This window comes from Ipomoea nil, unplaced genomic scaffold (assembly GCF_001879475.1).
Source record: "Ipomoea nil cultivar Tokyo-kokei standard unplaced genomic scaffold, Asagao_1.1 scaffold3150, whole genome shotgun sequence".
In the NCBI taxonomy this organism is placed as follows: Eukaryota; Viridiplantae; Streptophyta; class Magnoliopsida; order Solanales; family Convolvulaceae; genus Ipomoea; species Ipomoea nil.
The window spans coordinates 1190590-1262678 of NW_017619578.1; the positions used below are offsets into that span (position 1 = coordinate 1190590).

General features: G+C 45.7%; 1 protein-coding gene across 1 annotated transcript; it reads right to left on the reverse strand.

Moving 5' to 3' along the window:
• Positions 1-35309: 35309 nt before the first annotated feature.
• Positions 35310-35943, reverse strand: LOC109167356. The gene is made up of 2 exons (XM_019316375.1): positions 35829-35943; positions 35310-35785 (listed from the first exon to the last, which is right to left on the reverse strand). The coding sequence occupies exons 1-2, from the start codon at positions 35941-35943 to the stop codon at positions 35310-35312; spliced, it is 591 nt and encodes a 196-aa protein (XP_019171920.1).
• Between the last annotated feature and the right edge of the window lie 36146 nt (positions 35944-72089).

Sequence of the window (72089 nt, forward strand, 5' to 3'; positions counted from 1 at the left end):
CCATGTGATCTTCGGGGGGACCGGAGGATAACGTTCACTCCCAACGACATCCCCGGGGTATGGACCACAACACGGAGGCGCTCGTGGTGACGATCGACATTATGGGCATAGACGTTATATTTTTGGTCCTCCGTCAAGAAAATAATTGAAATGCTGTTAAATACACATTTCAATCTTGTTTATCCAAAGTAGGTTGACCCGTTATTTATTTTTTTTTTTGAAAAAATTGAAATTGAAGACAGAAATGTTCTTGTATTTGACGAAATTTTAACTGTTTTGTTGATAGATGATAAAAAATGGTCACGCCATAATAATACTAGGATAAAAAATGCATGTTTTGAAAAAAAAAAAGAGATTAAAAGTGGATTATCACCTATAAATCTAGAACCAAAAATAAAATTAACTCCTACATACTGAACCAGTACGTGCAACGCGTCATGATAGACATAGGCAGCAGTGTGAATGTGCTCTACATGGACGTCTTCCAGAATCTTAAGCTTGACCTGATCCAGCACGTCCCGATCGGCACCCTGCTATCTGGTTTTACCGTGGATACCATTCACCCGGAAGGGAAGATCTGGTTACCGGTGGAGGTTGGCTCACCTCCCCGAGCTTTAAGAGTGATGATGGAGTTTGGGGTGCTCAATTTGAGGTGTGTACACAACGCCATCTTAGGGCATCCGGCCATAATTTTGATCGGAGGAATCATCTCTATGTCCCATCTGTGTATGAAGTTCTAGAACCCAGAAGGGGTCGGGGTCCTCCGAGGCGACGTGCGATCGGCAAGGAGTTTCTACCGTAAGGCAATGTATAGAAGAGGCTGGTAGCTCCCGAGTGAATTTGATCTCTAAAAGGAATGGAGGTGGATGAGGTGTCGTTGCTAGAGAGTCACCCAGATAGGAAAATCAAGATCGGTCGGGATTGGACCCCGAGCTCAGAGAGGCTATTTTATCCGTACTATGAGAGTTCTCAGACATCTTTGCTTGGGGCCCGGAGGATATGCCCGGGGTGGACCGATCAGTCATATGTCACCACCTAGCCGTTAGTCCGGCAGTCAAGCAGGTGAAACAAAAGACCCGGCACCTTTCAACCGATCGGCGGAAGTTTGTTAAAAACGAAGTCAAGACCTTGGAAACGATCTGCCACATCCGACCGGTAGTGTACCCGGATTTGGTCGCAAACGTAGTCCTTGTTCCGAAGCCTCCAGCTTGGCGGATGTGCATTGACTACACGGACCTCAATTGGGATTGCCCGCAAGACTCATACCCTCTGCCGAGTATACATCAGATAGTCGATGAAATAGCCGGTGCCAACCTAATGTGTAACACCCCGTGTTACGACCCCTAAACCAAATTAATTAATTAATTAATTACTCACCCTAAAAAGGGAATTAAAATACATTAATTAAATAAAAAAGGGTCCACCATAGTCCATGGGCCCTTATCCCTAAAGCCAACCATTAGTCCTATAAGAAATAGAATTAGCTAATCCATGCCACTTAGAACCTAATTGGGACTATTAGATATATAAATAGGGACATAGGAGGCACCTAGAACTCACACCACAATAACTTTCACCACACAAGAGTTCCCAAGAATTCCCATAGGAGAAATCAAGAAAGAAGAAATCTTAAAGGAAAAGATCCTTCATAGCCAAGGAATTTAATTAAGGCTAAGAGGTAACCCATGTCTCAACAAAACCTATTTTCTTTGCTATGATCTCCTTCTTTGGCTCCCTCTATATACTTGTGTCTTGATGAATTTCTTTATGATATTTGTGATATAATCTTGATTGATTGATGTGATGATTTTATGAGGGATCTTGATGATCTTGATGTTAAAAAGAGGTTCTTGATATTTATGTGATGATTCTTGATAAATCTTGATGGTTCTTGATAATGAAAATAAAATATGATTTTGATAATTTGGTTGGAATTAGAGTCCTAGGTTGGATTGGGAATTGGTATTGTGATGTTCTTGATTTATATTTGGGTGGGAATTTTCATGTTCGGGTGTTGTTCGTGTCTAAACGTCATGTTAGGATGTGTTCAATGTGATTCTTGCTTTTTATCCATTAATTGCCTATGTGGTGTCGTTAATTGCGTTTAAAAGTGTCTAAGCATGGTTTCGGGTTCCACAAAGGATCTCGGGACGCATATTTTGATAAAAGAGTCAGTGGGGGGTAGGGGTACCCGCCACCTACTCGCTGCCCGAAAATCACCGCCAGGCAGCGGGCAGGCGCCGGGCAGGCGTTCGCCCGCCGGCAATCCGCTGCCCGGGCGATGATCTCCGGCGGGCAGCCGGCGGGTGACCCCCACCCACCGGCTACCCGCTGGTCCGTACCCGCCCCGGGTCTTCGGCTTCCCCGTTTGATGTTCCCCATTCCCTGTGGTGTCCTAACAGACCCCGTTTGTCGTGCTTGAGTCAAGTGTGATGTTTCGGTTTCCGTTTGTAGGATAAAAGAGTCTAGGAATTGCATGCTAGTTGAATCGGTAATCCGTTGGCCTAGGTGGAAGTCATATGAACCCCTTAGGACTATTCTTAGTATGTGAATGATCACACATAAGCTTATTTATGTGTCTCCCCCTTCCCAATGTGCTATTATTTGCTATTATGTGTTATGTGATGCTTGATTCCCCAATTTGGTTGAGATCAAATTGGCTATACGGGCAGTTGGATGGGTTGAGAACCATCCCAACTGTTAACCAGGCCGGTTGCGATCGGTTAGGTATATAAATATTACATAGGGCTGCGTGCAACACACCCCAAACAAGACCTATATAAAAGCCTTAACACATGCAGATTAAACGACAAAACTAACACAGCGGAAGATAAAACGAAACTGGATAAAAGAAATCCAACGGGGTATCACGCCACGTCTACCAAACACGGTAAACGCTACGGCAAACAATCTGCAAGTGTATACATCTATCCCAAAACATCAGTCTAACTACATTGACGCACAGGCCACAAAAGCAAGGATAAAGGTGCTAAGCTACCAGGCTCTAGACATCGCGCTCGTCTAAACATCACTTGAAAGATACAAAGATAAACATTGGGATGACGCCCGGTCAGCGAATAATGCTGGTAACCCACCAATACCGTTAAGTATCATATATAGATAGATATAAGTCATAAAAAACCATTTTCGAAACGGAATACATATATATAAGTCAAAACCAAGATCAACAGTTAACACAAGATTCATCACTCTCAAAGATAACACGGGAACACATCCCAAACCACAAGGGTTAACCACACACAAAGGATAAAGACTCACCCAACGGCAACACATGCAAAGCAACACAAGCCTCCGTGACTGCACACGTCACGAGAGAAGATCACACAACGCCGGCTTTACGAGCCCTCGCAACATCACCCATCACGAGTTGGTATGCCTTCCTTATGCCCTATTCCAACCTTATGGCTACCCCCAACCTTGTACCTTCTTTCCAACCATTACCTCCAGGACCCCTGTACTTCTTAGTCCAACCTTATTCCCCCGGGACCGTCGTCCCCCACCAACGACCACTAACGAAACCACCAATTCACGACAACACATGCCCGGATAACACATGTTATCCCCCAAAAACGTGGACCCATCACTCAGGCCACAACTCCATAATCACGTCACGGCCACCACGAGGACCGCTGCAATACCTTTGTGACTAGTGTCCCATACCACTAATCGTGCAATCCAGGTAGAGCCACACACGCACCACAACTCAACAAGAGTCAAACAACGGATTTCAACGAAGGTATGAAACATACTCAATCAAGGAACGGGTCACAGCCCAACAACAACAACGATGAATAACACAAGATATCATCAACGAAATGGAAGGTACAAACCACACACACACTAGCATTAAGACAATAAACTAGCATGCTTAATAACGGAGAAACTCAAGATAGTTCCGAGGAACTCACAAGACACCTCATGGTCCAATGAAACACAATGTTGAACACTTAGCACGATTCAAGACACCAAAGTCCTACATGGATACCTACCATATGGTTCTAGACGTACGAAACATCAAGAAGACGCGCAAATAGTTCCGCAAAAGAACAACGGGAAGTCAAAAGACCAAATACCGAGTCAAACGGATCACGGGGAACAAATCCCGAACGAACACCACAGTGTTCCTCGCGGGTGGACCCACTGTAACACCCCAGATTTTCAACACTTTTAAAACTTATATAATAAAGGTAGAATCTCATTACATCCCATAATACGATACAAAGAGTACGGGGTGCTATGCCACACCCGAGCTAGAGAACTCAGGTGCACAGGCTAAATTCTAAAACCTCAATCAGTATCAATACAAAGTCATGGCACGCAGGCCGAAAGAGAAAACTATCTAAGCTACGCCGCAAGCTTCTAGCGCGCTCCAGTGATCTACTCGTCTGTGCCTGAAAGCCAAATATATCTGTTCAGCGAGAGATGCTGGTAACCCACTCCAACGCGTTGAAATACAATACATATAGATATATACATAGTTATACGAAAAACCATTTCGAAGCATGAATGTAACACCCCGTGTTACGGATCCTAAAACCAACTGATTAATTAATTAATTAATTAATAACCCAGGAGAAAGAATAAACTATAATGGTTAATTAGGGAAAAAAGGCCACCATAGCCCATGGGCCCAATTGTATAAACCCAACCCCTAAACCCAATAGGAATAAACTCTAAATAAACCCTTGGATCTATAAATAGGGAACTTAGGGAGCACCTAGAACCCCCTCCCACACGCCTAAACGCCCCATCGCCCCAGGAGAGCTCCAAGAATTCCCCTAGGAGAAATCAAGAAATCAAGAAGCTTAAAGAAAGATCCTTCATAGCCAAGGAATTAATTAAGGCTAAGAGGTAACCCATGTCTCAACAAAACCTATTTTCATAGCTATGATTTCCCCTTAGGGTTTCCCCCCATATTGTTGTAAATGGCGATTAATGATGATTATTATTGATGTCGATATAATGATTCCATGAGGAATCTTGATAATCTTGATATTGGGAGTTTCTTGATAATTATGATGTTCTTGATGATTAATTGGGGTTTTGATGATTATGTGTTGTTCTTGATAATTATGATGCTTTTGATGATTAATTGGTATCCTTGATGATTATGTGTTGTTCCTACCGAATCTTGCAATTAGAAGACGAATTGTATTCTTGTTGATATAAAAGTGATTAGAACCCTAGGTTGTATCGTATGATATTATTCTTGGATTATCGGGTGGGGAAATCGCATGTTTGGGTGTTGATTATGCATGACAGGTTAGGTGCCGTTCGTTTCTCGTATTTGATCCGTTAATTGTCTACGTGTTGTCGTTAATTGCGTTGTAAAGTGTCTAAGCATGGTTTCGGGTTCCACAACGGTTCCCGGGGCGAAAAGTGATGAAAAGAGTCAGTGGGGGGTAGGGGACCCGCCACCTACCCGTGGCAACTCTGGGCAGTTCCGGCAGCGGGCAGCCGGCGGGCGGGCAGCTGCCCGCCGGGCACCCGCTGCCCGGAACAGTGATGGCCGGCGGGCAGCCGGCGGGTGGACCCCCACCCACCGGCTACCCGCTGGAATCTTCCCCCCCTCGGGACCCCGGCTTCCCCGTTTGATGTTTCCCCGATCCCCGTGGTGTCCCAACGGACCCCGTTTGTCGTGCCTATGTCTAGTTTGGTATTTCGGGTACCGTTCGTAGGTTTATGAGTCGATTATATTGCATGCTAGTTGAATTGGTATCCCGTTGACCTAGGTGGAAGAAGTATGAACCCCTTAGGACTATTCTTAGTTGGTGATGGTTCACGCATAGGTTTATTTATACGTTTATTCCCCTTCCCAACGTGTAATGTGGGTTGTATGTGCTTGCTATGTGTTATGTGTGCGTGTTGCCCCAATTCGGTTGCGATCGGATTGGTTATTCCTGAGCTGCGGTTCAGAAGCCGGCTACAGTCAGATGGGAATTCCTGGCTGCAGTCGGATGACGGTATCCTGGGCTGCGGTCCAGAAGCTGGTTGTAGTCAGATGGGAATTCCTGGCTGCAATCAGATGGCATTTTCCGAGCTGCGGTTCGGAGGCTGGCTGTAGTCAGATGGGAATTCCTGGCTACAGTCAGATTACACATTCTTATGAGCTGCGGTTCATCGGTCGGTTGCGATCGACCCCTCCGTGTTGCGATACGGGGCACGGTGCTGCGGGGCCGTGTCAGAGCTATATGCGCTGACCCTCATGTATGGGCATGCGATTGGTCCTGTGGCGCCAACAAAGTGTGCTATGTGTTGTGATATGGATGAGTGGTGATCATGAGTGTCTTGGGGGATGTGACTATGGGATTTATGTTGGGGATTGTTCATGTTGGGTTATGATCATTGTTTATGCTCTGCCTTATCTGCCTTATCTGTTGTGAACTGCATATGCTCGTTATAGCTGTTGCTTGTGTCTGGCCTTATCTGTCGAGTCATTCCCGGTTTTAAAGCTAGAGTTCGTATGACATATTCTCATGCTCAAAATGGTTTTCGTATATCTATATATATATTGCTATATGTATTGTATTTCAACGCGTTGGAGTGGGTTACCAGCATCTCTCGCTGAACAGATATATTTGGCTTTCAGGCACAGAGGATTAGAAGTAGTATAGTTTCCCTTTCGGCCTGCGTGCCATGTTATGCATTTATATTTCGGAGGATAGTAGTTAGACGGCCTGTGCACCTGGGTTCTCCAGCCCAGGTGTGGCATAGCACCCCGTACACTTATGTTACGCTTTGGGATTTAATGAGATGTTACCTTTATTATTAAGTTTTAAATGTCTTGAAAATCAGGGGTGTTACAGTTGGTATCAGAGCCTAAGTTTGACCCTAAGAAGAGACTCTTAAGACCGGACTTTAGGATATTAAGCTTGAACTCTAGGTATTTAGGAACATAGGACTCAGGAATCTTAGGACGTGCGGTGAGATTGTGAAACCTACACATAACCTCCCCTCACTTTATCCCTCTCTAATATTAGGAACCCCTTCCCCACTTATTATATCAAGATTAAAACACAAAATAACATCGACCTTTAATCGCCAGGAATGACACCTAAGAAGAAACAGTCAGGAGCACCGGGACACCCCTCTCAAGAAATCTTGACTCAGGCCCTACAACGCCTGACCCAAATTGCCCAGGCACTAAGTACTATCGTACCCCAACCGCTGCCGACAGACGAGAACTTGGAAATCCACCACCAAGTCTCGGCACATCGACCACCCACCCTCTCGGGAGACGAAGACCCCACAACCCTCGAGGAATGGATTGAGACATTCGACAAGGTGTTCAGGACGACCCAATGCCCCGAACGCCACCGGGTCAGAATAGCCTCCTTCTATTTCAAGCACGAGGCCGACGACTGGTGGGCCTGCGAGGGGCCTAAGTACGAGCAAGACCCCGAATTCAACTGGGAGGACTTAAAGACGCGGTTACGAGAACAGTTCTACCCCAACCACCTGAAGGCCGCCATGTGCGAGGAATTCCTCAATCTGAGACAGGGGACGGCCCCGGTCTCAGAATACTACCGACGATTCTGCCGACTGGCTCGCCTCGCCCCCGAGATAGTACCCACCGAAGGGATCAAAGTCAGGAAGTTCCTAACGGGCCTTAAGCCCGAACATCAGAGGTCCTTGGCCGCCCAAGAACCGAAGACCCTCGGAGAGGCCTATGCCAAGGCATGTCAGCTACAACAGGTAGCGAACCCGCCTCCAGGGATGCAACTGGGGTATAAAAGGAAACCCGAAGGAAGTCGTCCTATTCTCGCCAAGGAAGCTAAGAACCCCAAAACCGCCCCACTTGACCAAACCATCACGCCGACTACCCGGGGAAAAATCCTCACCCTAAGCAAGGCCAGGATCGGAGATAGCAACGTAGTCTCCGGAACCTTCCTAGTGCACGCCACCCCAGCTGTCATATTATTCGACTCAGGGGCTACCAACTCATTCATAGCAACCGAGTTCGCCGCCCAGCTCGGTCTTAACGCCACCACCAAGGTACGACTCCAAGTCAAGGTGGCCTCAGGCGAGGTCATAAAATGTGATCGCATGTACGAGCATGTAATGATCACCATTCAGGGAGTGGAATTTCCCAGCGACCTGATCCAGTTTCAATTGGATGGGATGCAAGTAATCTTGGGCATGGATTGGCTAGGGAAGTTCCAAGCGCAAATCCTGTGCGGAGAGCAGAAAGTGGTCCTACGAGGGCCAAACGGTAAGAGGGTGTCGTACCGCAGTGCCCGCCAGGATCCAGGGATCAAGCTGATAAACATGATGAAAATTAAGAAGTATCTGGGCCAAGGAAACGAGGCCTTCTTATGCTCAGTCGAAGACCTCAACGCCAAAACGCCCGAACCACAAGCCATCCCAGTGGTGAACGAGTTCACCGACGTCTTCCCAGACGAGATTCCCGGGGCACCCCCGACCAGAGAGGTCGAGTTCACCATAGACCTCATGCCGGGCGCCGCCCCGATCTCTAAACCACCCTACCGGCTAGCACCAAAGGAAATGAAGGAACTGAAAACACAACTCCAAGAACTGCTAGACAAGGGTTACATCCGGCCCAGCACCTCCCCATGGGGAGCACCGGTACTATTCGTTAAGAAAAAGGATGGGAGCATGCGCCTGTGCATCGACTACCGGGAACTCAACCAAGTTACTATAAAGAACAGGTACCCCCTTCCCCGAATAGATGACTTATTTGACCAACTCAAAGGGGCAGGGGTATTCTCGAAGATCGACCTAAGATCCGGGTATCATCAGATCCAAGTGGCCAAACCGGACATCCAGAAAACGGCCTTCCGGACACGCTACGGCCACTACGAGTTTACCGTAATGCCTTTCGGCCTCACTAACGCGCCTGCCATATTCATGGACCTCATGAATCGAGTATTCCGACCTCACCTGGATGACTTCGTCATCGTGTTCATTGACGACATCCTAGTCTACTCCCGAAATAAAGAAGAACATGAGAAGCACCTACGCATATCTCTGCAAACCCTTAGGGAGAACCAACTCTACGCTAAATTCTCCAAGTGCGAATTCTGGCAAGACAGCGTAGCCTTCTTGGGCCACGTGATAACCAAGGAAGGGATTAGGGTGGACCCCGCTAAGGTTCGCGCCGTTAAAGAATGGACCACGCCGAACTCACTCTCGGAAGTCCGAAGCTTCTTAGGTCTAGCGGGCTACTACAGGAGATTCGTACCCGACTTCACCAAGATAGCCCAACCCCTCATTAAGCTCATGAAAAAGGAAACCCCCTTCCGTTGGGACAACGGCTGCAACTCGGCCTTCCAAGCATTAAAGGATAAACTAACCACTGCACCCGTGCTAGCCATACCCTCCGGATCGGAAGGGTTTGAAGTCTACAACGACGCATCCAAGAAGGGGTTAGGATGCGTACTAATGCAAAATGGCAAGGTAATAGCTTACGCGTCCAGGCAACTCAAAACCCACGAAGAAAATTACCCCACCCATGACCTCGAGCTAGCCGCTATCGTATTCGCACTGAAAATTTGGAGGCACTACCTGTATGGAGTACAATGCAAGATCTACACCGACCATAAGAGCCTGAAGTACATTTTTACTCAAAAGGACTTAAACATGAGACAACGAAGATGGCTGGAACTCATAAAGGACTACGACCTAGACATTCAATACCACGAGGGAAAAGCCAACGTGGTGGCGGATGCCCTAAGCCGAAAGACAAATCATTCCCTTAACACCACGTGGGTCCTACCGGACCATCTGTACAGGGACTTCCAAAGGCTACACTTGGAAATAATAGAGCAGGGACAAACTCGCCCCAATGCCTATCTACTCAACACACAGGCCGTGCCCACCCTCTTCGAGGAAATCAAATCAGGACAACAACAGGACCCGGAACTAGATAAAATCCGCCGCGACCTGACTCGAGGGAAAGAGGGCCCCTTCGAAGCACACCCAGACGGCAGCCTCCGCTACAAGGGGAGGTGGTGTGTACCCTCAACGCACCCCCACTTGAAACAGCAGATCTTGGGGGAAGGACACAACTCCCCTTACTCCGTCCACCCAGGCGGTGACAAATTATACCAAGACATAAAGAAATCATTTTGGTGGCCGAATATGAAAAAGGAAGTCGCAGACTTTGTGGCCAAGTGCCTGAATTGCCAAAAGGTAAAAGCCGAACGATGCAAACCCAAGGGACTCGTACAACCCCTTGAAATACCACAAGGAAAATGGGATTCCATATCCATGGACTTCGTCGGAGGACTACCCCCAACGAAAACCGGTAAGGATAAAATCTGGGTCATAGTGGATAGACTCACCAAGACAGCGCGGTTCATTGCCATGAAAGAAACATGGACGATGACGCAACTAGCCCAAGCTTACGTAAACCGGGTAGTGAAATACCACGGAGTTCCCCGGAACATTGTGTCCGACCGAGATTCCAGATTCCTCTCGCAATTCTGGAAATCACTACAAGCGGCGTTGGGGACGCAACTAAAGCTAAGCACAGCCTTTCACCCCACCACAGACGGCCAAACCGAAAGAACCATCCAAACCCTCGAAGACATGCTAAGAGCCTGCGCGCTCGACTTCCGAGGGACGTGGGAAGAACACCTAGACCTCATCGAGTTCTCGTACAACAACAGCTACCACGCGAGCATTCGCATGGCACCATATGAAGCACTGTATGGTCAGAGATGTAGAACCCCATTATGCTGGGAAGATATGGTCAACCCGGTAACACTGGGCCCCCAATACCTACAAGACACCATAGCTAAGGTCAAACACATCCAGGAAAGGATGAAGGCCGCCCAAGACCGCCAGAAGTCGTACGCCGACCTAAAAAGGAAGCAAGCCGAATTCAGCCTCGGGGACAAGATCTGGCTAAGGATCTCGCCCACACGAGGGGTAATGAGATTCGGGAGAAAAGGAAAACTCAGCCCCCGGTTCATCGGCCCGTACAAAATCGTGGAGAGAATTGGAGACTTGGCCTACCGTCTCGCCTTACCCGTCGAGCTAGAACGAGTACACAACGTGTTCCACGTATCTCAGCTAAAGAAATACATACACGATCCAAGCCACGTACTCCAACACGAGACCGTGGACCTCGACGAGTCACTAGTATACAAAGAGAAACCCGTAAGAATCCTGGACACCAAAACAAGAAATACCCGGAACCGAGTCGTGGAAATGGTGAAGGTTCTCTGGACCAACCACGGGACCGAGGAAGCCACATGGGAACTTAAGGACACAATGAAGGAGCGGTACCCCGAGCTGTTTACTCCAGGTAACTAAGGGAAAACTTTCCTTTCTTTTTGTCACCAGGGCCAAGCTTCGGGGACGAAGCTTCCTGTTAAGGGGGGGAGAGTGTAACACCCCGTGTTACGGATCCTAAAACCAACTGATTAATTAATTAATTAATTAATAACCCAGGAGAAAGAATAAACTATAATGGTTAATTAGGGAAAAAAGGCCACCATAGCCCATGGGCCCAATTGTATAAACCCAACCCCTAAACCCAATAGGAATAAACTCTAAATAAACCCTTGGATCTATAAATAGGGAACTTAGGGAGCACCTAGAACCCCCTCCCACACGCCTAAACGCCCCATCGCCCCAGGAGAGCTCCAAGAATTCCCCTAGAAGAAATCAAGAAATCAAGAAGCTTAAAGAAAGATCCTTCATAGCCAAGGAATTAATTAAGGCTAAGAGGTAACCCATGTCTCAAAAAAACCTATTTTCATAGCTATGATTTCCCGTTAGGGTTTCCCCCCATATTGTTGTAAATGGCGATTAATGATGATTATTATTGATGTCGATATAATGATTCCATGAGGAATCTTGATAATCTTGATATTGGGAGTTTCTTGATAATTATGATGTTCTTGATGATTAATTGGGGTTTTGATGATTATGTGTTGTTCTTGATAATTATGATGCTTTTGATGATTAATTGGTATCCTTGATGATTATGTGTTGTTCCTACCGAATCTTGCAATTAGAAGACGAATTGTATTCTTGTTGATATAAAAGTGATTAGAACCCTAGGTTGTATCGTATGATATTATTCTTGGATTATCGGGTGGGGAAATCGCATGTTTGGGTGTTGATTATGCATGACAGGTTAGGTGCCGTTCGTTTCTCGTATTTGATCCGTTAATTGTCTACGTGTTGTCGTTAATTGCGTTGTAAAGTGTCTAAGCATGGTTTCGGGTTCCACAACGGTTCCCGGGGCGAAAAGTGATGAAAAGAGTCAGTGGGGGGTAGGTGGGGGTAGGGGACCCGCCACCTACCCGTGGCAACTCTGGGCAGTTCCGGCAGCGGGCAGCCGGCGGGCGGGCAGCTGCCCGCCGGGCACCCGCTGCCCGGAACAGTGATGGCTGGCGGGCAGCCGGCGGGTGGACCCCCACCCACCGGCTACCCGTTGGAATCTTCCCCCACTCGGGACCCCGGCTTCCCCGTTTGATGTTTCCCCGATCCCCGTGGTGTCCCAACGGACCCCGTTTGTCGTGCCTATGTCTAGTTTGGTATTTCGGGTACCGTTCGTAGGTTTATGAGTCGATTATATTGCATGCTAGTTGAATTGGTATCCCGTTGACCTAGGTGGAAGAAGTATGAACCCCTTAGGACTATTCTTAGTTGGTGATGGTTCACGCATAGGTTTATTTATACGTTTATTCCCCTTCCCAACGTGTAATGTGGGTTGTATGTGCTTGCTATGTGTTATCTGTGCGTGTTGCCCCAATTCGGTTGCGATCGGATTGGTTATTCCTGAGCTGCGGTTCAGAAGCCGGCTACAGTCAGATGGGAATTCCTGGCTGCAGTCGGATGACGGTATCCTGGGCTGCGGTCCAGAAGCTGGTTGTAGTCAGATGGGAATTCCTGGCTGCAATCAGATGACATTTTCCCGAGCTGCGGTTCGGAGGCTGGCTGTAGTCAGATGGGAATTCCTGGCTACAGTCAGATTACACATTCTTATGAGCTGCGGTTCATCGGTCGGTTGCGATCGACCCCTCCGTGTTGCGATACGGGGCAGGGTGCTGCGGGGCCGTGTCAGAGCTATATGCGCTGACCCTCATGTATGGGCATGCGATTGGTCCTGTGGCGCCAACAAAGTGTGCTATGTGTTGTGATATGTATGAGTGGTGATCATGAGTGTCTTGGGGGATGTGACTATGGGATTTATGTTGGGGATTGTTCATGTTGGGTTATGATCATTGCTTATGCTCTGCCTTATCTGCCTTATCTGTTGTGAACTGCATATGCTCGTTATAGCGGTTGCTTGTGTCTGGCCTTATCTGTCGAGTCATTCCCGGTTTTAAAGCTAGAGTTCGTAGGACATATTCTCATGCTCAAAATGGTTTTCGTATATCTATATATATATTGCTATATGTATTGTATTTCAACGCGTTGGAGTGGGTTACCAGCATCTCTCGCTGAACAGATATATTTGGCTTTCAGGCACAGAGGATTAGAAGTAGTATAGTTTCCCTTTCGGCCTGCGTGCCATGTTATGCATTTATATTTCGGAGGATAGTAGTTAGACGGCCTGTGCACCTGGGTTCTCCAGCCCAGGTGTGGCATAGCACCCCGTACACTTATGTTACGCTTTGGGATTTAATGAGATGTTACCTTTATTATTAAGTTTTAAATGTCTTGAAAATCAGGGGTGTTACAATGAAGATATATCCTAAGAGACTCTAGCTTTCAAAACAGGGAATAGACTCAACAGATAGGGCTTAGCACAGATAACGGTCATAATCAAGCATATACACTTCATAAGCATAGGGAAACAGGCAAGGTAGATAAAGATAAACACAGTTAATATCCATGACCCAACATATACGATTCCCGGCATAAATCCCAAAGTCACCTCCCTAGACACTCATAACAACAACTCATCCATATCTCATCACATAGCACACTTTGTTGGCGCCATAGGACCAATCGCATGCCCATACATGAGGGTCAGCGCATATAGCTCTGACACGGCCCCGCAGCACCCTGCCCCGTATCGCAACACGGAGGGGTCGATCGCAACCGACCGATGAACCGCAGCTCATCGTAGTTTGATCGCAACCAAACAGTGGACCGCAGCCCAAGAGTATGTCATCTGACCGCAGCCTGGAAATATGAACCGTAGCTCATGTAGAAACGTTTGATCGCAACCAAATGGTGGACCGCAACCCTATATAATATTTATATACCTGACCGATCGCAATCGGCCTGGTTAACAGTCAGTATGGTTCTCAACCCATCCAACTGCCCGTATAACCAATTTGATCGCAACCAAATTGGGGTATCATGCACACATAACACATAGCAAGCACATGCAACCCACATTAACACATTGGGAAGGGGGAGAAAACGTATAACAAAACCTATGCGTGATCCTTCACATACTAAGAATAATCCTAAGGGGTTCATACTTCTTTCACCTAGGTCAACGGGATACCAATTCAACTAGCATGCAATATATAAGACTCATACAACGTACGAACGGTACCCGAAATATCAAACTAGACATAGGCACGATAGACAGAGTACGTTGGGACACCACGGGAGTCGGGGGAACATCAAACGGGGAAGCCGGAAACCCGAGGTAGGGTATTTTCCAGCGGGTAGCCGGTGGGTGAGGGTTCACCCGCCGGCTGCCCGCCGGTGGCGTGTCTCTGGCAGCGGGTGCCCGGCGGGCAGCTGCCCGTTCGCTGCCGGCGTTGCCCAAATAGGCCGCGGGTCCTCTACCCCCACCTACCCCCCATTGACTCTTTTTCATCAAAAACGCCCCGGGAACCTTTGTGGAACCCGAAACCATGCTTGGACACTTTCAAACGCAATTGATAACACACGTAGACAATTAACGGATCAAAATCAAGAAACATATGACACATAACCTATCATGCTTTTCTAAACGTAATCAACACCCAAACATAAAAATTCCCACCCAATCTACCAAGAATAATACCATACGAATTCCACGATATAACCTAGGGTTCTAATTATTTTTAAATCAACAAGAACACAATTCATCTTCTAATATCAAGATTCGGTAGGAATGTCATATAAACATCAAGTACATCATATAATCATCAAGAACACCAAGAACACCCTATAATCATCAAGAACCTCTTATCATCAAGATTACCCATGGAATCATAACACCAATTATCAAGATCATTATAACGAATCATCAACACACAAGAATATGGGGGGGAAATCCTAAGAGGGGAATCATAGCTATGAAAATAGGTTTTGTTGAGACATGGGTTACCTTTTAGCCTTAATTAATTCCTTGGCTATGAAGGGTCTTTCTTGAAGCTTTCTTCTTTCTTGATTTCTCCTAGGGGAATTCTTGGAACTTCTTGTGTGGTGAGGGATTATTGTGGTGGGGGGTTCTAGGTGCCTCTTAAGTCCCCTATTTATATATTTAGGAGTCCTAATTAGGAACTAATATTATAGGCTTGCTAATTCTATTCCTTTTTGGGCTAGGGGTTGGGTTTTAGGGGTGAGGGCCCACGGATCATGGTGGGCCTTTTCCCTAATTAATTATTGTAATTTAATTCTTTCTTTGGATAATTGGTTAAGTGATTAATTGGTTTTAGGGGTCGTAACACGGGGTGTTACATTCTCCCCCCTTAACGGGAAGCTTCGTCCCCGAAGCTTGGTTCTTGTCAGGCGACTCCCTTTTGGTTACCTGGTGTGAAGAGTTCAGGGTAGCGTTCCTTCATCGTGTCCTTGAGTTCCCATGTTGCTTCTTCGGTCCCATGGTTGTTCCAGAGGACCCTTACTATTTCTATGGCCCGACGACGGGTGGATCTTGTCTTGGTGTCCAGGATTCTTACGGGTCTTTCTTCGTATGCTAGAGACTCGTCGAGGTCCACGACCTCGGGTTGTAGCACGTGGCTTGGGTCGTGCACGTATTTCTTTAGCTGGGATATGTGGAATACGTTGTGTACTCTTTCTAGTTCGATGGGTAGAGCGAGGCGGTAGGCTAGATTCCCGACCCTTTCTATGATTTCATAAGGGCCGATGAATCGGGGGCTGAGTTTTCCTTTTCTTCCGAATCTCATTACCCCTTGTGTGGCTGAGATTCTCAACCAAACCTTGTCCCCGGGGTTGAATTCGGCTTGTTTTCTCTTTAGGTCGGCGTAGGATTTCTGGCGGTCCTGAGTATCTTTCATCCTTTCTTGGATGTGTTTGACCTTGGTTATGGTGTCTTGTAGGTATTGGGGCCCTAGTGTCACCGGGTCGACCATGTCCTCCCAACACAAGGGAGTTCTGCATTTTTGTTCGTATAAGGCTTCGTAGGGTGCCATACGGATGCTTGCGTGGTAGCTGTTGTTGTACGAGAATTCAATGAGGTCTAGGTATTCTTCCCATGTCCCTTGGAAGTCTAACACACAGGCTCTCAGCATGTCTTCGAGAGTCTGAATGGTTCTCTCGGTTTGGCCGTCAGTGGTGGGGTGGAATGCCATGCTTAGTTTTAGTTGTGTCCCCAAGGCCGATTGTAGTGATATCCAGAATTGTGAGAGGAACCTGGAGTCTCTATCGGACACAATGTTTCGGGGAATTCCATGGTATTTCACCACTCGGGCTAGGTAGGCTTGGGCTAGTTGTGTCATCGTCCATGTCTCCTTCATGGCAATGAATCGCGCCGTTTTGGTTAGTCGGTCCACTATGACCCAAATTTTATCCTTGCCGGTTTTTGTTGGGGGTAATCCTCCGACGAAGTCCATGGATATGGAATCCCACTTTCCTTGTGGTATCTCAAGGGTTTGCACGAGTCCCTTGGGTTTGCATCGTTCGGCCTTCACCCTTTGGCAGTTCAGGCATTTGGCCACGAAATCTGCGACTTCCTTTTTCATGTTGGGCCACCAAAATAACCTTTTCACCTCTTGGTATAGTTTGTCACCCCCGGGGTACACCGAGTATGGGGTGTTGTGTCCTTCCTCCAAGATTTGTTGTTTAAGTGGGGATGCGTCGTGGGTACGCACCACCTACCTTGGTAGCGGAGACTGCCATCTTCGTGTATTTTGAAGGGTCCTTCTTTCCCTTGGGTTAGGTCGAGGCGTATTTTATCTAGTTCCGGATCCTGCTGCTGTCCTATTTTGATTTCTTCGTAGAGTGTGGGTATGATTTGTGTGTTGAATAGGTGGATCTCGGGGTGGGTTTGATTTTGCTTTATTATTTCCAAGTTCAGCTTCTGGAAGTCTTTGTACAGCTGGTCGGGTAGGACCCAGGTGGCGTTGAGGGAGTGGTTAGCCTTCCTGCTTAAGGCGTCTGCCACAATGTTAGCTTTTCCCTCGTGGTACTGAATGTCTAGGTCGTAGTCTTTTATGAGTTCTAGCCACCTTCGTTGTTTCATGTTTAGGTCTTTCTGGGTGAAGATGTACTTTAGGCTCTTATGGTCTGTGTAGATCTTGCATTGCACTCCATATAGGTAGTGCCTCCAAATTTTCAGCGCGAATACGATAGCGGCTAGCTCGAGGTCATGGGTGGGGTAATTTTCTTTGTGGGTTTTGAGTTGCCTGGATGCGTATGCTATTACTTTGCCCTTTTGCATTAACACGCAACCCAACCCCTTTTTGGATGCGTCACTGAAGACCTCAAATCCCTCCACTCCGGAGGGGATAGCTAGTACGGGTGCCGTGGTTAGTTTATCTTTCAATTCCTGAAAGGCCGCGATGCAGTTGTCGTCCCATCGGAAGGGGGTCTCCTTTTTCATGAGTTTGATGAGAGGTTGAGCTATTTTAGTAAAGTCGGGTACAAACCTCCTGTAGTAACCAGCCAGGCCTAGGAAGCTGCGGACCTCTGACAGCGAACTTGGTGTGGTCCATTCCTTAACGGCACGGACCTTGGCGGGGTCTACCTTAATTCCTTCTTTGGTTATCACGTGGCCTAGGAAGGCCACGCTGTCTTTCCAGAATTCGCATTTGGAGAACTTAGCATATAGTTGGTGTTCTCTTAGAGTTTGCAAGGTTGTGCGGAGGTGCCTTTCGTGTTCTTCCTTGTTTCGGGAGTAGACTAGGATGTCGTCAATGAATACAATGAAGAAGTCATCCAGGTGGGGTCGGAAAACCTGGTTCATGAGGTCCATGAATATGGCGGGTGCATTGGTGAGTCCGAAAGGCATTACTGTAAATTCATAGTGGCCGTAACGCGTCCGGAAGGCCGTTTTCTGAATGTCTGGTTTGGCCACTTGTATTTGGTGATATCCAGATCTTAGGTCAATTTTCGAGAACACCCCTGCCCCCTTAAGTTGGTCGAACAAGTCATTTATCCGGGGAAGAGGGTACATGTTCTTTATTGTGACTTGGTTAAGTTCCCTGTAGTCGATGCATAGGCGCATGCTCCCGTCTTTCTTTTTAACAAATAGTACCGGTGCTCCCCATGGGGAGGTGCTGGGGCGGATGTAACCTTTATCTAGCAATTCCTGGAGTTGTGTTTTCAGTTCCTTCATTTCTTTTGGTGCTAGCCTGTAGGGTGGTTTAGAGATCGGGGCAGCGCCAGGTACGAGGTCTATGGTGAACTCGACTTCCCTGGCTGGGGGTGCCCCGGGGATTTCGTCTGGAAAGACGTCGGTGAATTCGTTTACCACCGGAATGGATTGTGGTTCGGGTGGTTTGGTGTTGAGGTTCTCGACCGAGCATAGGAAGGCCTCGCTTCCTTGGTTTAGGTACTTCTTCATTTTCATCATGTTCACAAGTTTGATCCCCGGATCCTGGCGGGTCCCGCGGTATGACACCCTTTTTCCGTTCGGTCCCCGTAGGACCACTTTTTGTTCTCCACACAGGATTTGTGCTTGGAATTTCCCTAGCCAGTCCATGCCCAAGATCACTTGTACCCCATCCAGTCCGAACTGTATTAAGTTGCTGGGAAAGTCCACTCCCTGGATGGTGATCATTACGTTCTCGTACATGCAGTCGCATTTCATGATTTCGCCAGAGGCCACCTTGACCTGGAGTTGGACTTTGGTGCTGGCGTTAAGGCTGAGTTGAGTGGCGAACTCGGTTGCTATAAATGAGTTGGTAGCCCCTGAATCAAATAGTATAGTGGCGGGGGTGGCGTGTACTAGGAAGGTTCCGGAGACTATGTTGCTGTCTCCGATCCTGGCTTTGCTTAGGGTGAGGATTCTTCCTTGAGTAATCGGTGTCGTGACCTTGGGGGGGTGAGACGGTCCTGGAGCTTTTAGGTCCTCGGGTGGGATTTGTGCGATTCCCCTCAGGTTTCCTTTTGTACCCCAGGTGTGTCTCCCGGGGTTGGTTTGTTACTTGTTGTAGTTGGAATGCCTTGGCATAGGCTTCCCCGAGGGTCCTTGGTTCTTGTGTGGCCATGTAACACCCCGTGTTACGGCCTTCAATCCCGGATTAATTATTAAATTAATCCCGTTAATAATAATTAAATATGATTTAATTCGGTTAGGTTTCCTTTAATTAATTAATAAAGGTCCACCATGAACCGTGGACCCTTGCCTAAATTAGAGTCCTAAGCCTATTAGGAATAAAGAAAGTAAACCCTTTACTATTCAGATTCTAATTAGGAATCCTAGACCTAGTTATCTATTAGGAATAAAGGAAGTAGGCCTTTTACTATTCAGACTACGATTAGGATTCCCTTTAATTAATTAATATGGTCCACTATGGACCATGGACCCTTATCCCTAAACCCAATCCTTAGTTCCAAAAGGAATAGAATTAGCAAGCCTATAATATTAGTTCCTAACCAGGACTCCTAAATATATAAATAGGGGACTTAAGAGGCACCTAGAACCCCCCACCACAATAAACGTTCCACCACCCCAAAGTGCTCCAAGAATCCCCTTAGAAGAAATCAAGAAAGCAAGAAAGCTTAAAGAAAGACCCTTCATAGCCAAGGAATTAATTAAGGCTAAGAGGTAACCCATGTCTCAACAAAACCTATTTTCATAGTTATGATTCCTCCTTAGGGTTTCCCCATATTATTGTGTATTAATGATTGGTGACGATTATTATTAATGATTTATATAATGATTCCATGAGGAATCTTGATAATCTTGATATTGGGAGATTCTTGATAATTATGGTGTTCTTGGTAATTATATGGAGTTCTTGATGATTATGTGTTGTTCTTGAAAATTATGCGATGCTCTTGATGTTTATGTGTTATTCTTACCGAATCTTGCAATTAGAAGACGAACCGTATTCTTGTTGATATAAAAGTGATTAGAACCCTAGGTTGTATCGTATGATATTATTCTTGGTTTATCGGGTGGGGAAATCGCATGTTTGGGTATTGATTATATTTAGAAAAGCATGATAGGTTATGTGTCGTTCGTTTCTCGTAATTGATCCGTTAATTGTCTACGTGTTGTCGTTAATTGCGTTGTAAAGTGTCTAAGCATGGTTTCGGGTTCCACAACGGTTCCCGGGGCTCAATTGATGAAAAAGAGTCAGTGGGGGGGTAGGTGGGGGGTAGGGGACCCGCCACCTACCCGGTGCCGAGAATCACCGCCTGGCAGCGGGTGGCCGGCGGGTTGCCCGCCGGCGACCCGCTGCCCGGAACAGTAAAACCGGTGGGCAGCCGGCGGGTGGCCCCCCCACCCACCGGCTACCCGCTGGAAATTTCCCCAACTTGGGATCCCGGCTTCCCCGTTTGATGTTCCCCGTTCCCCGTGGTGTCCCAACGGACTCCGTTTATCGTGCCTATGTGTAGTTTGATGTTTCGGGTACCGTTCTGATGTTATCACATCTTTGCTTGTTATTATAGTTATTTTGAATCATCTCAGTATTTAAGTTCTTTAATTTTGCTTATTTAATACATATTTTCCTTGCTATTATCATTTAATTATGGTTCACACTTGTTTTGAATGTTTTACGGTGTTTGTTAGTGTTTTTGAACCATTTTAGGTCAAAGATATGAGCAAGGGAAGTTCAAGGATGAGTTTTGAGCAATTTTGGACGAGTTCGGGGCCCAGTAGACTCGACGCGTCGAAATTTTCCAGTAGCTAACTAATTCGCGCACAGGAAGTCTCGACGCGTGGAGAAAATTCTCGACGCGTCGAGAGAATAGGCGTCTATTTCTGGGATAAAAACAGACGCTTAAAGTGGCGCAGCTGGGCGAAATTCAATACAAGCGCGAGATCTCTTTTCCTAATATCAATTGTGCGGATTTCAAGGCTCATATCTCCATATTAAAAGTTAGCAATTCAAGGAATCTTCCAAATTCTAAATATCATTAAAGACGACAATTTCTTTATTTAAATATAGGAATTAGAATTTGAGTCCAATTTGGTACAAGATTCCTATTTCATCTCAACTTTGTACCCACTATAAAATCCCTCATTCCTCAACCCTAAGGGAGACCGGGGGGACCGAGAGAATTCAGAGATTCTTGGAGACAAGAAGGAGAGAAATCAAGAGCCACAAGTTGTCTTGGAAAGCAAGAAGAAGAGTAGGGAGATTTGGGAAAATCGTCTGGTTAATTCTTGTACTCTTTTGATGATTTGTAATTCTTTATTTATATTTGCTATGTATAATTTAGTCATGCTTGGCTAAATTCTTTAGAGATTCTTGGGTAAAAGTGTTTATGAACCTATGTGCCTGAGCTCTCAGTTTCTTTAATATATTATTATTTGGGTTTAATACTTGTGTTGCAATCGTGATAATATTGTTTGATGCTTGTAATTAATGGCCATAGTTACTAGTTTCATAGCCATGTTTGTGTCACCAATGGGAGTTGGGGCATAAATTAGGGCACACACGATTGCACCTAATGGTTGGTCCTTGGGAAAGGGGAACTTATTAGGGGAAGTTTATTCTAGATTGTTGCCAATCGGGAGATGGTAGTAATTAGGAATAATTGAATGCTGATCTTTGATCTTATTGGGTGTTTAAGCCATGGGAGTGGAAATTCACTAGGAATAGAGATTACGGGAGTAATTCGATTCCACTTTACATTCCCACACAAATCTTAATTCCAAACTAAATATTGCAAACGATAATTGGCACTAGGTGATTAAATACTTGAATCCCATGAATCTCAACTTCTCTCTAATTGTTTTCAAAATCCTGAACCTCTGTTTTATTTTATTTATTTTATGCCAATCAATCATCTAAGTAATTGTTAGGATTAGCTCTAATGAATAAGTTAGTAACTAGTGCTTGATACAACCACTTCCCTGTGGATCGATAACTCGTACTCCGAGAATTATTTGTTTGCAAATATACTACGCATCAAATTGGCGCCGTTGCCGGGGAGGTGGTGCTTCTAGTATTAACATTAGTGAAATCTTTATTCTAGGAGACTAGTTCATTTTTATTTTTTTTATTATTTTATTTTATTTTATTTTATTTTGCTAACCCATAACAAGTTCATTGTTTTGAGTGTGATTAAGTCTATGGATAGATATGCATTCCAAGGAACCATGCCACCGTTTTACCCTCCTTCTCAAGGTTATGAGATGAGTTGGAATATGAATCGAGAATATGGAGGAATGGAACAACAATTCCCTTTCTCAAATTTTGCCAACTCTAGTCAAGGATATTATCAAGAAAGTTCATATCAAACATCACAACTCCAATGGTGCTCATTTTGTGGTGGGAATCACTTTGTGGAAAATTGTTACACGCTCAACCCCACTAACCATATCTCTCAACAATCTACTCAAGGATTTTGTGCCAACATGAGTCAAGCTACTTATCAAAGATGCACACCACCTACTCCACAACCCTCATGGTGCATGATATGTGGTGGACCTCATGAGGCGAAAAATTGCTTTATCATGGATCCCAATTACAAGTATCAAGGGCAAGCTCAAGAGTTGCCGTACCAAGAGTTTCAACAAGATTGTCAATCACTTGACCAAATAATTGAGATGAAGTCCAAAGAGACCAAGATAATGCAATCGTGCTCGAAATATCTGGAGTTACAAGATCACATGAATGCTCAACTTGATCGCATGAATGCTCTACTCGATCACATGATAGCTCGACAACAAGATTTGACAACTCAAGAGCCACTTCAAGATTCATTTAATGGAGAGGTTCTAGAAGAGTTGCTCTTGCCAAATGAAGGTCATGAAGTTGAGAGAAATAAAAAGGATGATGAGGATCTTAGGGAGGGAGATGAAGAAATATTTGATAAATGCATTGAGATGGAGACACCAAGCTGGGAGGAAAATGTAGAGTTGCAAGGTAATGATGGCAATGAACATATAGAGAGTTGCCCATTAGATGAGGAAGTTCTCAATAGAGCACATGATTTGAATGAGGATGTCTCACCAATGGAGAACACTTCCCTTGGAGAGAACTTCAGAGAAATTTTGAATTTGGGAGGCATTGGAGTTCTTAAGGATAATGGCACACATTTGCCTATCTATATATCCAATGATTCCCAATACTTGCTGGTTCATGTGAATGATCCGAGACTCTCATTACTTGTTGAACAAAAGAGTGTTGAAAAAGAAGGAGAAGAGAATGGAGGCATAATTCTTGATTCGGGCAAATGTGGTTCCTTACATGATGACGTGAAGGGTTCGAGCTTAAGAGAGTTTATAAATGGACACCACTTGAAGAAATACTTGGAAGAGAAAGTTGATGGAAAGAAGGGGATTTTTCTTCTCCAATCACTTGATGGCTAGAGAGGTAACGTCGAGCTAACGACGTTAAATTTAGCGCTTCATGGGAGGCACCCCATGTTATCTTTTATTACTTTCCCTATTTATTTATTGCTTTCTAGTTTCGTCTTATTTAGTTTTATTATTTTATAGTTCGTGATTATTTTATTGCTTTTTAGTTTTCTCTTTTCTCTTGTTCTCCTTTTCTTTTATTTTGCATCAGGGACGATGCAAAGTTTTAAGTGTGGGGGGAGGAATCATTAATTTGGGGATATTTCTGAAATTTTAAAATTTTTGCTTTTGCTTGGATGACTCATATGCTATTTTTGGTGAATAAGCTACTTGTCTTAGCATGCAGTTACAATTATTCTCTCTTGTTGGTTTGTGGTTTGTTTTAGTGGTGCTTGCTGCATCTCAATTTGTGATGGATGATTCGAGGTGTAACACATATTTGATCTATTCCCTTGCCAATAGCTTCGTTAACCACTTAATAATTGGATTAATTCTTGATCTTGTGTTTTGCATTGCTAGTGAAGGCTTATGTGAGATTCCGGTCATGGGTGTTTTGCTAGAACTTGCCTCATTATTTCCTAAGTGATGTCTAAGTTTTGCATGTTTTGAAGTGATTTAGGCCATTTTTGTTTAGCCATAGCCTTTAAACCTGTCCCTATATATATTTTTATCCTTCGTTTCCCCATTGTGCCTTTTGTTTGTTCAAATAAGTGCTAAGCACTTATCCCCTCTTTGTGATTGTTTTTCTTTGATTTACCCCATTATTATAACCCTTAGCCCGTGGCCAAATATTTCCCTTCCACCCTTGAGAGAAGGAAACTTTTATCTTTATCTTTTCCGTAATAAGAGTTTTATGGAGTTGTGCTACGAAAAGAAAAGCAGCTAGTGTTACAAATGTTCAAGTGTGGGGGTCATGAAAGTTTGGATTAAAATTATCTTGCTGTATCCAAAAGAAGTCCAAAGACAAAGAAAAGAATGAAAAAAAAAAAAAAAAAAAAAAGAGATTGAAAGTTTTTGAGTTTGGATCCCCACTTTACCAAAGAGTTGCTAAGTTCTTAAAAGAAATTTGCTCCTTGGAATTATGATTATCTCATCTCTTCCAAATTTTGAAAAGTTTAGATAAATTGTGACATTCTCTCTTTTTGATTAATTTTCCATACCACTTCTTTGTTAGCCATCACCCGTAGCCCCATTACAAGCTAAATAAAGTCCTATTTGATCTTAGCATGCATTCTTAGATTTGATCTAGGGGAGTATGAAAGGCAAGCCTAAGGGATCTCATTCATGAACCGTATCTTGCATAATCTCAACTGAGTATTTGTGCACATTTGATCCTCACATGCTTCAAATTCTTGGTGCTTGGTTATTGGCTGGGAAATGGGTCTCTTATGTGCCAAACTAATTTGATTCTTGAAGCTTGTTGTTTTGTAGCAAGTGGGTTGGTGGTTTGAAAGGTTGTGCAAGAGAGAGCATGAGTAATTTGTATGTTTTGACTTGTGATTTTATTCCTTAGTTTTGCTTGGGGACAAGCAAAAGCTTAAGTGTGAGGGGGTGATGTTATCACATCTTTGCTTGTTATTATAGTTATTTTGAATCATCTCAGTATTTAAGTTCTTTAATTTTGCTTATTTAATACATATTTTCCTTGCTATTATCATTTAATTATGGTTCACACTTGTTTTGAATGTTTTACGGTGTTTGTTAGTGTTTTTGAACCATTTTAGGTCAAAGATATGAGCAAGGGAAGTTCAAGGATGAGTTTTGAGCAATTTTGGACGAGTTCGGGGCCCAGTAGACTCGACGCGTCGAAATTTTCCAGTAGCTAACTAATTCGCGCACAGGAAGTCTCGACGCGTGGAGAAAATTCTCGACGCGTCGAGAGAATAGGCGTCTATTTCTGGGATAAAAACAGACGCTTAAAGTGGCGCAGCTGGGCGAAATTCAATACAAGCGCGAGATCTCTTTTCCTAATATCAATTGTGCGGATTTCAAGGCTCATATCTCCATATTAAAAGTTAGCAATTCAAGGAATCTTCCAAATTCTAAATATCATTAAAGACGACAATTTCTTTATTTAAATATAGGAATTAGAATTTGAGTCCAATTTGGTACAAGATTCCTATTTCATCTCAACTTTGTACCCACTATAAAATCCCTCATTCCTCAACCCTAAGGGAGACCGGGGGGACCGAGAGAATTCAGAGATTCTTGGAGACAAGAAGGAGAGAAATCAAGAGCCACAAGTTGTCTTGGAAAGCAAGAAGAAGAGTAGGGAGATTTGGGAAAATCGTCTGGTTAATTCTTGTACTCTTTTGATGATTTGTAATTCTTTATTTATATTTGCTATGTATAATTTAGTCATGCTTGGCTAAATTCTTTAGAGATTCTTGGGTAAAAGTGTTTATGAACCTATGTGCCTGAGCTCTCAGTTTCTTTAATATATTATTATTTGGGTTTAATACTTGTGTTGCAATCGTGATAATATTGTTTGATGCTTGTAATTAATGGCCATAGTTACTAGTTTCATAGCCATGTTTGTGTCACCAATGGGAGTTGGGGCATAAATTAGGGCACACACGATTGCACCTAATGGTTGGTCCTTGGGAAAGGGGAACTTATTAGGGGAAGTTTATTCTAGATTGTTGCCAATCGGGAGATGGTAGTAATTAGGAATAATTGAATGCTGATCTTTGATCTTATTGGGTGTTTAAGCCATGGGAGTGGAAATTCACTAGGAATAGAGATTACGGGAGTAATTCGATTCCACTTTACATTCCCACACAAATCTTAATTCCAAACTAAATATTGCAAACGATAATTGGCACTAGGTGATTAAATACTTGAATCCCATGAATCTCAACTTCTCTCTAATTGTTTTCAAAATCCTGAACCTCTGTTTTATTTTATTTATTTTATGCCAATCAATCATCTAAGTAATTGTTAGGATTAGCTCTAATGAATAAGTTAGTAACTAGTGCTTGATACAACCACTTCCCTGTGGATCGATAACTCGTACTCCGAGAATTATTTGTTTGCAAATATACTACGCATCACGTTCGTAGGTTTATGAGTCTATTATATTGCATGCTAGTTGAATTGGTATCCCGTTGACCTAGGTGGAAGAAGTATGAACCCTTTAGGACTATTCTTTGTAAGTGATGGATCACGCATAGGTTTTGTTATACGTTTTCTCCCCCTTCCTAATGTGTAATGTGGGTTGCATGTGCTTGCTATGTGTTATGTGTGTGTTACCCCAATTCGGTTGCGATCGGATTGGTTATCCTGAGCTGCGGTTCAGAAGCAGGCTGCGGTCAGATTGATACTCTTGGGCTGCGGTCCACCGTTTGGTTGCGATCAAACGTTTCTATACGAGCTGCGGTTCGTCCTTTTTCCTGGCTGCGGTCAGATGACATTCTCTTGGGCTGCGGTCCACTGTTTGGTTGCGATCAAACACTATGATGAGCTGCGGTTCATCGGTCGGTTGCGATTGACCCCTCCGTGTTGCGATACGGGGCAGGGTGCTGCGAGGCTGTGTCAGAGCTATATGCGCTGACCCTCATGTATGGGCATGCGATTGGTCCTGTGGCGCCAACAAAGTGTGTTATGTGTTGTGACATGGACGAGTTGTGATTACGAGTGTCTTGGGGGATGTGACCATGGGATTTATATTGGGGATTGTTCATGTTGGGTTATGATCATTGATTATGCTTTGCCTTATCTGCCTTATCTGTTGTGAACTGCATATGCTCGTTATAACTGTTGCTTGCGTCTGGCCTTATCTGTCGAGTCATTCCCGGTTTTTAAAGCTAGAGTTCGTAGGATATATCTTCATGCTCAAAATGGTTTTCGTATATCTATATATATCTCTATATGTATTGTATTTCAACGCGTTGGAGTGGGTTACCAGCGTCTCTCGCTGAACAGATATATTTGGCTTTCAGGCACAGAAGATTAAGTCACTGGAGTGCGCTAGAACTTAGAAGTAGATAGTTTCCCTTTTGGCCTGCGTGCCACGTTTACGTATTTACGCTTTGAGGATATTAGTTAGTTAGCCTGTGCACTTGGGTTCTCTAGCCCAGGTGTGGCATAGCACCCCGAACGCTTGTATTTATATCTTGGGATTTAATAAGATTCTACCTTTATTATAAGTTTTAAATGTCTTGAAAATCTGGGGTGTTACAGGCCAGGGCTTTCTGGTGTTCGGAATTAAGGCCTGTTATGAACTTCTTGACCTTGATCATCTCGGTGGGTAATAGCTCGGGGGTGAGGCGAGCCAGTCTGCGGAATTGCTGGTAGTATTCCGTGATCGGGGCTGCCCCTTGTTTTAGGTGGAGGAACTCTTCGTATATGGTGGCTTTTAGATGGTCGGGATAGAATTGTTCTCGCAGCCGTGTTTTTAGGGTTTCCCAGGTTGAATTCGGGGCTTTGTTCGTATGTGGGTTTCTCGTGGACCCACCAGGTGTCGGCCTCGTGTCTGAGGTAGAAGGAGGCTATTCTGACTTGGTGGTTTTCTGGGCATTCGGTTGCCCGAAATATTTTGTCAAAAGTTCCGATCCATTCCTCGAGGATCGTGGGGTCTTCGTTCCCCGAGAAGGTGGGTGGTTGATGCGCCGAGACTTGGTGGTGGATTTCCAAGTTCTCGTTTGTTGGTAAAGGTTGGGGAATGGTAGTACTCAGTGCCTGGGAAATTTGGGCAAGGCGTTGTAGATTCTGAGTCAAGAATTCCTGAGTGGGGAGTTTCGGTGTTCCTGTTTGTCTCCTTTTTTGTGCCATCCTGGTGTTCATAAGTCGATGTTACTTTGTATCCTTACCTTGATGTAATAAGGGAAGGGGGAGTTTCTTTAGGTCAGAGAGGGATTAAGTGAGGGGGCTATATGTGGGTTTCACAATCTCACCGCGCGTCCTACGATTCCTGAATCCTATGTTCCAAAGTACCTAGAGTTTAACCTTAATGCCCTAAAGTCTGGTCTTAAGAGTTTAACCTTAATGCCCTAGGGTCAAACTTTAGGCTCTGATACCAACTGTAACACCCCAGATTTTCAAGAATTTTAAAACTTATATAATAAAGGTAGAATCTCATTAAATCCCAAAATACGATACAAAGAGTACGGGGTGCTATGCCACACCCGAGCTAGAGAACTCAGGTGCACAGGCTAAATTCTAAAACCTCAATCAGTATCAATACAAAGTCATGGCACGCAGGCCGAAAGGGAAAACTATCTAAGATACGCCCCAAGCTTCTAGCGCGCTCCAGTGATCTACTCGTCTGTGCCTGAAAGCCAAATATATCTGTTCAGCGAGAGATGCTGGTAACCCACTCCAACGCGTTGAAATGAAATACATATAGATATATACATAGTTATACGAAAAACCATTTCGAAGCATGAAGATATATCCTAAGAGACTCTACCTTTCAAAACAGGGAATAAACTCAACAGATAGGGCTTAGCACAGATAACGGTCATAATCAAGCATATACACTTCATAAGCATAGGGAAACACGCAAGGTAGATAAAGATAAGCACAGTTAATATCCATGACCCAACATATACGATTCCCGGCATAAATCCCAAAGTCACCTCCCGAGACACTCACAACAACAACTCATCCATATCTCATCACATAGCACACTTTGTTGGCGCCACAGGACCAATCGCATGCCCATACATGAGGGTCAGCGCATATAGCTCTGACACGGACCCGCAGAACCCTGCCCCGTATCGCAACACGGAGGGGTCGATCGCAACCGACCGATGAACCGCAGCTCATCGTAGTTTGATCGCAACCAAACAGTGGACCGCAGCCCAAGAGTATGTCATCTGACCGCAGCCTGGAAATATGAACCGTAGCTCATGTAGAAACGTTTGATCGCAACCAAATGGTGGACCGCAACCCTATATAATATTTATATACCTGACCGATCGCAATCGGCCTGGTTAACAGTCAGTATGGTTCTCAACCCATCCAACTGCCCGTATAACCAATTTGATCGCAACCAAATTGGGGTATCATGCACACATAACACATAGCAAGCACATGCAACCCACATTAACACATTGGGAAGGGGGAGAAAACGTATAACAAAACCTATGCGTGATCCTTCACATACTAAGAATAATCCTAAGGGGTTCATACTTCTTTCACCTAGGTCAACGGGATACCAATTCAACTAGCATGCAATATATAAGACTCATACAACGTACGAACGGTACCCGAAATATCAAACTAGACATAGGCACGATAGACGGAGTACGTTGGGACACCACGGGAGTCGGGGGAACATCAAACGGGGAAGCCGGAAACCCGAGGTAGGGTATTTTCCAGCGGGTAGCCGGTGGGTGAGGGTTCACCCGCCGGCTGCCCGCCGGTGGCGTGTCTCTGGGCAGCGGGTGCCCGGTGGGCAGCTGCCTGCCCGCTGCCGGCGTTGCCCAAATAGGCCGCGGGTAGGTGGCGGGTCCCCTACCCCCACCTACCCCCCACTGACTCTTTTTCATCAAAAAACGCCCCGGGAACCTTTGTGGAACCCGAAACCATGCTTGGACACTTTCAAACGCAATTGATAACACACGTAGACAATTAACGGATCAAAATCAAGAAACATACGGCACATAACCTATCATGCTTTTCTAAACGTAATCAACACCCAAACATACAAATTCCCACCCAATCTACCAAGAATAATACCATACGGATTCCACGATATAACCTAGGGTTCTAATTATTTTTAAATCAACAAGAACACAATTCATCTTCTAATATCAAGATTCGGTAGGAATATCATATAAACATCAAGAACATCATATAATCATCAAGAACACCAAGAACACCAAGAACACCCTATAATCATCAAGAACCTCTAATCATCAAGATTACCCATGGAATCATAACACCAATTATCAAGATCATTATAACGAATCATCAACACACAAGAATATGGGGGGGGGGGCTGAAATCCTAAGAGGGGAATCATAGCTATGAAAATAGGTTTTGTTGAGACATGGGTTACCTTTTGGCCTTAATTAATTCCTTGGCTATGAAGGGTCTTTCTTGAAGCTTTCTTCTTTCTTGAGTTCTCCTAGGGGAATTCTTGGAAATTCTTGTGTGGTGAGGGATTATTGTGGTGGGGGGTTCTAGGTGCCTCTTAAGTCCCCTATTTATATATTTAGGAGTCCTAATTAGGAACTAATATTATAGGCTTGCTAATTCTATTCCTTTTAGGGCTAGGGGTTGGGTTTTAGGAGTGAGGGCCCACGGACCATGGTGGACCTTTTCCCTAATTAATTATTGTAATTTAATTCTTTCTTTGGATAATTGGTTAAATGATTAATTGGTTTTAGGGGTCGTAACGCGGGGTGTTATACCCACGGGTAGGCCCCTACCCGTGGTTCCGCCCGCGGGTACACTACCCACAAGCCTTTGCACCTGCGGGTGGGCGGCGGGTAGGGCTCTCCCCGCCGTTCCGCCCGCGGGTACATACTCTTGGGCAAAATAATTCCTTCGGGGATTTTTTTTTATCCAACACAAATTCAAGTCCAATACATGCCAAAAGTCACAAAACACAACAAAATGACTTGAACCATGGAAAATGCCAAGCAATGGCACAAAGGAACCCTAAACACAAGCTCTAGATATGCAATATCACAAGACAAATGCATAAACTCTCACATTTCATAGCAAAACACATGTAGAATCCAAGAAATCACATATAGGTAAGCAAAATAGGTTTTGTAGAGCATGTGTTACCTCTTGTAGACCAAAAGACTTCACTTTACACCACAACAAGCTCCCCACAAGGCTTACTTTCCAAACCCACTTCAAGATTAAACCAAAAGATCATAAAGATCCTACCTTTAAGAAAAAGACAACTAAGATGGAACCAAAAACACAAGATAAACTTAGATCTTACCCTCCTAGATGCCCAAATAGGTGAAAGGTTGAATCTTGGAAGCAAATCTTGGAATCTTGACAAGGGTCTCAACTTGGCTTGGAGAATAAGCTACACTTCTTTTCTAGAGAGAAGGTAGAACTAATTTCTAAGAATTGTAGGGAATGAAATGAAGAAGTCTTCTAGGTTAGGTTACAATACTAACTCTTGGTGAAAAGACAAGAATACCCTTACTAACCCTTAGAAAGTGTAAGGAACAAGGGAACTCCCCTCAAAGCACAAGGTACAACACAACTTAAAGGTTGACTAGTCAAATACTAGTCCTTGAGTATTAAAATCAGGATTTTAGGAATTAATTCCTCAAATAAAATAGGATTAATTACTCAATTAATCCATGGATTGAATGTGGATTTTTGGGGTGTTACATCCTCTCCTCCTTCAAAGAAGCTTCGTCCCCGAAGCTTGGGTATGACGAATTAAAAGCAAACGGTGAAAGGAAACGACATTGTGACAAGAAGTTCAAGAACAACTCTTTTGGTCATAGACTCCAAAAGAACTCACAAGGATTCCAAAGCAAAGAAAAAGGCATTTCAAATTTCAAGGATTGGCAAGAGGTCAACAAACGGATAGATTGAGCATCAAGAACTCTAGCCTCAACACAACCACCAACTTCTAGACCACAACTAAGAACTAGACTACTAACTCCCAACACCAACTTTCAAGCTAGCTAAACAACAAGGCAGCAAGCAAAAACAAGCAAGCACACAAGGCAAGCAACAAACGAGGAAAACGAGGTACCTTCTGCAAACAACTCAGGGTACCGCTCCCGCATTGATGACTCCAGCTCCCAAGTAGCTTCCTCAAACCCCATGATGTGTCTACCAAACCTTCACCATCTTAACAGATTTCCTACGAGTGTCCCGAGTCTTGAAGTCCAAAATTCTGAGCGACCTTTCTTCGTAAGACAAATCTTCATCTATCGGTATTACTTCTGGTGGTAGAACATGAGCCGGGTCGTGAACATATTTCTTGAGCTGTGATACGTGGAACACGTTATGCACCCTTTCCAACTCCATAGGCAAAGCCAAACGGTAAGCCAAACTTCCAATCCTCTCCAGGACTTCATACGGGCCTATAAACCTAGGGCTCAACTTCCCTTTCTTTCCAAACCGCATTACTCCCCGGGTGGGAGATACTTTCAACCAAACCTTATCCCCAACCGAGAACTCCACTTGTCTTCTAGCCAAATCAACATAAGACTTTTGACGATTCTGAGCCGACTTCATCCTTTCCTGAATTTGTTTAACTTTCTCGGATGTGTCAAGCAAATACTGAGGTCCCAGCACTATCGGATTGACAAGATCCTCCCAACATAGTGGGCTGCGACACTTCTGTCCATAGAGAGCTTCATAGGGTGCCATGCGAATGCTCGAATGATAGCTATTGTTGTAAGAAAACTCGATGAAATCCAAATGGTCCTCCCAAGGCCCTTGAAAATCTAGCATACAAGCTCTCAACATATCTTCGATAGTCTGGATAGTCCTTTCTGTTTGCCCATCAGTGGCTGGGTGGAAAGCAGTACTGAGACTTAGCTTAGTTCCAAGAGCTGCTTGCAAGGATTTCCAAAATTGAGATAAGAACCTTGGATCCCTATCGGAGACAATATCCCTCGGAACTCCATGATACTTTATCACTTGGTTGACATAAGCATGAGCCAACTGTGTCATTGTCCAGGTCTCCTTCATTGCGATAAGGCGGGCAGTTTTAGTTAAACGATCAACTATCACCCAGATTTTGTCCTTACCCGAATGGGTTGTCGGCAGACCTCCCACGAAATCCATAGATATAAAATCCCACTTTCCTTGTGGAACTTCTAATGGTTGTACCAACCCCTTTACCTTACAACGTTCCGCTTTTCCCTTCTGACAGTTAAGGCATTTCCTAACAAACTCTGCAACTTCCTTCTTCATATTAGGCCACCAGAAGAAGCCCTTCACGTCTTTGTATAACTTGTCTCCTCCGGGGTGGACCGAATAGGGTGTGTTATGACCCTCTTCCAAAATCTGTCGCTTCCACTGATCACATGACGCGGGTATGCATAAACGGCCTTTGTACCTCAACACCCCATCCGTAGATAACTCAAACGGTCCCCCTTTCCCTTTAGCTAGGTCATCCCTTACCTTTGTCAAATATGCATCCTTTTGCTGCTCTTCCTTAATTTCTCCCAGAAATGTAGGTACAATCCTTAAGTTATAGCAACGAACTTCTGTCTCCACATCTCCCTGTTCCACCACTTCCAAGTTCATCCGTTGGAGCTCCTTACAAAGCTCATCCGCCACTACCCAAATAGAACTAGCAGTATGCTTCGATTTTCGACTTAAGGCGTCCGCCACTACGTTAGCTTTTCCTTCGTGATACTGAATATCTAACTCGTAGTCCTTGATGAGCTCCAATCACCTTCGTTGTCGCATATTGAGATCCTTTTGGGTGAAGATATATTTGAGACTCTTGTGATCCGTGAAGATCTTGCAACGCACCCCATATAGATAATGCCTTCAAATTTTCAAAGCAAACACTACGGCGGCCAATTCCAAATCATGTGTAGAGTAATTCTCTTCGTGAACTTTCAACTGACGCGAGGCGTAGGCAATCACTCTCCCATTTTGCATCAACACACAACCTAGTCCTTTCTTGGACGCATCACTGTATACCTCAAACCCTTCCGTTCCTGATGGCAATATTAAGACCGGTGCAGTCGTGAGCCTCTCTTTCAAATCTCAAAATGCTAACTCACAAGCTTGATCCCAAACGAAAGGCACTTCTTTCCTTAGCAGCTTAGTCAAAGGTTGAGCCACCTTGGCGAAATCCAAAACAAACCTTCGATAATAACCCGCTAAACCAAGAAAACTTCTTACTTCCGCCACCGATGAAGGTACAGTCCAATCTTTCACTGCCCGTATCTTGTCCGGATCCACAGAAATCCCCCTACTATCAATCACGTGGCCTAGAAATGTCACACTGTCTTTCCAAAACTCGCACTTAGAGAGCTTGGCGTATAACTGCTTCTCCCTCAAGATCTGAAGTACCGTCCGAAAATGTCCAACATGCTCCCTCTTATCCTTCGAATAGACCAAAATATCGTCGATGAACACGATCACAAAATCATCGAGGTGGGGTTTGAACACTCTGTTCATCAAGTCCATAAAAACTGCAGGGGCATTAGTCAACCCAAACGGCATAACTGTAAACTCGTAGTGACCGTACCGAGTCCGAAACACAGTCTTAGGAATGTCCTTGTCTGCTACCTTTATCTGATGGTACCCTGACCTCAAGTCAACTTTGGAAAATACTCCTGCGCCGCGGAGTTGGTCAAACAAGTCGTCGATCCTTGGGAGGGGGTATTTGTTCTTGATGGTAACTTGGTTCAGCTCCCGGTAGTCGATACACAACCTCATACTTCTGTCCTTCTTCTTTACAAACAAAACCGGAGCTCCCCATGGCGATGTACTTGGCCGGATATAACCCTTATCAAGGAGTTCTTGCAATTGGATCTTCAATTCTTGCATTTCTGGCGTAGCCAAATGATATAGGGCCTTAGAGATGGGTGCTGTGCCTGGCAAAAGGTCCACTAAGAACTCCACTTCTCTAGTAGGAGGCATACCCGGTATTTCCTCGGGAAATACATCAAGAAATTCACGGACTACGGGTATAGATTGAGCCACTCCCCCCTTTGCCTTCAAGTTCTCGACCGAACATAAGTATAACTCATTGCCTTTATCCATATACCTCTTCATCTTTGTCATAGACACCAGCTTAATCCCGGGTTCTTCCATCTTTCCCACTGGGTCCCCGTAGCACCACCTTCTGATCTTTGCACAAGATTTGGGCCCTAAACCGCCCCAACCAGTCCATACCTAAGACCACATCCATCCCGTCCAAGTCGTACTGGATTAGATCGCTAGGGAACTCTTCTCCCTGGATGTTGATCTTGATGCCCTCAAAAAGACGGTCACACATCCTAACTTCTCCCGATGCTACCGTCACGTTAAACCTCACTCCCGTGCCCCTAGATAAGCCCAACTTCTTCACGAGGCCGGGTGATACGAACGAGTTAGACGCTCCTGAATCAAACAAGACTGTTGCTGGCACGGACTGCACTAGGAAGGTCCCCACTACTACGTCACTGTCACTTGTTCGAACTTCACTTAAGGTAAGCACCCTCTCTTGGGATGGCCCTTCCGCTGGATGGTGAACCTCTATCCTCCCATGCCCTCTTACATCTCGGAATGCTGGAAAAGGTAGCTGCACTAGGACTTACTCTTGTGGACGTACCACTCCGGATCCATCGTTCAATCACCCCAGAAGCATTACTAGATCCGGCCAACCGAGATTTCTTAACCACTTCACCCACATCTTCAAACGTTGAGGTTCGCTGGCGAGGAGGCATCACAGACTTCTGCCACAACAATGAGGTTACCAAAAAGAGCAAACAAGCAAGACAGAAAGCAACACACAGCTCACCGCGCAACCTAGAGTCCTAAGCCTAACACTTAGCTTCTTAAGGTCGCTTAGAGGTCTCAAAACACACTTAACCACTTAGAAAGTCTAGACTTAACTCTTCCTAGGCTCATACCTAGGCTCTGATACCAACTGTAACATCCCCCAAACAAGACCTATATAAAAGCCTTAACACATGCAGATTAAACGACAAAACTAACACAGCGGAAGATAAATCGAAACTGGATAAAAGAAATCCAACGGGGTGTCACGCCACATCTACCAAACACGGTAAACGCTACGGCAAACAATCTGCAAGTGTATACATCTATCCCAAAACATCAGTCTAACTACATTGGCGCACAGGCCACAAAAGCAAGGATAAAGGTGCTAAGCTACCAGGCTCTAGACATCGCGCTCATCTAAACATCACCTGAAAGATACAAAGATAAACATTGGGACGACGCCCGGTCAGTGAATAATGCTGGTAACCCACCAATACAATTAAGTATCATATATAGATAGATATAAGTCATAAAAACCATTTTCGAAACGGAATACATATATATAAGTCAAAACCAAGATCAACAGTCAACACAAGACACATCACTCTCAAAGATAACACAGGAACACATCCCAAACCACAAGGGTTAACCACACGCAAAGGATAAAGACTCACCCAACGGCAACACATGCCAAAGCAACACAAGCCTCCGTGACTACACACGTCACGAGAGAAGATCACACAACGCCGGCTTTACGAGCCCTCGCAACATCACCCATCACGAGTTGGTATGCCTTCCTTATGCCCTGTTCCAACCTTATGGCTACCCCCAACCTTGTACCTTCTTTCCAACCATTACCTCCAGGACCCCTGTACTTCTTAGTCCAACCTTATTCCCCCGGGACCGTCGTCCCCCACCAACGACCACCAACGAAACCACCAATTCACGGCAACACATGCCCGGATAACACATGTTATCCCCCAAAAACGTGGACCCATCACTCAGGCCACAACTCCATAATCACGTCACGGCCACCACGAGGACCGCTGCAATACCTTGGTGACTAGTGTCCCATACCACTAATCGTGCAATCCAGGTTGAGCTACACACGCACCACAACTCAACAAGAGTCAAACAACGGATTACAACGAAGGTATGAAACATACTCAATCAAGGAACGGGTCACAGCCCAACAACAACAATGATGAATAACACAAGTTATCATCAACCAAATGGAAGGTACAAACCACACACACGCTAGCATTAAGACAATAAACTAGCATGCTTAACAATGGAGAAACTCAAGATAGTTCCGAGGAACTCACAAGACACCTCTTGGTCCAACGAAACACAATGTTGAACACTTAGCACGATTCAAGACACCAAAGTCCTACATGGATACCTACCGTATGGTTCTAGACGTACAAAACATCAAGAAGACGCGTAAATAGTTCCGCAAAAGAACAACGGGAAGTCAAAAGACCAAATACCGAGTCAAACGGATCACGGGGAACAAATCCCGAACGAACACCACAGTGTTCCCTGCGGATGGACCCACGGGTAGGCCCCTACCCGTGGTTCCGCCCGCGGGTACACTACAACTCAATTAATCCATGGATTGAATGTGGATTTTTGGGGTGTCACACTGCGGTCCACTGTTTGGTTGAACATGAGCTGCGGTTCATTCTCCTGGCTGAGGTCAGTGATTCACTTCTTGGGCTACAGTCCATGGGCCTCGTGTGCGGATGGTCCACCGACTGGACGCGCCAGCGGTGTGTAGGGCCACCAGCCTGAGGAAGGCTATAGCCCACCGACCGAGTGATCGGTGGTGTATAGGGCTATGGTCGGCTGCGACCCACTGACTGAGGGCCAGCGGTGTGTAGGGTCGTAGTCTCCGAGGATCATCGCCCACCGACTAAGATCCTCAGCGGTGTGTAGGGCTTTCGCCCACTGACTAAGGTTCTCAGCGGTGTGTAGGGCTTGATTCACTACGATCCACCGACTATGCTCATCAGCGGTGTGTAGGGTCGTAGTCCCCGTAAGAGGATCATAGTCCACCGACTGAGCGCGTCAGCGGTGTGTAGGGCTGTGATCCACCGTCAAGCTATTGGCGGTCTGTACGGTTGGTTGCGATCAACCCCCCTAATGCTGCGGTATGAGGTAGGGTGCTACGGGGCCATGTTAGCGCTATACGCACTAACCCGCATGTTCGGGGCATGTGACTGGTCCCGTTGCGCCACCAAAGTGTGCTTATGTGATTTGAATGATGATTTGAATGATGACTTGAATGACGAATAAATGATGATTGAATGATGATGTGGACGACTTGAAAGTAAACTGTGACCTTAGATACATGTTCTTTATGATGCTGTCTTTATATAACTGTTTATCTTGATTGAATGTGCTTACCCCTATTTGCTGAGTCTATTCCTGATTTTAAAAGCTAGAGATCCCTAAGTGTATCTCTTCCTGCTTCAAAATGATTTTCGTATATCTATATATATCTACCTATATTGTATTTCAACGCGTTGGAGTGGGTTACCAGCATCATTCGCTAAACAGATATTTTTGGCTTTCAGGCACAGATGAGTAGACACCGGAGCGCGCTAGAGATCCGGAGCGTAGACTAGTTAGTTTCCCTTTCGGCCTGCGTGCCATGATTATGTACTGACATTGCTTTGGGGTTTTTAGTTAGTTTAGCCTGTGCATCTGAGCATTCCACCTCAGGTGTGGCATAGCACCCCGTACTCTTATGTTAATTTTGGGATTTAATGAGAATTCGCCTTTATTATATAAGCTTTAAAAAGTTTCAAAATTTCGGGGTGTTACAGTTGGTATCAGAGCCTAAGTTTGACCCTAGGAATAAGACTCGAAAGACCAGATCTTTAGAACATTAGGCTTAAACACTAGGAGTTCAGTAGGATAGGACTTAGGAATCATAGGACGCGCGGTGAGAAACGCGAAACCCCTAAACTTTTCCCTCACACGAATCCACATCTAATTTAAAAAAGAACTCCCCCTCCGCTTATCGCATCAAGGGAAGGGTAGAACACTCTGACTCAACACTTACTGTTAACATTTGGCTCTATAGATCAGCATCATGACACCAAGCAGAAGGCCGTCAAGGACTTCGAAACCTGCCACACACAACCCCCTGGCCCAGACCTTGCAACAACTAACCCAGGTCGCCCAAACACTAAGTGACGTAGCTCTCTGCAACAACAGGCCACAACCACCTCCACCAAACGCAAACTCAGAGGTCGCCCGACAAGTTTCAAATCATCGACCACCCATCTTCTCGGGAGATGAAGATCCTGCCACCCTTGAGGAATGGATTCGAACCTTCGACAAAATTCTGGGGTTAGTAGAATGCCCAGAAGAGCGTCGTGTAGAGATAGCATCGTTCTACTTTGGACACGAGGCGGACCTCTGGTGGATCCACGAGGGACCCACTTACAGGCAGGAACCAGGATTCAACTGGGAAAGCCTAAAACACGGTTGCGAGAAAGATTCTACCCAGCATACATAAGGGCATCCATGCACGAAGAATTCCTCCACCTAAAGCAAGGAACAACTACCGTCATGGAATACCATAAACGATTCCTCGAACTAGCACGCTTCGCACCAGAGTTGGTCCCCACAGAGGCAACCAAGATAGAACGATTTGTATAAGGTCTCAACTTCGAAGCCCGAAAAGATCTAGTGATAAGCGGACCCCGGACCCTCAACAAGGCTTACTCCAGTGCCGCCAACCTCTACCGAATCCAACTACTACAACGAGGGGTTCAGGAGCAAATACGTAAAAGAAACACGGGAGGTGGGGCACCTCCTATGAAGAGACTACGGAACGAAGTTAACACCAGGACAAGCAATCCGGCCGCCTAAAGGCCGCCCCAGGGAAACAACGAAACTAGTACAAGGTGTAACACCCCGTGTTATAGCCCATAAACCAATTAATTAATTACCCAGAAAGAAAGATTAAAATCTCATTAACTAGGAAAAGCCCACCATAAGCCCATGAACCCTTATCCCTAAAGCCAACCCCTTAGTCCTATAAGGAATAGGATTAGTGAACCCATGCCACTTAGACCATAATTAGGACTCTTAATTATATAAATAGGGACATAGAAGGCACCTAGAACTCACACCACAAATAATCCCTCACCATACAAGAAAGTTCCAAGAACTCCCTTAGGAGAAATCAAGAAAAGAGGAATCTTAAAGAAAGACCCTTCATAGCCAAGGAAACTAATTAAGGCTAAGAGGTAACCCATGTCTCAACAAAACCTATTTTCTTCGCTATAATCTCCTTCCTTGGCCTCCCTCTATATTCTTGTGTCTTGATTGAATTCTTCTATGATAATTATGTTATGTTCTTGATGATTGATAAGATGATTTATATGCTTTCTTGATAATCTTGATAGTCTTAAGGTTGAGAAGAAGTTCTTGATTATGATGTGATGATTCTTGACGAATCTTGATATTTTCTTGATGTTAAAGATTAAACATGTTCTTGATGATTTGGGTGGGATTAGAGCCCTAGGTTGGATTGGGAATTTGTATTATGATGTCCTCGATTTGTATTTGGGAGGGAATTCGCATGTTCGCCCGCTGCCCGAAACAGCGCACACCGGCGGGCAGCCGGCGGGTGACCCCCACCCACCGGCTACCCGCTGGTTCACACCCCTCCCCGGGTCCCCGGCTTCCCCGTTTGATGTTCCCCGTTCCCCATGGTGTCCCAACAGGCCCCGTTTGTCGTGCCTGAGTCTAGTTTGGAAATTCGGGTACCGTTCGTAGATTAAACGAGTCTTAGGAATTGCATGCTAGTTGAATTGGTAACCAGTGGAACAAGGTGGAAGTTATATGTGCCTTTAGGAACTATTCTTAGTGCGTGAATGATCACATGTAAGCTTAATTATATGTTCCCCCTTCCCTATGTGAATTATGTGTCATTATGTGCTATTGTGTGTTACGTGATGCATGACCCCAACTTGGTTAAGACCAATTGGGCTATACAGGCAGTTGAATGGGCTGAGAACCATCCCAACTGTTAACCAGGCCGGTTAAGATCGGTCGGGGATATTGATATGATATAGGACTGAGGTCCACTATACGGGCAGTTGAATGGGTTGAGAACCATCCCAACTGTTAACCAGGCTGGTAGAGACCGGTCAGGTATATAAAGATTTTGTATAGGACTGAAGGTCCACATGGGCCTCGGTGATATGACCCACCGATCGGGATGCGCCAGGCGGTATGGGGCCAACAAGCCGAGGAAGGTTGTAGTCCACCGAACTGTGTAATCTGGCGGTGTGTAGGGCTACGACTGGCTGCGATCCACTGAGTGGTGGGACATCGGTATGTAGGACCGTAGTCTCCGAGGATCTTTGCCCACCGACTAAGTTTAGCTCAGCAGTGTGTCGGGCTTGATCCGCTACGACCCGCCGATTGTGCGCACCAACGGTGTGTAGGGTCGTAAGTCCCCCCTTGGAAATGGGATCACGGTCCACCGACTGAGCGCGTCAGCGGTGTGTCGGATTGTGGTCCGACGTTGAGTTCATCAGCGGTTCTCCAAGGGTTGGTTGCGATCAACTCCCCTCGTACTGCGGTACTGAGGTAGGGTGCTGCGGGGCCGTGTTAATGCTATAGGCATTAACCCTCATGTTCGGGGCATGTGATTGGTCCCGTGGCGCCATCGATGATTATGGGATATGAATGATGATTGGATGATAATGTGGATTGGAATTGAGAAGTGGCTTGTGACCGTAATTGCGTATTCTTTATGACGCTGTTATTATTGTCTGATATGCTTATCCCTATTTGCTGATTCTATTCCTGGTTTTAAAACTAGTGTCTCTTAAGTATATATCTTCCTGCTTCGAAATAATTTTTGTATATCTATATATATATATATATCTATCTATACTATATTTCAACGCGTTGGAGTGGGTTACCAGCATCTCTCGCTGAACAGATATATTTGGCTTTCAGGCACAGAGGAGTGGACACTGGAGCGCGCTAGAGACTTGGAGCGTAGAATAGACAGTTTCCCTTTCGGCCTGCGTGCCATGCTTATGTATTTACATTATTGAGGATATTAGTTAGTTAGCCTGTGCACCTGAGTTCTCTAACTCAGCTGTGGCATAGCACCCCGTACTCCTTTATATTATGTTTTGGGATTTAATGAGAATCTACCTTTATTATATAAGTCTTAAAAATTGAAAAATTTCGGGGTGTTACATTTGTTATCAGAGCCTAAGTTTGACCCTAGGATATGACTCTTAAGGCCAAGACCTTAGGACAATAGGCTTAAAACATTAAAAGTTTGGTAAGATAGGATTTCGGGAATCATAGGACGCATGGTGAGATCGTGAGACGTTACACTTCCTTCACACCAACTAGCACATGATTTAAATAAACTTCCCCTACATCCATAGCATCAAGGTAAGGATGCAAAATAATATCAACCTATGAACCCCAGGATGACGTCAAAGAAGAAGCAGACAAAGGCACCGAAACTTCCCACACAGGAATTCTTGACTCAAAATCTACCACGTCTGGCCCAAATTGCCCAGACATTAAACAACGCAGTTCCCCAACCATCACCACCAAGCAGAAACTTGGAAATCCACCGCCAAGTCTCGGAACACCAACCACCCACCTTCTCCGGGCACGAAAATCCCACGATCCTCGAAGAATGGATCAGAACCTTCGACAAAATATTCAGCGCAACGGGATGCCCAGAAGCCCACCAAGTAGAGGCGGCCTCCTTCTACCTCAGGCACGGGGCCGACACCTGGTGGGTCCACGAGAAACCCAATTGCGAACAAAGCCCCGGGTTCAACTGGGAAGCCCTAAAAATGCGACTACGAGAACGATTCTACCCCAGTCACCTGAAGGCAACCATAAACGAGGAATTCCTCCACCTAAAACAGGGAGTAACCCCAATCACAGAATACTACCGGCAGTTCCGTAAGCTAGCTCGCCTCACTCCCGAACTGGTACCTATAGAGACAATCAAAATCAAGAAATTCATCAAGGGCCTCAATCCCGAAAACCAGAAGGCCCTAACTATACGAGAACCGAGAACCCTCGAAGAAGCCTATGCCAAGGCATTCCAAGTACAACAAATCCCATACGAACCATAGGAAACGCACCTGGGACACAAAAGAAAGTTTGAAGGGAACCGCACAAACCCCCTCCGGGAGCCTAAAACTGCCAGGGCCACCTTACCCCACCAAGCCGTGACACCGGCCACTCAGGGAAGGATCCTTACCATAAGCAAAGCCAAAATCGGAGATGGCAACATAGTCTCCGGAACCTTCCTTGTACACGCCACCCCCGCCACCGTGTTGTTTGATTCAGGGGCTACCAACTCATTTATAGCAACCGAATTCGCCACTCAACTCGGGCTTAACATCGGCACCAAAGTACAACTCCAGGTCAAAGTAGCCTTCGGTGAAATCATAAGGTGTGACTGCATGTACAAAAACATAATGATCACCATCAAAGGAGTGGAATTCCCTAGCAACCTAATACAATTCAGACTAGATGGGGTACAAGTGATTTTGGGCATGGACTGGCTAGGGAAATTCCAGGCACAAATCTTATGCGGTGAACTTAGTGGTCTTACGGGGACCAAACGGAAAAAGGGTATCCTACCACGGAACCCACAAGGATCCGGAAATCAAATTAGTAAACATGATGAAAATGAAGAAATATCTAACCCAAGGAAACAAAGCCTTCCTATGCTCGGTCAAGGACCTCAACGCCGAGATAGCCAAACCCCAAACCATCCCAGTAGTAAACGAGTTCACCGACGTCTTCCCAGACGAAATCCCTGGAGCACCCCCAACCAGAGAAGTCGAGTTCACGATAGACCTAATACCAGGCGCTGCCCCGATCTCCAAACCACCCTACAGGCTGGCACCAAAGGAAATGAAGGAATTGAAAACACAACTTCAGGAACTACTGGATAAAGGATACGTCCGCCCCAGCACCTCACCATGGGGGGCACCGGTGTTATTCGTTAAAAAGAAAGATGGGAGCATGCGCCTGTGCATTGACTACAGGGAACTAAACCAAGTTACAATAAAGAACAAATACCCTCTTCCCCGAATTGACGACCTATTCGACCAACTTAAAGGAGCAGGGGTGTTCTTGAAAATTGATTTAAGATCCGGATACCACCAGATAAAAGTAGCCAACCTAGATATCCAGAAAACAACCTTTCGAACACGCTACGACCATTACGAATTCACGGTAATGCCCTTCGGACTCACCAACGCACTCGCTATATTCATGGACCTCATGAATCGAGTATTCCGGCCCCACCTAGATGACTTCGTCATTGTATTCATCGACGACATCCTGGTCTACTCCCAAAACGAGGAAGAACATGAGAAGCACCTCCGCACCACCCTACAAACCCTGAGAGAACACCAACTATACGCCAAGTTCTCCAAGTGTGAATTCTGGAAGGACAACGTAGCCTTCCTGGGTCACGTAATAACCAAAGAAGGAATCAAGGTGGACCCCACCAAGATTCACGCAGTCAAGGAATGACCCACACCAAAATCACTTTCGGAGGTCAGAAGCTTCCTAGGATTAGCTGGCTATTATAGAAGGTTTGTACCCGATTTTACCAAAATAGCTCAACCGCTCACCAAGCTCATGAAAAAGGAAACCCCCTTTCGTTGGGACAACAACTGCACCACAGCCTTTCAAGAATTGAAAGAGAAACTAACCACGACACCCGTCCTAACCCTCCCCTCCGGGATGGAAGGATTCGAAGTCTTCAACGACGCACCCAAAAAGGGGCTGGGATGCGTACTAATGCAAAAGGGGAAGGTAATAGCATACGCATCTAGAAAACTCAAAACCCACGAAGAAAATTACCCCACACACGACCTCGAGCTAGCTGCCATCGTGTTCGCCCTGAAAATTGGGAGACATTACCTATATGGAGTACAATGCAAGATTTATACGGATCACAAAAGCCTAAAGTACATCTTCACCCAGAAAGATCTAAACATGCGACAACGAAGGTGGCTGGAACTCATAAAAGATTACGACCTAGATATCCAGTACCACGAAGGCAAGGCTAATGTTGTGGCAGACGCCCTAAGCCGAAAGACTAACCACTCCCTCAACGCCACCTGGATCTTACCAGACCAGCTATACAAGGACTTCCAGAAGTTAAACTTGGAGGTGGTAGAGCAAGGTCGAACCAACTCCGAGATCCGCCTATTCAATGCCATAGTCATACCCACAATATTCGAAGAAATCAAGACCGGATAGCATCAAGACCCGGAACTACGTAAAATTCGGCTCGACCTAACTCAGGGAAAGGACGGACCCTTCAAAATATGCGAAGATGGCAGCCTCCGCTATCAAGGGAGGTGGTGCGTACCCACGACGCACCCCCACCTGAAGCAACAAATCCTGAGAGAAGGACACAACTCCCCATACTCAGTACACCCCGGAGGCGACAAACTGTACCAAGATGTGAAAAAGATGTTTTGGTGGCCCAACATGAAAAAGGAAGTCGCAGACTTCGTGGCCAAATGTCTGAACTGCCAAAGGGTAAAAGCCGAACGATGCAAGCCCAAAGGACTCGTACAGCCCCTTGAAATACCACAAGGGAAGTGGGACTCCATATCCATGGATTTTGTCGGAGGGTTACCCACAATACCAACCGGCAAGGATAAGATCTGGGTAATAGTGGACCGGCTAACCAAGACAGCACGGTTCATTGCTATGAAAGAAACGTGGACAATGACGCAGCTAGCCCAGGCCTACCTGAACCGAGTAGTAAAATACCACGGGATCCCCCGAAACATTGTGTCCGATAGGGATCCCAGGTTCCTCTCACAATTCTGGAAGTCTCTACAAACAGCCTTGGGGACACACCTGAACCTGAGCACTGCCTTCCACCCCACCACTGACGGCCAAACCGAGAGGACCATCCAGACTCTCGAAGACATGCTAAGAGCCTGCATGTTGGACATCCAAGGAACCTGGGAGGAACATCTAGACCTCATCGAATTCTCCTACAACAACAGCTACCACGCAAGTATCCGCATGGCCCCCTACGAAGCTCTGTATGGTAAAAAATGTAGGACCCCCTTATGTTGGGAAGACATGGTCGGCCCAGTAACACTAGGACCCCAATACTTATAAGATACCATAGCTAAAGTCAAACACATACAAGAAAGAATGAAGGCCGCCCAAGACCGCCAAAAATCCTACGCCGACCAAGGGAGGAAACAAGCCGAGTTCACCCCCGGGGACAAGGTTTGGTTAAGGATCTCGCCCACCCGAGGGGTAATGAGGTTCGGGAAAAAGGGAAAACTCAGCCCCCGGTTTATCGGTCCCTATGAAATCATAGAAAGAGTCGGGAACCTGGTCTACCGCCTCGCCGCCCTACCCATTGAACTGGAGCGTGTACACAACGTATTCCACATATCCCAACTAAAGAAATATGTACACGACCCGAGCCACGTACTACAACCGAGACCGTGGACCTTGACGATGCACTAGCTTACGAAGAAAAACCCGTAAGAATCCTGGACACCAAGACAAGAACTACCTGCCGACGAGCCATAAAAATGGTAAAAGTCCTCTGGACCAACCATGGGACCGAAGAAGCAACATGGGAACTCAAAGACACAATGAAAGAACGCTACCCCGAACTCTTCACACCAGGTAACCAAGACGAAAGCATATGATAAGGGAAGAAGTTACTCGGCAAGGACAAAAGCTTCGGGGACGAAGCTTCCCGTTAAGGGGGGGAGAGTGTAACACCCCGTGTGACAGCCCATAAACCAATTAATTAATTACCCAGAAAGAAAGATTAAAATCTAATTAACTAGGAAAGGCCCACCATATGCCCATGAACCCTTATCCCTAAAGCCAACCCCTTAGTCCTATAAGGAATAGGATTAGTGAACCCATGCCACTTAGACCATAATTAGGACTCTTAATTATATAAATAGGGACATAAAGGCACCTAGAACTCACACCACAAATAATCCCTCACCACACAAGAAAGTTCCAAGAACTCCCTTAGGAGAAATCAAGAAAAGAGGAATCTTAAAGAAAGACCCTTCATAGCCAAGGAAACTAATTAAGGCTAAGAGGTAACCCATGTCTCAACAAAACCTATTTTCTTCGCTATAATATCCTTCCTTGGCCTCTCTCTATATTCTTGTGTCTTGATTGAATTCTTCTATGATAATTATGTTATGTTCTTAATGATTGATAAGATGATTTATATGCTTTCTTGATAATCTTGATAGTCTTAAGGTTGAGAAGAAGTTCTTATTTATGATGTGATGATTCTTGACGAATCTTGATATTTTCTTGATGTTAAAGATTAAACATGTTCTTGATGATTTGGGTGGGATTAGAGCCCTAGGTTGGATTGCGAATTTGTATTATGATGTCCTCGATTTGTATTTGGGAGATAATTCGCATGTTCGGGTGTTGTTTACATTTAGGAGTCATAATAGGATAAGTCCTACATGATTCTTGCTTTTGATCCGTTAATTGCTTACGTGGTGTCGTTATTTGCGTTTAAAAGTGTCTAAGCATGGTTTCGGGTTCCACAAAGGTCCCCGGGATAAATATTTGAGAAAGGAGTCAGTGGGGGGTAGGTAGGGGTGGGGGAACCCACCACCTACCCGCTGGCCGGCAGCGGGCAGCCACCGGGCAGCGGGCTACCCGCCGGCTACCCGCTGCCCGGAACAGCGCCCACCGGTGGGCAGCGGGCGGGTGACCCCCACCCACCGGCTACCCGCTGGTCAACACCCCACCCGGGTCCCCGGCTTCCCCGTTTGATGTTCCCCGTTCCCCATGGTGTCCCAACAGGCCCCGTTTATCATGCCTGAGTCTAGTTTGGAATTTTGGGTACTGTTCGTAGGTTAAACGAGTCTTAGGAATTGCATGCTAGTTGAATAGGTAACCCGTGGACCTAGGTGGAAGTTATATGTGCCTTTAGGAACTATTCTTAGTGCGTGAATGATCACATGTAAGCTTAATTATATGTTCCCCCTTCCCTATGTGAATTATGTGTCATTATGTGCTATTGTGTGTTACGTGATGCATGACCCCAACTTGGTTAAGACCAATTGGGCTATACAGGCAGTTGAATGGGCTGAGAACCATCCCAACTGTTAACCAGGCCGGTTAAGATCGGTCGGGGATATTGATATGATATAGGACTGAGGTCCACTATACGGGCAGTTGAATGGGTTGAGAACCATCCCAACTGTTAACCAGGCTGGTAGAGACCGGTCAGGTATATAAAGATTATGTATAGGACTGAAGGTCCACATGGGCCTCGGTGATATGACCCACCGACCGGGATGCGCCAGGCGGTATGGGGCCAACAAGCCGAGGAAGGTTATAGTCCACCGACCTGAGTAATCAGGCGGTGTGTAGGGCTATGACTGGCTGTGATCCACCGAGTGGTGGGACATCGGTATGTAGGACCGTAATCTCCGAGGATCTTTGCCCACCGACTGAGTTTAGCTCAGCGGTGCGTCGGGCTTGATCCGCTACAGCCCGCCGATTGTGCACACCAACGGTGTGTAGGGTCGTAAGTCCCCCCTTGTAAAGGGGATCACGGTCCACCGACTGGGCGCGTCAGCGGTGTGTCGGATCGTGGTCCGACGTTGAGTTCATCAGCGGTTCTCCAAGGGTTGGTTGCGATCAACTCCCCTTGTACTGCGGTACTGAGGTAGGGTGCTGCGGGGCCGTGTTAATGCTATAGGCATTAACCCTTATGTTCGGGGCATGCGATTGGTCCCGTGGAGCCATCGATGATTATGGGATATGAATGATGATTGGATGATAATGTGGATTGGAATTGAGAAGTGGCTTGTGACCGTAATTGCGTATTCCTTATGATGCTGTTATTATTGTCTGATATGCTTATCCCTATTTGTTGAGTCTATTCCTGGTTTTAAAACTAGTGTCTCTTAAGTATATATCTTCCTGCTTCAAAATGATTTTTGTATATCTATATATATATATATATATATATATATATATATATATATATATATATATATATATATATATATATATATATACTATATTTCAAGGCGTTGGAGTGGGTTACCAGCATCTCTCGCTGAACAGATATATTTGGCTTTCAGGCACATAGGAGTGGACACTAGAGCCGCTAGAGACTTGGAGCGTAGAATAGATAGTTTCCCTTTCGGCCTGCGTGCCATGCTTATGTGTTTACATTATTGAGGATATTAGTTAGTTAGCCCGTGCACCTGAGTTCTCTAACTCAGTTGTGGCATAGCACCCTGTACTCCTTTATATTATGTTTTGGGATTTAATGAGAATCTACCTTTATTATATAAGTCTTAAAAATTAAAAAATTTCGGGGTGTTACACAAGGGGCTTCTCATGCCCAAGGTGCAACAAGGACCACAGAGGCAGGGACTGCATGGGAAATCCCTTGCGATGCTTCAACTGTGGAAAAGAAGGACACAAGTCCTTCCACTGCACCCAACCCTCAAACTCACGCCCTGCAGCCATGAGCCAACGCGGAGGCACGAACAATCAAGGAAATTACAGTGCCCCCGGAAAAGTATTCGTCATGAGCCGCACCCAAGCCGAACTCGAAAACGAGGGCATCCTCAATGAAGAAAATGCAACCCCGGAAGACGAAAATCCCACTAACCAAACGGAAGAAAACTAAGGAGATGAATTTTGTCTGGGATAACTGACAAACCCCTTGTAACCACCCTCGTAGTAGAATTGCTTGTTTAGGTTAAATTACCTCGGAATTGTTATAATTAAAGAGCTAAATCAAAATAATTTTAGCATAAGGGAAAGGAACTAGATTATCCACGACAAGAACAAAAGGGACCAAACCAAATCTTCTACCACTAGAAGACAAAAGAAGGAAAAAGACAAGGATCACACAACAAAAAAGACTAATGTTACCAATGGGAATAGAACCTTGGACCTCTCACTTACAAAATTAGAACCTTAACCACTAGGCTATGAGTGTTTCTTAAAATCTCAAGGGAACACTCCCTTCTTAAATCCCTAAAAATTTCCAAAAATCCCCAAATAAAAAACTCTTCTTCTTCTCTTCCTCTTCCACACACAATCTCTCTCTCTCTCTTCCCCCACTCACCCCGCCGCCACACAACACCACCATCACCCCGACGAACCACCACGCCAGCCGCCGTCGCCAGTCGAGCCACCAGCACTGCCCAGGCAGCACCGCCGTCGCCGTCCCGGAGGCAACCCGCAATACCACCGCCGCCCGTCAGCTACCCGAACACCCCCCGCTGCCACGCGCCGCCTCAATCGCACAACCCGAGCTCCACCGCCACCACGCCTAGGCCAAACCCCGTCGAAAACCGCCGACCGTCGGAGAAGCCGCACCGTAGGAGCTCGCCGGAAGTTCGCCGGAAAACGCCACCTAGACGAAAACTCAAAATGTAGAAAAAGCCCCTTGGAATCCGCACCCCGGAATGGAGCAACGCCGACTACACCGTGATCGGAGGTAAAGCCCTCAAACCCGACCAATTCTCTCCGGAGTTGGTCGACATGCTTAACTTCCAAGGTCTCTTGGGTATATATCTCACCATTAAAGGGGATACATACCCCGAATTGGTGAAAGAGTTCTATCATCACTTGGTGGCTGTCAAGCGAGGTGATAAACTTGAAATCACCGCTAAGGTCCGAGGCAAGGAAATCATACTTTCCGGGGGCTGCTTGGCCAAGCTCTTAAAACTGACCACCACGGGTGTGTCGGACTATGACCGGAAGGGGTGGATTGGTACCCAAAACACGGGGTACAAGGACTACCTCGGGTACCTACTCGGGAAGGAAGAAGGCTTCACCTCGGCCACCCGACCAAACCGGAAGTGGCTAATCGCTGAACAAAAGATACTAGTCATGATTGTGACTGACAGCTTGTTGCCCACAAACAACAAAAGCAAGGACGTAGGAAGTTTGGAGTGCACTTTTGCCTACTTCCTAAAGCACAAGATCAAGTTTAACTTACCGGCCCTTATGTTGAAACATATGGAGTTTTGCAAGACTAGCAACCGGCTTAGTCTACCTTACGGGATGATCCTAAGTTGGATCATGGAGAAAAAGGGAGTGGATCTGAGCCACACAGAAATCAAACCCGTAAGCGGCATGGTTTTCAATGCCCAGAACCTCCGCCGCAATGACATCTACTACACCGAAGGTGTAACACCCCGTGTTACGGCCCATAAAACCAATTAATCATTTACCCAAAAGAAAGAATTAAATCCCAGTAATTAATTAGGAAAAGGCCCACCATGGTCCATGGACCCTCATCCCTAAAACCAATCCCCTAGTCCTATAGGAAATAGAATTAGCAAACCCATACCACCTAGACCCTAATTAGGACATTTAAATATATATATATATATATATATATATATATATATATATATATATATATATATATATATATATGGGTTGAGTTCAAATGAGGACAACAATATATAGAGGACTGTGAGGACAAATAATGGGCACACAACAAATTAATACCAGGCACACAACTTAATACATAATGGCACACAAAAATAAATGTAAACATCAGGTTTCGAACCCGAGCTCTATAAATTAACAAATCTAGTACGCGACATACAAACTGTGGCACACGACTACATTCGGCCATGCACACGACATACCGGCTAATGGCACACACTACATTTGTCCTCACAGTCCTCTATAATATACTTGTCCTCATTTGAATACACATCTATATATATATACATATATATATATATATAGGGACATAGAAGGCACCTAGAACCCACACCACAATAATCTCTCACCACACAAGAAGTTCCAAGAATTCCCCTAGGAGAAATCAAGAAAGAAGAATCTTAAAGAAAGACCCTTCATAGCCAAGGAAATTAATTAAGGCTAAGAGGTAACCCATGTCTTAACAAAACCTATTTTCTTTGCTATAATCTCCTTCTTTGGCTTCTCCTCTATACTCGTGTCTTGATAAATCGTTTGTGACATTGATGATATGATCTTGGTGATTGATGAGATGAATTTATGTGTGATCTTGATGATCTTGATGATGATAGGAGGTTCTTGATGATTATGTGATGTTCTTGATAAATCTTGACGTTTCTTGTTGTTAAAAGATGAACTATGATCTTGATTATTTAAATATGATTAGAGCCCTAGGATGAATCGTGAAATTCATATTGTGGTATTCTTGATATATTTGGGTGGGAATTCGCATGTTCTGGTGTTAATTATGCTTAGAAGTCATGATAGGATATGTGCTATTTGATTCTTGCCTTTGATCCGTTAATAGTCTACGTGGTGTCATCAATTGCGTTTAAAAGTGTCTAAGCATGGTTTCGGGTTCCACAAAGGATCCCGGGACGTTTATTTTGATAAAGAGGCAGTGGGGGGTAGGTCGGGGTAGGGGGACCCGCCACCTACCCGCTGCCCAAAAGATGACGTCGCCGGCAGCGGGCAGCCGGCGGGTGGCCCTCCACCCATCTGCTACCTGCTGGAATTTGCCCAACTCGGGTCTTCGACTTCCCCGTTTGATGTTTCCCCGACCCTCGTGGTGTCCCAACGGACTCCGTTTATCGTGCCTAAGTCTAGTTTGATGTTTCGGGTACCGTTCGTAGGATAAATGAGTCTTATATATCGCATGCTAGTTGAATTGGTATCCCATTGGCCTAGGTGAAAGAAGTATGAACCCTTTAGGATTATTCCTAGTTTGTGGATGACCACGCATAGGTTTCATTATACGTTTTCTCCCCTTCCCAATGTGTTAATATGGGTTGCATGTGCTTGCTATGGGTTATGTGTGCATGATACCCCAATTTGGTTGCGATCAAATTGGTTATTCCTGAGCTGCGGTTCAGAAGCTGGTTGCGGTCAGAATTACACTCTCGGGCTGCGGTCCACCGTTTGGTTGCGATCAAACGTTTTACATGAGCTGCCGTTCATATTCCTGGCTGCGGTCAGATGATCACTCTTGGGCTGCGGTCCACTGTTTGGTTGCGATCAAACATTATGATGAGCTGCGGTTCATCGGTCGGTTGCGATCGACCCCTTCGTGTTGCGATACGAGGCAGGGTGCTACGGGGCCGTGTCAGAGCTATATGCGCTAACCCTCATGTATGGGCATGCGATTGGTCCTGTGGCGCCAACAAAGTGTGCTTGTGTGATGAATGATGATATAAATGAGATGAATTGAATCCGTGACTATAGGATATATGCTAGTATCTCTACATGCTTGGTTACAACTGTTATCTCATAGGATATATGCTAGTATCTTTACATACTTGGTTATAATTGTTGAATGTGCTTACCCCTATTTGTCGAGTCTATTCTGGTTTTAAAACTAGAGTTTCCTAGGATATATCTTCCTGCTTCAAAATGACTTTTCTTATATATATATATATATATATATATATATATATATATATATATATATATATATATATATATATATATATATATATATATACGCGTTAGAGTGGGTTACCAGCATTATTCGCTGAACAGATATATTTGGCTTTCAGGCACATACGATTAGCTCCGGAGCGCGCTAGAGGACCCAAGACTTAGATAGATAGTTTCATCTTCGGCCTGCGTGCCATAATGATGTAATGATGTTGTTAGATAGTTTAGCCTGTGCATCTGAGTTCTCTAGCTCAGATGTGGCATAACACCCCGTATTCTTATGTTTAGTACTGCCCCGTTTGGGATTTAATGAGAATTTACCTTTATTATATAAGTTTTAAAAGTTTCGAAAATCTGGGGTGTTACAGAAGGGGGACAATACATCACCCTCGAGGAGGTTTGCCTTAAACCTGAAGAGGAACGAAGGGAGTTGGTTGATCAACTGGATATCTCCAACAAAAAGTTTAAATGGGCAATGCAAGAATGTGGGGAAACAAGGGGAAACGAGGAACAAGAGGATGATAGCGAGCCTGACCCACCGGCACCCACACTAGCAAGGGGAAACCCAAGGGGCCAAAACGAAGAATCCACCAACGAGCGCATCCTCGCACAGCTCACTCGGCAGAACCAAACTATGGACGAAGGGTTCTCGTCCCTAATCCATGCGACGCGCGCTTTAGATCAGAGGGTGGCAGCAATCGAGACCATACTGGGCACTCGCAGGGCATCCAGCTCGGGAACAGGAAACCAAGGTAGACCCGAACCTTCCAATCACCACTCCACCAGAAATCCAATCTACCCCAGCAAAGACAACGCGCGGGGCCACATTTCCTAATCAGGAGGCCAAAATACGCGATGTCCAGGGGTGAAAGAATGGATCTACACACCGGCTTCGGGGACGAAGACTCTTGTAAGGGGGGGGGGGGAGTGTAACACCCCGTGTTACGACCCCAAAACCAAATAAATTAATTAATTACTCACCCTAAAAAGGGAATTAAAATCCATTAATTAGCTAAAAGGGGGTCCAACATAGTCCATGGGCCCTTAGCCCTAAAGCCAACCATTAGTCCTATAAGAAATAGAATTAGCTAATCCATACCACTTAGGCCCTAATTGGGACTCTTAGATATATAAATAGGGACATAGGAGGCACCTAGAACTCACACCACAATAACTTTCACCACACCAGAATTCCCAAGAATTCCCATAGGAGAAATCAAGAAAGAAGAAATCTTAAAAGAAACACCCTTCATAGCCAAGGAAATTAATTAAGGCTAAGAGGTAACCCATGTCTCAACAAAACCTATTTTCTTTGCTATGATCTCCTTCTTTGGCTCCCTCTATATACTTGTGTCTTGATGAATTTCTTTATGATATTTGTGATACAATCTTGATTGATTGATGTGATGATTTTATGAGGGATCTTGATGATCTTGATGTTAAAAAGAGGTTCTTGATATTTATGTGATGATTCTTGATAAATCTTGATGGTTATTGATAATGAAAATAAAATATGATTTTGATAATTTGGTTGGGTATAGAGTCCTAGGTTGGATTGGGAATTGGTATTGTGATGTTCTTGATTTATATTTGGGTGGGAATTTTCATGTTCGGGTGTTGTTCGTGTCTAGAAGTCGTGTTAGGATGTGTTCAATGTGATTCTTGCTTTAATCCATTAATTGCCTATGTAGTGTCGTTAATTGCGTTTAAAAGTGTCTAAGCATGATTTTGGGTTCCACAAAGGATCTCGGGACGCATATTTTGATAAAAGAGTCAGTGGGGGGTAGGCAGCGGGCAGGCGTTCGCCCGCCGGCAACCCACTGCCCGGGCGATGATCTCTGGCGGGCAGCCGGCGGGTGACCCCCACCCACCGGCTACCCCCTGGTCCGTACCCGCCCCGGGTCTTCGACTTCCCCGTTTGATGTTCCCCATTCCCCGTGGTGTCCCAACGGACCCCGTTTGTCGTGCTTGAGTCTAGTTTGATGTTTCGGGTACCGTTTGTAGGATAAAAGAGTCTAGGAATTGCATGCTAGTTGAATCGGTAACCCGTTGGCCTAGGTGGAAGTCGTATGAACCCCTTAGGACTATTCTTAGTATGTGAATGATCACACGTAAGCTTATTTATGTGTCTCCCCCTTCCCAATGTGCTATTACATGCTATTATGTGTTATGTGATGCTTGCTTCCCCAATTTGGTTGCGATCAAATTGGCTATACGGGCAGTTGGATGGGTTGAGAACCATCCCAACTGTTAACCAGGCCGGTTGCGATCGGTCAGGTATATAAATATTATATAGGGCTGCGGTCCACTGTTTGGTTGTACATGAGCTGCGGTTCATTCTCCTGGCTGCGGTCAGTGATTCACTTCTTGGGCTACAGCCCATGGGCCTCGTGTGCGGATGGTCCACCGACTGGACGCGCCAGCGGTGTGTAGGGCCACAAGCCTGAGGAAGGCCATAGCCCACCGACCGAGTGATCGGCGGTGTGTAGGGCTATGGTCGGCTGCGACCAACCGACTGAGGGCCAGCGGTGTGTAGGGTCGTAGTCTCCGAGGATCGTCGCCCACCGACTAAGATCCGCAGCGGTGTGTAGGGCTTTCGCCCACCGACTAAGGTTCTCAGCGGTGTGTAGGGCTTGATTCACTACGACCCACCGACTGTTCTCATCAGCGGTGTGTAGGGTCGTAGTCCCCGTAAGAGGATCACAGTCCACCGACTAAGCGCGTCAGTGGTGTGTAGGGCTGTGATCCGCCGTCAAGCTATTGGCGGTCTGTACGATTGGTTGCGATCAACCCCCCTCATGTAACACCCCGTGTGACGACCCCTAAGATCAATTAAATCATTTAATCAATTACCCAAAAGAAAGAATTAAATCACAATAATTAATTAGGAAGGCCCACCATAGTCCACGGGCCCTTATCCCTAAACCCAATACTTAGTCCCAAAAGAAATAGAACTAGCAAGCCCATAATATTAGTTCCTAACTAGGACACCTAAATATATAAATAGGGGACTTAAGGGGCACCTAGAAACCCCCCACCACAAGAATAACGCCCACCACCCCAAAGAGCTCCAAGAATCCCCCTAGAAAAAATCAAGAAAGCAAGAAAGCTTAAAGAAAGACCCTTCATAGCCAAGGAATTAATTAAGGCTATGTCTCAACAAAACCTATTTTCATAGCTATGATTTCCCCCGTAGGATTTCCCCATATTATTGTGTAATGATGATTTGCGATATTATTATTGATGATTGATGGGATAATTCCATGGGTGATCTTGATATTGGGATATTCTTGATAATTATGATGTTCTTGATGATTATGTGGAGTTCTTGATGTTTATATGTCATTCTTGATAATTGTATGGCATTCTTGATGCTTATGTGTTATTTGCACCGAATCTTGTAATTGGAGGACGAATCGTATTCTTGTGGGTATAAAAGTGATTAGAACCCTAGGTTGCATCGTATGATATCATTCTTGGTGTATCGGGTGGGAAATCGCATGTTTGGGGTGTCGATTATGTTAGAAAAGCATGATAGGTTATGTGCCGTACGTTTCTCGTATTTGATCCATTAATTGACTACGTGTCGATCGTTAATTGCGTTGTAAACTGTCTAAGCATGGTTTCGGGTTCCACAATGGTTCCCGGGGTGTTTTTTTGATGAAAAGAGTTAGTGGGGGTAGGTGGGGGTAGGGGACCCGCCACCTACCCGCGGCCAAGTCGGGCAGTCCCAGGAGCGGACAATCGGCGGGCTGGCAGCTGCCCGCCGGGCACCCGCTGCCCGGAACAGTGCACGCCGGCGGGTGGACCCCTACCCACCGCTACCCGCTGGAAAATACCCCAACCCGGGGTTTCGGCTTCCCCGTTTGATGTTCCCCCGGCCCCCATGGTGTCCCAACGGACTCCGTCTATCGTGCCTATGTCTAGTTTGATATTTCGGGTACCGTTCGTAGGTTGTCTGAGTCTTATTTATTGCATGCTAGTTGAATTGGTATCCCGCTGATCTAGGTGAAAGGAGTATGAACCCCTTAGGACCATTCTTAGTATGTGAACGATCACGCATAGGTTTTGTTATACGTTTTCTCCCCCTTCCCAATGTGTTAATGTGGGTTGCATGTGCTTGGTATGTGTTATGTGTGTATGCCACCCCGATTTGGTTGAGATCAATCGGGCTATACGGGCAGTCGGGTGGGCTGTGAACCATACCGGCTGTTAACCAGGCTGGTAGACACCGGTCAGGTATATAAATATTATATAGGACTAAGTTCCACTATACGGGCAGTCGGATGGGCTGAGAACCATACCGGCTGTTAACCAGGCTGGTAAAGACCGGTCAGGTATATAAATATTATATAGGACAAAGGTCCACTATACGGGCAGTTGAATGGGTTGAGAACCATCCCAACTGTTAACCAGGCTCGTAAAGACCGGTCAGGTATATAAATATTACATAGAACTGCGGTTCATTAGTCGGTTGCGATCGACTCCTCCGTAATGTGAGACGGGGCAGGGTGCTGCGGGGCCGTGTCAGAGCTATATGCGCTGACCCTCATGTATGGGCATGCGATTGGTCTTGTGGCGCCAACAAAGTGTGCTATGTGATGAGATATGGAAGAGTTGTGTTTATGAGTATATTGGGGGATGTGACTATGGGATTTATGCTGGGGATTGTTTACATTGGGTTATGATTATTAAATTGTGCTCAGCTTTATCTGTCTTGCCTGTTGAGGATTGTATACGCCTTATATAACTGTTACTTGTGTCTAGCCTTATCTGTCGAGTCATTCCCGGTTTTAAAAGCTAGAGTCTCGTAGGATATATCTTCATCCTTCAAAATGGTTTTCGTATATCTATATATATCTCTATATGTAATGTATTTCAACACGTTGGAGTGGGTTACCAGCATCTCTCGCTGAACAGATATATTTGGCTTTCAGGCACAGAAGAGTAAGTCACTGGAGCGCGCTAGAACTTGGAACATAGAGGTAGTTAGTTTCCCCTTCGGCCTGCGTGCCATGTTCACACATTTACATTATTGAGGCATTAGTTAGTTAGCCTGTGCACCTGAGTTCTCTAACTCAGGTGTGGCATAGCACCCCATACTCTTGTATTCTGTTTTTGGGATTTAATAAGATTTCACCTTTGTTTCATAAGTTTTAAATATCCTGAAAATCTGGGGTGTTACAGTTGGTATCAGAGCCTAAAGTTGACCCTAGGATAAGACTCTTAAGATCAGACCTTATGACATTAAGCTTAAACAGTAGGTACTTAGGAACGTATGATTTAGGAATCTTAGGACGCGCGGTGAGATTGTGAAACCTACACATAACCTCTCCTCACTTCATCCCTTTCTAACTTAAAGAAACTCCCCCCTTCGCTTATTGCATCATGGTAAGGACGCAAAATAACATCGACCTATGAACTCCAGGATGGCACCGAGAAGAAGATAGGTAGGAACATCGAAACTCCCCACCGAGGAATTCCTGACTCAGAATCTGCAACACCTGGCCCAAATTGCCCAGGCACTAAGTACTACCGCTCCCCAGCCTTTACCAAACGAGAACTTGGAGATCCACCACCAAGTCTCGACACACCAACCACCCACCCTCTCAGGAAACGAAGACCCCACGGCCCTCGAGGAATGAATCGGGACTTTCGACAAGGTATTCAAGGCAACTAAATGCCCCGAGGACCACCAAGTAAGAATGGCCTCCTTTTACTTCAGACACGAGGCCGACACCTGGTGGGCTCACGAAGGACCCACCTGCGAACAAGACCCCGGATTCAACTGGGAAACCCTAAAAGCGCGGCTACGACAACAATTCTATCCCAACCACCTAAGAGCCACCATATACGAAGAATTCCTCCACCTAAGACAAGGTGCAACCTCGATCACGGAATACTACCAACAATTCCACCGACTGGCTCGCCTCATCCCTGAGCTAGTACCCACCGAAAGGATCAGGATCGAAAGGTTCATAACAGGCCTTGACCCCGAATATCAAAAAGCCCTGGCCATACAAGGGCCAGGAACCCTCGGGGAAGCCTATGCCAAGGCATCCCAACTACAACAGGTGCCAAACCAACCCCGGGAAACACGCCTGGGAAACAAAAGGAAATCAGAAGGAAATCACATGAACCCCACCCGCGGCCTTAAAAACCCCAGGGCCGCCTCACCCCGCCAAGTCACAGCGCCAACCGTTCAAGGAAGAATCCTTACTCTAAGCAAAGCCAAAATTTGGGATAGCAACATAGTCTCCGGAACCTTCCTAGTACACGCCACCCCCGCCACAGTGTTATTTGACTCGGGGGCTACCAACTCGTTTATAGCAACCGAGTTTGCCACTCGGCTCGGCCTCAACACCAGCACCAAGGTCCGACTCCAGGTCAAAGTGGCCTCCGGCGAAATCCTAGAATGCGACCGCATGTACGAGAATATAATGATCACCATACAAGGGGTGGAATTCCCCAGAAACTTAATCCGATTCAAACTAGATGGGGTACAGGTGATTTTGGGTATGGATTGGCTAGGGAAATACCAAGCACAAATCCTATGCGGAGAACAAAAAGTGGTCCTACGGGGACCAAACGGTAAGAGGGTATCATACCATGGGACCCACCAGGAAGCCGGGATCAAAGTGGTGAACATGATGAAAATGAAGAAATACCTAAACAAGGGAAGCGAGGCCTTCCTATGTTCGGTCGAGGACCTCAGTACCAAAACCCCCGAACCACAAACCATTCCAGTGGTAAACGAATTCACCGACGTCTTCCCGGACGAAATCCCCGGGGCACCCCCAGTCAGAGAAGTCGAGTTCACCATAGTTCTCGTACCGGGCGCTGCCCCAATTTCTAAACCTCCATACCGATTAGCACCAAAAGAAATGAAGGAACTAAAGACGCAACTGCAAGAATTGCTAGACAAGGACTACATCCGTCCTAGCACCTCCCCATGGGGAGCGCCAGTGTTGTTTGTTAAAAAGAAGGATGGGAGCATGCGCCTATGCATCGACTACATGGAACTTAACCAAGTCACGATAAAGAATAAGTACCCCCTTCCCCGAATCGACGACTTGTTCGACCAACTTAAAGGGGCAGGGGTATTCTCAAAGATTGATCTAAGATCCGGGTATCACCAAATACAGGTGGCCAAACCGGACATTCAGAAAACAGCCTTCCGGACACGTTACGGTCACTATGAATTCACCGTAATGCCCTTCGGACTCACCAACGCGCCTGCCATATTCATGGACCTCATGAACCGAGTATTCCGACCCCACTTGGATGACTTCGTCATTGTATTCGTTGATGACATCCTAGTCTACTCCCGAAACAAGGAAGAACATGAAAGACACCTCCGCATAACCCTGCAAACTCTAAGGGAGCACCAACTATACGCCAAGTTCTCTAAATGCGAATTTTGGAAAGACAGCGTGGCCTTCCTGGGTCACGTGATAACCAAGGAAGGGATTAAGGTGGACCCCGCCAAAATCCGTGCCGTTAAAGAATGGACCACACCGAGCTCACTCACCGAAGTCCGAAGCTTCCTAGGCTTGGCGGGCTACTACAGGAGATTTGTACCCGACTTCACCAGGATAGCCCAACCCCTCAACAAACTCATGAAAAAGGAAACCCCCTTCCAATGGGACAATGACTGCGTCTCGGCCTTTCAAGAATTGAAGGATAAGTTAACCACGGCACCCGTACTCGCCATCCCCTCCGGGGAGGAAGGATTTGAGGTCTTCAGTGACGCATCCAAGAAGGGGTTGGGGTGCGTGCTAATGCAAAAAGGCCGAGTAATAGCCTACGCATCCAGGCAGCTCAAAACCCACGAAGAAAACTACCCCACCCATGACCTCGAGCTAGCCGCCATCGTGTTCGCACTAAAAATTTGGAGGCATTACTTATACGGGGTGCAATGCAAGATTTACACGGACCATAAGAGCCTAAAGTACATCTTCACCCAAAAAGACCTAAACATGAGACAACGGAGGTGGTTAGAACTCATAAAGGATTACGACCTGGACATCCAATACCATGAGGGAAAAGCTAACGTGGTGGCGGATGCCCTAAGCAGGAAGACTAACCACTCCCTCAACACCACTTGGATCCTACCGAACCAACTGTACAGGGACTTCCAAAGACTGAATTTGGAAATAATAAAACAAGGTCAAAACCACCTCGACATCCACTTATTCAACACACGAGTCGTACCTACGCTCTTCGAGGAAATCAAAATAGGGCAACAGCAGGATCCGGAACTAGATAAAATCCGCCTCGACCTAAACCAGGGGAAGGAAGGACCCTTCAAAATACACGAAGATGGCAGTCTCCGTTACCAAGGTAGGTGGTGCATGCCCTCAACGCACCCCCATTTGAAGCAAAAAATCTTGGAGGAAGGACACAACTCCCCATACTCGGTTCACCCAGGGGGTGACAAGCTATACCAAGATGTAAAAAGGTCGTTTTGGTGGCCCAACATGAAAAAGGAAATTGCGGATTTCGTGGCTAGGCCGAACGATGCAAGCCCAAGGGACTCGTACAACCCCTTGAGATACCACAAGGAAAGTGGGATTCCATATCCATGGATTTCGTCGGAGGACTACCCCCAATGAAGACCGGCAAGGATAAGATTTGGGTCATAGTGGACCGACTAACCAAAACAGCGCGATTCATCGCCATGAAGGAAACGTGGACAATGACACAACTAGCTCAAGTCTACTTGAGCCGAGTAGTGAAGTATCACGGAGTCCCCCGAAACATCGTATCCGATAGAGACTCCAGGTTCCTCTCACAATTCTGGAAATCACTGCAATTAGCCTTGGGGACACAACTAAAACTAAGCACTGCTTTCCACCCCACCACGGACGGCCAAACCGAGAGGACCATTCAGACTCTCGAAGACATGCTAAGGGCCTGCGTGTTGGACTTTCAAGGGACATGGGAGGAACACCTAGACCTTATTGAATTTTCATACAACAACAGCTACCACGCGAGCATTCGTATGGCACCCTACGAAGCTCTATACGGACAAAAATGCAGAACCCCCTTATGTTGGGAAGACATGGTCGACCCAATAACACTAGGGCCCCAACACCTACAGGATACAATCACCAAGGTCAAGCACATCCGGGAGAGGATGAAGGCTGCCCAGGACCGCCAAAAGTCCTATGCCGACCTAAAGAGGAAACAAGCCGAGTTCAACACCGGGGACAAGGTCTGGTTGATAATCTCGCCCACACGAGGGGTGATGAGATTCGGAAGGAAGGGAAAGCTCAGCCCTCGATTTATAGGCCCTTATGAAATCATAGAAAAAGTTGGGAACCTAGCCTATCGCCTCGCCCTACCCGTCGAACTAGAACGAGTACACAACGTATTCCACATATCCCAGCTAAAGAAATACGTACACGACCCGAGCCACGTGCTTCAACCCGAGGTCGTGAACCTCGACGAGTCACTAGTATACGAAGAAAGACCCGTGAGGATCCTGGACACCAAGACAAGAAACACCCGTCGCCGAGCCATAGAAATGGTGAAAGTCCTCTGGACCAACCATGGGACCGAGGAAGCAACGTGGGAGCTCAAAGACACAATGAGGGAACGCTACCCCGAACTTTTCATACCAGGTAACTAAGAGAAAGTCACTCGGCAAGGACCAAGCTCCGGGGACGAAGCTTCCCGATAAGGGGGGAGAGTGTAACACCCCGTGTTACGACCCCTAAGATCAATTAAATCATTTATTCAATTACCCAAAAGAAAGAATTAAATCACAATAATTAATTAGGAAGGCCCACCATTGTCCACGGGCCCTTATCCCTAAACCCAATCCTTAGTCCCAAAAGAAATAGAAATAGCAAGCCCATAATATTAGTTCCTAACTAGGACACCTAAATATATAAATAGGGTACTTAAGGGGCACCTAGAAACCCCCCACCACAAGAATAACGCCCACCACCCCAAAGAGCTCCAAGAATCCCCCTAGAAGAAATCAAGAAAGCAAGAAAGCTTAAAGAAAGACCCTTCATAGCCAAGGAATTAATTAAGGCTAAGAGGTAACCCATGTCTCAACAAAACCTATTTTCATAGCTATGATTTCCCCCGTAGGATTTCCCCGTATTATTGTGTATTGATGATTTGCGATATTATTATTGATGATTGATGGGATAATTCCATGGGTGATCTTGATATTGGGATATTCTTGATAATTATGATGTTCTTGATGATTATGTGGAGTTCTTGATGTTTATATGTCATTCTTGATAATTGTATGGCATTCTTGATGCTTATGTGTTATTTGCACCGAATCTTGTAATTGGAGGATGAATCGTATTCTTGTGGGTATAAAAGTGATTAGAACCCTAGGTTGCATCGTATGATATCATTCTTGGTGTATCGGGTGGGAAATCGCATGTTTGGGGTGTCGATTATGTTAGAAAAGCATGATAGGTTATGTGCCATACGTTTCTCGTATTTGATCCGTTAATTGACTACGTGTTGATCGTTAATTGCGTTGTAAAGTGTCTAAGCATGGTTTCGGGTTCCACAATGGTTCCCGGGGCGTTTTTGTGATGAAAAGAGTCAGTGGGGCGTAGGTGGGGGTAGGGGACCCGCCACCTACCCGCGGCCAAGTCGGGCAGTCCCGGCAGCGGGCAGCCGGCGGACGGGCAGCTGCCCACCGAGCACCCGCTGCCCGGAATAGTGCACGCCGGCGGGCAGCCGGCGGGTGGACCCCCACCCACCGGCTACCCGCTGGAAAATACCCCAACCCGGGGTTTCGGCTTCCCCGTTTGATGTTCCCCCGACCCCCGTGGTGTCCCAACGGACTCCGTCTATCGTGCCTATGTCTAGTTTGATATTTTGGGTACCGTTCGTAGGTCGTCTGAGTCTTATTTATTGCATGCTAGTTGAATTGGTATCCCGCTGACCTAGGTGAAAGGAGTATGAACCCCTTAGGACCATTCTTAGTATGTGAAGGATTACGCATAGGTTTTGTTATACGTTTTCTCCCCCTTCCCAATGTGTTAATGTGGGTTGCATGTGCTTGGTATGTGTTATGTGTGTATGCCACCCCGATTTGGTTGAGATCAATCGGGCTATACGGGCAGTCGGGTGGGCTGTGAACCATACCGGCTGTTAACCAGGCTGGTAGACACCGGTCAGGTATATAAATATTATATAGGACTAAGTTCCACTATACGGGCAGTCGGATGGGCTGAGAACCATACCGGCTGTTAACCAGGCTGGTAAAGACCGGTCAGGTATATAAATATTATATAGGACAAAGGTCCACTATACGGGCAGTTGAATGGGTTGAGAACCATCCCAACTGTTAACCAGGCTAGTAAAGACCGGTCAGGTATATAAATATTACATAGAACTGCGGTTCATTAGTCGGTTGCGATCGACTCCTCCGTAATGTGAGACGGGGCAGGGTGCTGCGGGGCCGTGTCAGAGCTATATGCGCTGACCCTCATGTATGGGCATGCGATTGGTCTTGTGGCGCCAACAAAGTGTGCTATGTGATGAGATATGGAAGAGTTGTGTTTATGAGTATATTGGGGGATGTGACTATGGGATTTATGCTGGGGATTGTTTACATTGGGTTATGATTATTAAATTGTGCTCAGCTTTATCTGTCTTGCCTGTTGAGGATTGTATACGCCTTATATAACTGTTACTTGTGTCTAGCCTTATCTGTCGAGTCATTCCCGGTTTTAAAAGCTAGAGTCTCGTAGGATATATCTTCATCCTTCAAAATGGTTTTCGTATATCTATATATATCTCTATATGTAATGTATTTCAACACGTTGGAGTGGGTTACCAGCATCTCTCGCTGAACAGATATATTTGGCTTTCAGGCACAGAAGAGTAAGTCACTGGAGCGCGCTAGAACTTGGAACATAGAAGTAGTTAGTTTCCCCTTCGGCCTACGTGCCATGTTCACACATTTACATTATTGAGGCATTAGTTAGTTAGCCTGTGCACCTGAGTTCTCTAACTCAGGTGTGGCATAGCACCCCGTACTCTTGTATTCTGTTTTTGAGATTTAATAAGATTTCACCTTTGTTTCATAAGTTTTAAATATCCTGAAAATCTGGGGTGTTACACCTCATGCTGCGGTATGAGGTAGGGTGCTGCGGGGCCATGTTAGCGTTATACGCACTAACCCGCATGTTTGGGGCATGTGACTGGTCCCGTGACGCCACCAAAGTGTGCTTATGTGATTTGAATGATGATTTGAATGATGGCTTGAATGACGAATAAATATGATTGAATGATGATGTGGACGACTTGAAAGTAAACTGTGACCTTAGATACATGTTCTTTATGATGTTGTCTTTATATAACTATTTATCTTGATTGAATGTGCTTACCCCTATTTGCTGAGTCTATCCCTGATTTTAAAAGCTAGAGTTCCCTAAGTATAACTCTTCCTGCTTCAAAATGATTTTCGTATATCTATATATATCTACCTATATTGTATTTCAACGCGCTGGAGTGGGTTACCAGCATCATTCGCTGAACAGATATATTTGGCTTTCAGGCACAGATGAGTAGACACCGGAGCGTGCTAGAGATCCGCAGCGTAGACTAGTTAGTTTCCCTTTCGGCCTGCGTGCCATGATTATATACTGACATTGCTTTGAGGTTGTTTAGTTAGTTTAGCCTGTGCATTTGAGCTTTCCAGCTCAGGTGTGGCATAGCACTCCGTACACTTATGTTAATTTTGGGATTTAATGAGAATTCGCCTTTGTTATATAAGCTTTAAAAAGTTTCAAAATTTCGGGGTGTTACATAATGAGCTTTCATGGACGCCTTCAAAGGCTACTACCAAATTGTGATGGCAGAGATCACGAGAGGAAAACCTCTTTCGTCACGCCAGACGGTCTATACTATTACCGAGTCATGCGAAAGACTTAGGAACGCTGACGCAACATACCAGCGGATGATTAACACTCTGTCCAACGGGCTGCTAGGGCGAACAATCGAGGTATATATTGACGATATGCTGGTAAAGAGCCTGGATCGGTCGCAACACGACCGGGACCTCCGGACATGCTTTGAAATTATGCGTACGTATCGCCTGCGGTTAAACCCGGCCAAGTGCACGTTTGCAGTCCAAACTGGCAACTTCTTAAGCTTCCTGATGACGAAGCGAGGGATCGAGCCCAACCTGGCCAAAGTGAAGGCTATTCTCGAAATGCAGCCGCCGACCACCGTTCACGAAGTTCAGTAGTTAACCGGAACGTTAACCGCTCTTAGCTGGTTCTTCTCCAAACTGGCAGAGAAGGCGTTGCCGTTCTTTAAGACTTTGAGGAAAGTGAACAACTTCTCGTGGGATGATGAGTTCAAGGCGGCCTTCAGCGAGCTAAAGGAGTACCTGATGTCTTCGATCGTCCTCTCTAAACCCGAGCCCGAGGAGGAGTTGGACGTATATTTTGCCGTGTCTGACTGAGTTGTCAGCGCCGTGTTATGCCAGACAGATCCCGAGGGAGTTCAGCGGCTTGTATATTATGTAAGTCATGCCCTTCAGGGTCCCGAGCTCCGTTACTCCCGTTTGGAAAATGTCATCCTCGCCATATACGTCGTAACCAAGAAACTGACCCTGTATTTCCAGGGGAGAACCATCCGGGTGCTAACCGATCAGCCGATTCGAGCTGTTCTTCGAACGTCTACCTCATCAGGACGACTGGTCAAATGGGCCATGATGCTCGAACAATTCGCGATTGAGTAAAAGCCCCAACAGGTCAGGCGCTAGTTGACTTCGTTTTGGAGTGCACAGCACGAGATATCCTGACGGCGGATCTGACCAACCCCGAGGCCTCCTGGTGGGAGGTCGCCACCGACGGATCCAGCAACAAAAGAGTGTCGGGGGGAGGAGTAGTGGTCACTAGGGTTGAGCAAAATATCGGTTAACCACCTGATAACCGCTAATCGCTAATCGAACCGATCGAAAAAATCGATTATCGGTCGGTTACGGTTATTAATCCCAATTTTTTTTTGGTTTTTTGGTTATTATACGGTTAAGGGGGTCGGTTATCGGTCGGTGACCGATAACCGACACATAATATATATATATATATATATATATATATATAGGGAAGGGATCAGGTGCATTTGTGGCTTCCCGTGCGGTTGTGCGGTGGACTAATGTGCGTAAGGTTTATACTTAATGTGCGTGAGTGTTGTGCTTAATGTGCCTGAGATTTATACTTAATGTGCGTAATATAATGTTAATATGCGTGAGTTTTGTACTTAATGTGCCTGAGTATTGTGCTTAATATGCGTGGGATTTGTGTTTAATGTGCGTGAGTAGTTCAGAATTACGAGCTCAGTAGGAAGCAGAACAGAAAACTCACGCACATTAACGCCCAAGCTTCTTGTTACTTCTTCCTTCAATTTGGCCATGGATTCTGGATTATCAGCTACCTTTAGTGCAGTTGAATGTTTATATAGATGACGCACACACAACAAAATTTGCACACCAGCTAAGTGTGGATTTCTGTTGTATTATTCCCATAATTCTTAACCACCATAGCCCGCCTCCGCATCATCATCATCAGGGAGGGGGCAATGGCTACTATGGATGGGGAAGAAGCTGACATCCATATTTTGTACTGCATTTTACACATTCACGCACATTAAGTACAAATCTCAGGCACATTAAGCACAACACTCACGCACATTGAGTACAAATCTCACACACATTAATCAACCGCACGGGAACCTTTCACTATATATATATATATATATATATATATATATATATAATTATAATTACATTATAACTAAATCATATACTCACAACCATTAAGCCCATTCAGCATTTCAGTCCCATAGCCCATACGCAATTCCTACTTTTTAAATCCCTAAATCTAATCTCCCTTCACCAGTTTACCTTCTCGTAATTTCTTTTCTCTGCTTCGTCGAATCGACGTCTTCTCCACGAATTCCACAGTTCCTGAGAGAGACCTTATAGCCAAGAAATCTAGGTTGGGGTTTGATCAAGCACAACCCAGCCACGACCAGCGGGCCCAAGTGAAGGGCCTCAGTAAAGGTACCTAGACCGTGGATAGAATCAATCTTTTGATTGGCTAAACCCGATCGCTAGCTCTCCTCGTGAACCCAACCTCTTAGTTGTTCAGTTGCGATCCCTAGATCGCGAGTGAACCCAACGACTAGATTGGCGTAAACCCAACAATATAGTTCGGTCGCTCTTAGCATGATAGAGCTCGACACCTAGATCGCGAAATAGGGTGAGGAAGCCAACGCATCTACTCTCAGGTGTCGACGACCTCCGTGACATAGAGAGTAGGGGGCTACACTGATGGGGTCATAGGTCGGCCTCGTTATCGTTAGTGAGCAAAAGTAGAGACCCTCCCCGATCATGTTATCGTTTGCGAGCATAGCGAAGGGAAAAGAACAGTATGGAACCTAGTAAAAATATAAAACTAAGGCTATAAAAGAAAATGGACGGAATCGAAATCGAAACTGACTCGCTGATTGCAAAACCCGAGCGAGAGAACTTAAAGCAAAAGCGAAACTAAGCTTTGAATTAAAATACGCCCGGTACAAAGGGATCAGGCTCCCTAGTTTGTTCCAAAGAGAAAAAGCAAACCTAAATGGTGATCGCTAAAGCCCTAATGGACCTTGCTACCTTGCTCTTGGACTTGATCCTTATCCTGCTCCCCCCATTCCTTCTCGGCCGAAAGAGTGGGTGGTTCAACGATGGCTAACTCTGTGTAGGGGGCCGGGCCGGGGTCAGTGACCTCGTCGGGCAGGTTGGTTAGGATGGTCTCTAGGTCGTCGCCCTCAAAGACCTCAGCCAGAACCGACCGAATCTCGCGATGCGTATCTCGCTACTTGGTCTCGTAAGCCCACTTCCCGAAGACCCAGACTAGGTCTTCAACGTGCTTGTTCTTCAAAAAGTCCTGGAAGAACTGCTTGGCCAACGCCTGATCACGGCAGAGGAATGCCGCCAGCCGATCTAGGTTGTCGATGCTCTGCCGAACGTCCTCGGCCTCCTTCTGCGCTGCCTCCTTGGCTTCTTGGCTTCTGCCTCGACGGCCTCCTTCCCCTCCACGGCCGACATGAGCCTCCGTTTCAAATCCATCATTTCCTTCTTTAGATGCTCGGCCTCCGCAGCCACCTTCGCTCAATAGTAGAGAGCGGTAAGGACGCGGGCCAGCTACAGAAGAGATCGGTTAGGTATCGCTCTACAAGGAAGAACGAGTGTTAGAACCAAGGATATACCTGCACCAAGTCTTGGGCCCCATGTTCTGGGATCTGCTTGGGAGTCCAACCGACCATGTCGTCCCCTGGGGGATGAGGTCATTGATCTTCGCCAAAAGGGTAGACGCGCGCTCTCCACTGACGAGGGCATCCATTAGTAGAGTCTGAGCAGGAGGGCTTTGGCGCCGAGCGCGCTTCATGGGAGCCACTGCCTCTATGTTCGACTCCCCGACTTTCTCCTTACCCCTTTTTCCAAGAACTTTGATGATCTGCAGGTCTGATCCCGTGCTGGCAGTTGGAACGGTCGTATCGGCGACAGTAGCGGTGGCCAAAGGCAGGGCGGTCGAGATTGTTGGCTCGATTAGAGCTGGAGTTGATGACCTCGACGCGTCGGCCTTCTTTCCCCCCAAAGGTCGCCTTAGCTTGATGAACTCGGGCGCCCGGGGGTGTAACACCCCGTGTTACGACCCCTAAAACCAATTAATCATTTAATCAAACATCCGAAGAAAGAACTAAATTACAATAATTAATTTAGAAAAGGCCCACCATAGTCCGTGGGCCCTCACCCCTAAAACCCAACCCCTAGCCCTAAAAGGAATTGAATTAGCAAGCCTATAATATTGGTTCCTAATTAGGACTCCTAGGTATATAAATAGGGGACTAAGAGGCACCTAGAACCCCCACCACAATAATCCTTCACCACACAAGAAGTTCCAAGAATTCCCCTAGGAGAAATCAAGAAAGAAGAAAGCTTCAAGAAAGAACCTTCATAGCCAAGGAATTAATTAAGGCTAAAAGGTAACCCATGCCTCAACAAAACCTATTTTCATAGCTATGATTCCCATCTTAGGATTTCCCCCATATTCTTGTGTGTTGATGATTCGTTATAATGATCTTGATAATTGGTGTTATGATTCCATGGGTGATCTTGATGATTATATGGTGTTCTTGATGTTCATGATGATTATATGATGTTCTTGATGTTTATATGATATTCCTACCGAATCTTGATATTAGAAGATGAATTGTGTTCCTGTTGATTTAAAAATAAATAGAACCCTAGGTTATATCGTGGAATTCGTATGGTATTATTCTTGGTATATTGGGTGGGAATTCGCATGTTTGGGTGTTGATTATGTTTAGAAAAGCATGATAGGTTATGTGCCGCATGCTCTTGCTTTTAAATCCATTAACTGTCTACGTGTTGTTGTCAATTGCATTTGAAAGTGTCTAAGCATGGTCTCGGGTTCCACAATGGTTTCCGGGGCGTTTTTCGGTGATAAAAGAGTCAGTGGGGGGTAGGGGACCCGCCACCTACCCGCGGCCTATGATGGTAACGCCGGCAGCGGGCAGCTGCCCGGAACGCTACCCGCTGGATTTTACCCCACCTTGCGATTTTGGCTTCCCCGTTTGATGTTCCCCCGACCCCTGTGGTGTCCCAACGGACTCCGTCTATCGTGCCTACGTCTAGTTTGATATTTCGGGTACCGTTCGTAGGTGGTATGAGTCTTATATATTGCATGCTAGTTGAATGGGTATCCCGTTGACCTAGGTAAAAGAAGTATGTACCCCTTAGGATTATTCTTAGTATGTGAAGGATCACGCATAAGTTTTGTTATACGTTTTCTCCCCCTTCCCAGTGTGATTAATGTGGGTTACATGTGCTTGCTATGTGTTATTTGTGCATGATACCCAATCAGGTTGCGATCGGATTGGTTATTCCTGAGCTGCGGTTCAGAAGCTGGCTGCGGTCAGATTTACACTCTTGGGCTGCGGTCCACCGTTTGGTTGCGATCAAACGTTTCTACATGAGCTGCGGTTCATATTTCCTGGCTGCGGTCAGATGACATACTCTTGGGCTGCGGTCCACTGTTTGGTTGCGATCAAACTATGATGAGCTGCGGTTCATCGGTCGGTTGCGATCGACCCCTCCGTGTTGCGATACGGGGCAGGGTGCTGCGGGGCCGTGTCAGAGCTATATGCGCTGACCCTCATGTATGGGCATGCGATTGGTCCTGTGGCGCCAACAAAGTGTGCTATGTGATGAGATAAGGATGATTGGGTTGTTAGGGAAGCGTGACCCTAGGATACATGCTAGTAACTGTATATGCTTGTTTATGACTATTGGCTGTACTTATCTCTATCTGCCTGTGAATTGTGCATGCTTGATTATGTCTGTTGGTTGTGTCTATCCCTATCTGTCGAGTCTATTCCCTGTTTGAAAGCTAGAGTCTCTTAGGATATATCTTATGCTTCGAAATGGTTTTTCGTATAACTATGTATATATCTATATGTATTGTATTTCAACGCGTTGGAGTGGGTTACCAGCATCTCTCGCTGAACAGATATATTTGGCTTTCAGGCACAGACGAGTAGATCACTGGAGCGCGGTAGAGGTTTG

Coding starts and splice junctions, on each gene's coding strand:
- LOC109167356 (XM_019316375.1), bottom strand. CDS start 35,943: ATGCCTCCTCGCCAGCGAACCTCAACGTTTGAAGATGTGGGTGAAGTG. Junction 35,786..35,828: donor TGAACGATGGATCCGGAGTG/GTACGTCCACAA, acceptor TACCTTTTCCAG/CATTCCGAGATGTAAGAGGG.